Genomic DNA, 72,089 nt, shown 5'->3' on the forward strand with positions numbered 1-72,089 from the left:
ATTTATTTCATTTGTAGTTGATTGAACATCTACGTTATGGTTAAATTATTACGGATATTGTATTTGTGTATATTATTTATTTAATCTACTTCAATAAATTTCAATTATTTACATCGTCATGAAGGTCAAAATAAAATATGTTTATGTAATGTTCATAGTTGGAGTAATTTTACCCTTAATCGAGTATGGGCAATAACGTTTGAATAATATATTCATTAGGTTGCACATTTGATAAGCCACTTTGTCATTTATAAATCTCCATTTTATGTATAGATAATAAAAAAGGTCCAACTTAGAGAATATGCCTAGTATTTTCAGAAATTACTTGAAATAAATAAAAATGTGATATCTCAGCTTAGCCTAGCTTTCCTATTTAGTAACGTTTTGCACGGACTAAAACATGCAACTTTAAGTTTGAGAAAGAAGTACATATACATTTAACAGTTAAATTCCACTAGAGAAATTACTTTTTAAGACTAACATAACTGGAAATATTTAATATGTGTGAAAAAGCTATACATGTATTATATATAGGAATATTTTATATATTGATAAGAGTAATGGTCAAATCAATAGCCATATAAACTGCATTATGTACGTTATATACTAACAGTTATAATGAATTACGACATGGGACTTTGTACCATTACCAATATCTAAAAATCTGTTAAATGATCAGTTGTGCAAGGCAGTTTGTTTGAAGTAGACATCAATTTGCATATCGGAATATCACAAACGTTTCAAATGTTTCCCCACCCTGAATAAAAATCAACTTGTTCAATTATACAATATTTCGTGCGACATTTTTGTACATACATCTGATATCATATTGCCATATTTAGGGTAAGGAATGTAAGCTTGTCGTATTAGTTTTCCCTATAACCATGTACGCGTATTTCATTGGTTAACCAAATTTAAAAACAAAATGATGTGGTAAATAATCAAGGACATTAATGCTTTGCGTATATTTTGTTGTTTTCGTTGCATCGCAGTCATGTTTTAAATAATAAACTTCAATTTTTTCAAAGTCCTTTCGTTTGCTAGAAGGCAGATGTTTCAAAGATATATTATGTAAAAATTACAAGCTATGTAATTTAAATTTAGAAATTGTTTAAGGACAGACATATAGCAAAACAAAATATAAAATATCTCGACAGGCGCTTTTTGCACTGAGAATAATTTGTACATAGAATTTGAAATAAAAACATTCAGAGGAATTCTCAAATCTTGTTGTTTTTTTTATATCAGTATTTTATCTTGTAAACAGATTTTCAACGTTTTATGGATTTTACTGGTGTCGTGTAAAAGTAACGCTGCAGAAATGATCAACAGGTATTCATTCGTTGCTAGGCGTTAGAAACCTGTTAACGAAACTGGTACTTGAACGATCATGTAATTGTCACGGAGTTAGCAAGACTGTCAATATCTGTATCAATGTTTGAACTATTGCAAACCCTTTGTATATTTTCATGGGATGCGTTGCTACAATAGCGCAATGATGTAACCAATACAATGAGCCTACATACGTAATCTTGGCTTGTAACATCAGCTATTTCGGCAATCTAACTAAGCTTTTTATTCACGAAATTTCCAACTTCATTTCGTAGTTATACCTTTTTCTTTACAGTACATTAAACTGACATTTCGAGCTCCACACACAAGACAACATCACCAACATGAAACCCGCTTACGAGTTTTATACGTAGGTCGTCTTTTAAAAATACACATATATTCTCTGGGGCTGGCAAATGACTGAAACCCATAAAAGGCTAAATTTCCTTAAAATATTTCGACACTTTATATTTATCATCGCAACTCATCTCCAGTCGCAAAGCGCGTTTTCCGACAATAAAACATGAGGTGACTTACTTTTATGGGAAAATTACATTTGCCTTACATGAATAGGTTTCTGCTATGAATGATGACTTCTACAATGAGAATTGCAAGCTATTAATCATAGTGTACAACTTATGTAGATCGGTCAATGTTTATTTATTGTTAGACTTGACACCTTGGTGGAGCCTTTAGTCAGCTACATGACACCCCATAATCACTATCCGAACGCAGCCCAAAGCTACAGAATCAATTAATTCGGAGTCGTCGAGCTTAACCATTCGCCAATGGATATCCTAAGATTCTTAGGTGCAATATGTACTTGCCGCCTCGGTAGCCTAGTTTTAGAGCGTTGGTTCGATCCCTGGCCGCGTTATACCAAAGACGTAATAAATGATACTAGTGGCTTCCTCGCTTGACGCTCAGCATTAAGAGGATAATGGAAGGAGTGGTCAGCCCAGTGTCAGTATAATGTGACTGAGTGGGATATCATGTCACTTGGCAGCTCTACAAAGTTGGGCATTGTGCTCACTGCTACGAGCAAGTAGTCGTTTATATGACTGAAAAAAGACGTTAAACCCGAACGCACTCACGCAATATGTCTTTTTTATGTTAAAACATATAAAGTCTAAAGTAACAGTTCAAACTGAAAATTCAAATAGAAAGCAATACGTACATTATCTATCCTTGGCTGTGGTCCGTTCCAAGTACAAACTAGTTTCATCACGTCTATCTGTGTTTACGAAATATTTTTATTAAAATATTGATTGAATTGATAATTTGAAATTCTTACAGATGATTGGTTATCTTTTATTTCGCAAAATCCCCCATGAGATACCCATCAGACGTCTCCGACTATATAACCCGACCAGTTTCAAGCCTTATTAGATCGTTGAGAACAAGGGATCTTAACTACATTTTATCGAATGAAACCGGTATTAGGGATGGAGAGCGGGAAGGCGGAAATTATAACAGTGACGGGAGTGCCTGAAAAGGTAAGACAATTGTCTTAAATTTTCAAACAACATATACCCGATATTATATATAATGTAAGCATAAATAATATATAAATATATTATATCGAATTTTGAATGGAAAGAAATTTCTTACTTAGGCTGACTAAGTATCGCAGTGGACAGTATGTTTGGCTCAATGGATTAATTATTTATTAGTTACTGTTTCAAAACATTTATTTGATATATCATATAATTATTATTTTTTATATGTTTATGTATTTATGTATACATTTTATTATTTTATATACCGACGTTTAGTAAAAGATATTCATTTATTAATATAAAAGAGACATACTGAAAAAGATACTTTTTAATCCTATCAGTAAAAAAGAGTTAATGTTCTTAAGTTTGAAAAATAAGTTTGATTTAAAGAGAAATTTAAAGACCATGTTTTGACGTTAAGGTAAATGTTCAGACCAAGATCTTGTGTGTTAGGTACTCCTAAATGCCAGGGCAGATAATAAAGTTTGTCCATGTAGGGTTTGAATTTAGATAGTCTCACTATTAATAATGTCGGAAATGTTTTTGACCTGGTTCAAGCCCTAAAGGATCGGGTTGGTATACCCAATTATTTACACAGAACTTGAACTAGCCAATGCGCCATAATGCCAACTAAACACACTGTAGTTCAATTAAACTGCAGAAAATAATTGTTTATCACATGTTTGACGTACTGGGAGTGAAAAAATAAACTCATTTCATAATTTTTGTATAATACTGGTGTAATAAAGCTTTGGCGTTGACTTGTGATAGAAAAGTGTTTCACTTGTGTCTTTCCACGTTGAATTTATTAAACTCATTAAATAAATTTAATGTTCGGTAGAGCCTCGCATTTTATTGTCTTATTTAACTCATTAAATAAAAAAGATACGAACAGATACTTACATATCCTTTGTTTATCAAATAAATATTTTCTGAAACCTTTTTAAAATGGAATAGACACTCTTTTGTTGTTTTTAAGGATTACTATTTTCCATGACATTGTATAGCATGTGAACTTTGCATTGTGTCAGGTATGGTCAGCCATCTTAGTAGTGTATTTAAACGTTTATAAATTGAAAGCTGCTACCTCAGTCGTGTAAGGCTGAAAGCCATCAAACCCGGCTGTTTATATTTCATATAAAATCCACTTACTTGATAATTTTTACGACATTATCTAGCATATCAGATTTTCAAGGATTTATATTCCCATAATGAACTTTATTCCTTCTATAGAAAAAGAAAATGGTGTGTTAACTTTTATATAAGAAAACTACAGTTCATTAAAAACAACCCGCTGAATTTACTCCTTTTCGCTTCTTTTAATGTTTCTTTTCAAGACATAAGATTTTTAGCATGCAATAGGGAAATGCGCTCAATTGCTACATGCGGTAGAAAAAAAGAAAACACGATTCTGTTGAGAAAGAGCACGAAGAAAGGAAGAAAGGTGACCAGCGTAGGCTTACATTTATTTGGTAGTGATCAACCTGATAATGATAAAAATTCGTGAAGTAGAAGTTGCAGGTGACGAGATTTTGAGAAACATGGCAACATTTGCTTACCTTTGAAACCCCGACCCTGTATTATCTGCAAATAACTGATCTAAAACGGAACATAATTTTAAAGCAATCAGTTGTAGTGAATAAATTGTCTCCTAGCCGTTCTTTATTCTTTTATTCTCAATTTACTTACTCAGCACGACTAGATGACACATCCCGTTTCGGCCACCGTCCTTTAACACGTTGGGGTCGTATGTAACATCGATCATCTCTTCAGAACTAGAAAATCCGCTTGAAGCATTCCTTAATTTTACATACAAACGATGCAATCCATATAAATTTACTCATCATAAATATAGCATGTAAAACATTGCAATATTCTATATTCAATTTATTTGTCAACTCTTTTAAATTAACTAAAATATCAAAAGAAATATTTCATATAACTGAATAATATTTATTCTATCCGGTATGTATACAAGAAATATCCGTTGTGGGAAAACTGTTGTACATATGACACAATGAACAAAGATTGTGGATTAAATTAGATCGAGTGTCCTTTTATTACATATGTTTTTATTACAGAGTTATATATGCTTATTTTACTGTGTCCTTTATATTTATTTTACAGAGTAATATCTTTATCTTACTGGGTTATATAGATTTATTTTACTGAGTAGTATGTGTTAACATTACTGAGTTATATATTTATGTTTACTGAGCAGCTGATCCATGTAACAAAGCTATTATTGAATTTGCAAGGTGTCGGTGGATAGAACTAAAGGTTGTACAACCAAGCGAATTGCAGTCGGTGTGATAGGTGGTGTAGTTGTCTTGACAGTTGTCGCTGCAGTCGTTATTGTTTCTGTCTACTTTGGATCGAAAGTAACATCGGACAGTTTTAAGGTAGGAACTCCGAAAACGGACCTTTATCGTTTTTTGTCTTTTTATATAAAAGTTATATCGAAAAGTTTAAAGAAGAAAATTCTAAAATAATGTACATTGTACAGCGGATAGATAATAAATAGTTGTGATTTCTATTCCTAATTCAATTCTGCCCGGTTTTATAGAGAATGTGGTTTTATTTTCCATGTTCTTAGATCCTGTTTTGTAATCGCCTTTTTAATTTTGTTTAAGAAAAAACACAGCGTCTGGCTACAAAATAAAAAACTGCCTGACTAGTCAATTGGGATCACGATCTAACCTCCCCATATGGCACTACATGTTGTGTAGTATTGTCTTTTACAGGAAGCGAAAGTGGTTCAAATAAGTTTGATGCTTTTATCAGAGTTGAGTAGTACTACGATGATGAAATCACCATTTACCTTCATTTTCCTTACCTAACACTCCAAGTCTTTAGACCGCTAATTTTATTGCCTTTTTATATTTGTTGTTTAGTTGTTTAGCTTATTGTAAGTTTCCTTATGTTCCTTTTATAATGTACTTTCTTTAAAATGTATGAAAAAGTAAAAGCGTACCAGTTTCGGATGGTCTACGGATCGCGGGGTCGTGAGTTCGATCCTCGGGCAGGGCGTATGTTCTCCGTGACTATTTGATAAAAGACATTGTGTCTGAAATCATTAGTCCTCCACCTCTGATTCATGTGGTGAAGTTGGCAGTTACTTGCGGAGAACATGTTTGTACTGGTACAGAATCCAGGAACACGGGTTACTAGGTTAACTGCCGCCGTTACATGACAGAAATACTGTTGAAAAACGACGTTAAAACAAACAAACAAACATATTTACGTTTCGATTATGTATTTCAATAGACATTGTTCAAAGTTTGAAAGTTTTATTGCTGCTCAGGTTGCCCACCAGACATACAAAACAAATGATGGGGAAGTTGTAGAGGAAGAAACGAATGTGACAAAGACAGAGGTTGACATACGAGTACCTAACGTAGCAGAGATCATTTACGATTACAAACATGTAAGATATAAAAGTTCCGTGAGTATTTAGTAACGAAAGGTACATAACCTATCAAAGGTAACTTCGAGAAACACAACTGTAGGTAAATAAATATGCATTACCTGACAGAAAAAAATCTCGATTACAGGAAGGTAAATGAATTAAGTTGCTTTACCTGGAATAGATCATTTTAGCATACAAAGATGAAGGTAATGAAGTTACACATCTAGCAAAGGTAATTTATGAACGTTACTTAAATGTAACTCAACAAAATATGAAACATTCTTCGGATTCAAATTACAATTATTTCATATAATGCTAGTGATTGATTATTGACCGATTATGCAATAGTTTACAATATCAACCATTTGTTTGTCATGACTGGCATTATCATTGCAGACTTCACTTACTCTTAACTGTGATGACCATATTCAAACACTTTTTTTTTCCAAAAAGTAAATGAAATACCAAGTCTTACGTGATTACAAAAACTGTAGGTAAATAAAGGTAACAGAATTGACGGAGGCTATACGCCAAAAGATCGAATTTGATGGTACTATACTTTTTGATCCTACTACAGATGACTTTTTTGTTTTAACGTTGTTTCTCCTGCACACCTACGCTTAGATAATAGGTCGTTGACTGTCCATTTAGGGAGATTGTGTGATTTAGCAAGACATGTTCAACAAATTATATCAGGTTTGCATGTACATGTAGAAATAAATCGGTTGTCTCATACATATGCTACATAAACATGTCTTTATTCTTAATATGAGGAATGAGGTCAGAAAATTGAACGTTAATGAATGAATGAAAATTATAAGAGATAAAGCAAGAGCTCTCCACAAAAATGTTTTGTGGGAATTTGTTGGTAAATAGTAGTTTCTTACAAAATACAAATTCCATTGCGCAAATGCACTAAGAATTTGCCTTAGACGCTGATCTATTCATTCTAAAATGAATATATTACCTACAGCAGATTGCTTTTCCTTCGTTTAGCCCTTCAAAACAGTATGTTTCTACATTTCGTCATTTTCAGTTGCACTTATTTATACCTTATTAATTCATTCAAGGGGTTGATTGTAACGAGATTTGTGGATTCAGAAACTAATGTTCAAAGCGTGTGCCTTGCACAGTTCATGAATGAGACCGAATCGCCAAGTACAGACACTGACAAATACACGGACGGAGAGGTAAGATTGCATCTACATATCTTAGACATACGCGGTTTACTGATGGTAAATTTAATATTGGAACACAACTTTATACTGAGATAGTAAAAAAATATTTATACATGTGTTTGCAGTTATTCCAGAGCAGTAATACAGAATGGACAGTTTCGCACAATACTTTAAAAGCCTGTTAACATTACACGAAAATGCACAATACATGATGAATTTCATGAATATCTTGCCTATTTAAAATTAGTTGGAAAAGCTTACAACTTTAGCAAATTATGCTTATTTCACAGGTAGACTTTTACGAACAGAAGAGCGACGAAGATGGTGAGAGTGTGAAATGGACGAACACAAATAAAGAGGTACCACGTCACATGATTTCTGAAAATGTAGCAAGAATGTGCGAGGGAACAAAGATCTACTGGATGGAAAGTAAGTAAATGGTTACACTTTGAATAAAAACATGGTAAATGTAATAAAATAATATCTAATTGAGATATATGTTGATGTTTTCTAAGAAAGTTTCACCACACGCTTAAGTTCTTAGAATGTTCTATAGTGACATTATTTTGTTAGAAATTATAAAGTGAACTACGTGTCTTCCGAAACCCTGATACAGACCATATGAATCGTGACAAAATGTCTTGTTTCATTATCAGTATCCAAATTTATTTACTCTAAAATAGGGAAACGTTGTCTAACATTTATTGAGTTGGAGTAAAATTAGTTAATTTCTGTTGTAGAGGCATCAGGTGATGGGATAAGTAAGCGACAGGCATGTAGCAGGATTAGACGTGTCATCATTTGCTATCCTACGAAGTATAAATGTGCATACTTATGTATTTTTCGCTATTACTGCTTGCCTGTTGGAAACCTCATGGCCACTCAAACGCGTTGGGGCTGCAAGAAGGATTGTGACCCAGGTCCAAACAACCCAATATGTAAGAAGTAAAAAGACAGAATGAAGTGATTATAGCCAAGGAAGTGTACATGTCAGTAGACATTTTGAGTAGATATAAATTTACTCGAGGAAGTCGAAGATCTTTTTAATTGTGACAAAATCAATCTTTCCCTTTTGATATTATACGTACCTTTTTCGTACGTTTCGTTATACACATGTAGCATTTACGCATTCATTTTGAAACTAACGAAAAAGCCTTTAGAAATAATTAACAAGATTCTTACAGAAAAAGAAACAATTTCAGTTTGAGCATGTACATCAGAAATAATAATTTTAGAAGAATGTTGAATGTTATAGTTATCCCAGATTTTTTTTATATTATCATAAAGTGTATTCCCTGATTCACATTGTTCCTCAACGTTTGGATTTATGGACCTTTTTGAATTTGTAGGATGTATTAATGTTTTATAAAATACAGTAGTCTCGACAACTTAACATTTAAAAGGCCAAATATTATTGTAAGACTCCGTCTTGATGAATAAGGAATCTGATTGCTCAAAACTACGCGCATTCTTTGAATTAAGCTTTCACGCTTTGATTTTTCTTCTATTTTAAGTATTCAGCTATTTATCTGCAATAAACTGTTAATGTTACGCAAAACGTACTAGAAAGGCGCTGATCAAAAATGTAAACGAGAAAAAAATTCCTTTAAACTTGATAAATTAATTTTGCAAAAACAGTTTTATACTTCAACACTTCTTTTATGTGAATCATTTTATACATTCATCTTTCATCAAAAGCTTGTGCCCGCTCTGATTTGTCGCAATTTCACATTTTTTTCATTTTGAATATTTGCTTTTAGCTTTCAATTTTTACATTTTTTGCTTTGCGGCATACATTTTTCGAAGATGAATTATATTTGTAAACAATATAATATGTAGCAAGAAACACAATTTAACATATTTGAACAAAGTTTTTACTTTAATCTTCCTTCGAAATGTATTATAACTTCTACTTCTAAATGGATTACTCACGATAATACTTTTATCCTAATACAAGGTGTAGGTGATATGATATTTACATACAGTCTTGACAATGTCAGCCAACTTGAAATCAAAGATAAATTCATATTCGTTTCTAAATAAATCTTATATTTAATTATATATCAAAGGTAATAATTTTAATAGTGTTTATTCTTTCTTCATACTGTCCTGTCATCATTGTTCATAGATAAATTCTGTAATGTTTAACCAGAATAAAGTTTTATATCAACAGTACCAAGTTTTTACTTTTATTATTATGTTATATGCTCTTTTTTTAATCTTGAGTTCAAACAATGTGTTATGCCTTTACCTATTTGATATTTATAACTGTGTTCATCTTTAGAAAAAGAAGTAGTCAGTAGTGTTCCATACGGATTTCATCCCTGACTTACAGATGATTGAAAGATTACACTTACCTTGCTATGTCGACGCAATTATCTAAAAGGAAACGACACTGTACGTGTTGTCTTCAACATAAATTGTTTCGTATGTCATATGAATGTAAAACTAAAAATACAATGAAACCATTCGTTCAAGACGCTGGGTTACTGAATAAAAAGCAATGCACATAACTACAAAAGTTTTATATGTCTTGTTACCGGTTCGCTTTGTAGCTTCAGAAACAGGAGAGGATATCGTTTGAGTTCCGCCTATTTTGAGAACACTGCCATCTAATCGTACCTGCATTTGCAAACACAAATATTTGATACATCATGATTTTCAGAATTCTGATTTATCGACATGTTCAGCTTTGAATTCAGATTTAGGTTGCTGATGCTATTCTATGTATTTGAATATATCAGTGACTGCTGAAACAAATGCTAAACAGGAATAAACTTGTCTTTGTATTATATATCCCCCTTCACTTAAACGTTTCAAGAATTATCACTATACATATATATAAGAATATTGCATCAGAATCCGCCATCTTCAATCCTGTTTTATATGAAATTATCTTTCTTTAAACGGTAATTTGTGTTCCTAAGGACATTTCGGTATTATCTTCATGAAATGGAATGCACTATACTACAATGACTTTAGTTTTTGCTTTACAATTAGAAGTATGAATATTGCCTATATAAAGCCCGTGAAACTTGATTGTATTTTAGCAAAGGCACCAACTTGACGAGTTTCTAGTATGAAAATCTGTTATTTATTGCTCAATAATTTGCCTGATATTTTGGGTTCAAGTTTACAATCCAGATACAGTATCACGGTTGGCATTATATCTAATTGATGTAAACATTGAACTTTGCTTCTTGAATTCTAAACACTGTATTACAGTCAAACTTTTATTTTTAAAATGAGCAAAAATAAGTATATAGTAGTAATTTATACGTTAAAGTGTGCAAATATTTTTCCATGCTCAATGGGAAGCCGTAAAAAACAATATTCTGCATGCTATTCGTTGATTCGTTACTTTACTACATTGTCCAGTGTGAGTCTATAAGCCAATCCTTAACCCTAATCATCTGGACACGATTGATTCTGCCTTTGCGACCAGTACAGATCATGATCAGCCTGCACATCCGTGCAGTCTGATCTTGACCTTCATTGTTCGCCATTCAGTTAGTATGTTTTTGGTATGTACCCCTTTTAACAGTTAATGGTACTGTCCAAATTGAAAGATAGACAAGTTCATTATAGAAATTTAGCAAGGTAAGGGTTAAAAGCATATCTAAAGCAGACTGATTTGATTAAGTCTGTTCAGGAGAGAATATGAAACATCAACCCCCCCCCCCCCCCCCCCCATTCCCACCCACAGAAATAAATCCATTTTAACAGATGAGAAGTGTTACTCATGCCAAATATCCACTGAATATGACACACCATTCTAACGATAAGACAGCTGATTGACAAAAATACAATTTCTGGGTGACGTAAGGGCAATAACTCTAGTGGCATTGTGTAGAGTCAGACTCTATTTATTTCTGAAACTCATCCTCAGTTTAATACATTTACATTTTATTTTAACTATATGTTATAAAGAAGGTGACCTATAATATCGGATACCATTTCTTATGCCTTTGTAGTCTACAAACATTTTTACATTAATATATACTAATAATATATTAAATAACTTACGTGTGAAAAACCTTCTTAATGTTTGAATGAAATAAAGATCGATGTTTTAATTGATTTAGTTACATCGAGTAAACTATGTATCATCATCAATTAAATATTGACGAACTCGGGACTTCAAAGATGGTAAAATGTATGTGGAAAATATTTGAGTAAAATTAATGCTATTTTTAAAGATATGTTTTTATATTTGTTATTATGTATTTTTATACATACATGATTATCCTTAATGTTTGTAATTAACTGATTAAAATCAATTAATTAATTACCTTATACAAACTTGTATAATTATAATAAAGGATCATAATCTCCTTCATCCTACGTGTAAGAAAAGATAACTCTAGTGCACCACGTCCACTTTGCCTGCAAACTTCCAAACTTCTGAATTCCAGCAACTTCCAAATACCGAACTTTTAGGCTTGTCCGGAGGTCGTTCGGTTTTCGGAAGTTACACTGTATTTAAACATTTTCATGTTTATAATAATGAAGGAATTTTAAGTGTGGTTTTACAAAGATATCTCGACATAACGCTACTGTCCACTGTTTACGATCATATGCTTTGGACATTTTCAATTACAGTTGCAATTATATATGTGGTTACGGTTTGCAAATCTCATTTATCGAAAGTTCAGTCTGCATTTGTTGCAGGTGTACATTTCTAGACATATACTTCCCCCACAGAAAGGTGTCTGTAAGAGACACTTGACAGCGTGGTGAATGTCAACGTAGAGAAAAAAAACTCATTGTAAAGCATTTTCTGTAAACACTCACTTTTTGAAACTATTAAATGTATGTTACACCAAAAGATAAATATAAACATGTTATATATCAAATTAAACTTTACCCTGCGTATAGGAATTCTGTCATATTAACAAAAAGAGTAAAAATGTGTAAAGGCAATAAAGATATAAAAACTGGTATCACATATTATGGATTACCCTGTCCTTGCAAAATGAACTTTTTAATTACACTAGGGGCAAAAAAATCTCTGGTTATACCACTGGCGCCAGATCAGAAAGAAAATGCCTCTGTACATGTTATACCCTACCCCTAGGTATTCTGTAAGAACCATGGTCATAAACGGGAAAATATACTAACTCGTTTCAATCGTAAATTTCTCAACGTAAACGCGCAGTTCAGTGAATGGGTACCTAGTATATTGAACAAGCGATAATTTATCTTCCATCGTGCACCAATCACCTTGTCTCAATATTCCATATTGCTGAGATTATCAACATATTTTATGCTTTCGTCAACATTACAGAAAAAACTTGCTTGACCTTCCCTAATGAACATCCGGTCTAGAGGTCACGGCAGTGTGCATATGTTTGGCGAAATGTAAACAAACAAAAACAGAATTAAAAAAAATTACAATTTTACACTAAAACTGGAAATGATGAATGAAATTCATCTTATATATGATCTTTAATTTGAAATCGTACATTGGTCTGCATCTGTTCTGTGTATTTTATTCATTTTGCACATTTATGCTGCATTTTCACATTTTAGCGAACACGTGTAGTAAAATGACGATTGACATACATTTTCACAACAGCCAATCAGAATGGTTTTGTAATCTAGAACGGGACTTCACCAGGGAAAGTCAAGCAAGTTTTTTTGTGTAACGTTGAAATAACTATAAACTACGCGTTGTTTTTCTAAGATAAGATGTATTGAAGAAATGTGACCGGTACACAATGGAAGATAAATTACAACTTGTTTGATATCCATAGTACACATTCACCGAACTGCATGTTTTAAGTATGAAATGCGCGATTGAAACGGGTTAGTAACTTTTCCCCTTCATGACCATGGTTCTTATAGAATACCTAGGGGTAAGGTATAACATGTACAGAGGCATTTTCTTTCTGTTCTGGTGCCAGTGGGTTATACGAAGTTGGTTGCCACAACGTTTGCAGGAAAGCAGCTATGTATGAACAGAAACACCCACGCCAAATATCATTTCAATGTGTTTTACCATTACAGAGATATGGCTACGACAGAAAGCACGTACGCACAGACGGACGGACAGAAAGACTGACGGAAAGACAAACAGTGCAAAACAAATCTTATATCTCTTGGTAATATTTTACATACTTTATAACCTAAATTACTAAATGTCCACACAAAGGCAAGAAACGTTCATGTCCAACTTGTTGTTATGTTTAATAGTTATGAAAACGTACAATGATACCATTTTTAAAATTGTTATTGACGTAGTGTAGGAATTCTCCTAGAATGAATAAAACCCATAATAATATTTTCATTCAGCATTTACAACTAGCTGAAAACCAGATGCGTCCCGCCCTTATATTACTTTGCCATAAACGGATGGACATTCTAATACTTTGGCACAAGCATTAAACATAACAATTCTATGTGTGATATGCAAAACTCGGATCTCTCAACTTAAAGGTCAGGTCCACTATTTTTGTTCTTTTTTTCATTGGCCCATAACTGTTTATGACGGATAATCAAATTAACTGACACAAATAACGACAATGTCAAACTTAGAAGTGATATTTTTCAAATCATTTTCTTGTCTGGTCTTTTATGCATGAATGAACTTTGAAATAACTTAAACTTGAAATATTAAAGAAATTCATATTACCATTAACTAACCCAGCAGTTCAAACCTTAAATGATAATGGAAATCTTATCACATCAGACACTAACAAGGCAAACCTACGTAATAACTTTTTCCAATCGCAAACATTACTTAACGACAATAACAAAGCACTGCCACACATACAATTCAATCCGAATCACACAACACTAAACTCTATCAATATCACAGAAGATGAAATAACTGCAACACTCAAGTCACTTTCAACAGGAAAAGCAGCAGGACCAGACAATGTAAATAATAGAATCCTAAAGGAATTATCACAGCAATTAGCAAATCCATTTTGTAAACTTTTTAACATGTCACTTCACACTGGAAAGATACCATCACAATGGAAACTTGCACACGTTTGTGCGGTCATTAAAAAGAATGACCGGCAATTAGCATCAAATTATAGACCAATATCTCTACTTAGCACCATCAGTAAAGTATTAGAAAAAATTATCCATAAACATGTTTTCAATTTCTTCTTAGAAAATAACTTTATTTCTTAACTTCAATCTGGATTTGTCCCTAACGACTCAACAACAAACCAGTTTGTCTCGATATACAATACTTTCTGTCAAGCACTAGATGAAGGAAAAGAAATCCGTGCAGTCTTCTGTGACATCTCTAAAGCCTTTGATCGCGTCTGGCACAAAGGTCTACTTTTCAAACATGAATCCACAGGTATATCTGGACGTCTTTTAGATTGGTTTCGTGACTACTTATCACAAAGAAAACAAAAAATAGTTCTTCCTGGTGGCTCTTCTGATACAGTTGTAATCTCTGCTGGTGTACCACAGGGCTCTATTCTGGGGCCTCTTCTCTTCATTGTTTTCATCAATGATATTGTTTATGACATACACTCTACCATCAAACTCTTTGCGGACGATACAAGTCTATACATCATTGTAGATAATCCAATATGTGCTGCCGAATCTTTGAACTCTGATCTTTTAAAAATAACTAAATGGTCAAATGACTGGCTAGTAGACTTTAATTCAAGAAAAACTGAGTCTCTTCTTATCTCTCGTAAAGTTAATAAACCCTTACATCCTCCTTTAACCATGCATGATGTCCAGATCAATGAGGTTGAATCCCACAAACATCTTGGAGTGGTCCTTTCTAACGACGGAACATGGCACGAACACATAGATAGTATCAAGGAAAATGCATGGAAACGTATCGGTATCATGAGAACCTTAAAGTTTATTCTAGATCGCAAATCCCTCGAAACTATCTATCTGTCTTTTATACGACCTCTTCTTGAGTATTCTGATGTAGTATGGAGTAATATTACCCACCAGGAAGAATTTGAACTTGAGAAAATTCAACTGGAAGCCTGCAGAATCTTTCTTTGGAAAACCTGTACATTGATACTGGATTTGAGCCCCTTAAAATCAGGAGAAACAAACATAAACTAATCCTGTTCTATAAAATGTCTAATCTTCTGACTCCCCAGTATCTTTCCTCCTTGGTTTCAGATGCCGTTGGCCAAACATCTGTATACAATCTAAGAAATGCAAACAATATTAGAAACTTTCAGTGTCATACACAATTATATGCTAACTCTTTCCTACCATCAGACATAACTGAATGGAATCAATTACCACTAGATCTGCGAAACTCTCCCACACTAGCCATCTTAAAAAGGAGACTCTTTTCTGGAGGACATAAAGCCCCCGACCACTACTATGTTGGAGACCACAAACACCAAATTCTCCATAGCAGATTCAGGACACATTGTAGTTCTCTAAATGAACACCTCTTTTCCAAGAACATCGTTAATAGTCCAATATTTACATGTGGTGAGGTTGAAAATACATACCACTATTTCTTCAACTGCCCTGTTTACACAAGAGAGCGCACGGAATTATTAAACAGCGTCCGACTAATTTCCAACATAACACTACATACATTGCTATATGGAAATTCATCAGTCACAAACACACAAAATAATTCTATCTTTCTACACATACAAAATACATACAGCAAACAAACAGATTTGAAACATAACACGACTCCAAATAATCTAATTTCTTAATTCAGACCCTTTAAGAGTATGTTATAACACAAGTCCGTCAAACATCACCAAGTGACCACTACAACCTGTCTTTTCTTGCTTCTTGCTTTTCTGTCCTTTCTTTCCTCTACGATCTCATAGATATGTTTTTGTCTTTAATATTGCTTTAAATACAAAATGAACACACGTATATTTGTTGTCCTACATTTTATGTATAACCAGTAAACATACAATACTGTTTATTGTGAAGTTAACATGTTACCGAAACAAAATATCAAAATACGCAAGGAGAGAGTTTCAAATAAGCTTAGCTTTCTACTCAATCCTTCATGCTTTAATACTGTAGCGTTTCATGTTCTAAATGTATAAATATATGAATAAAATGTTGTTTAAACCAAATAACTTACATGAATTATCACTATATTCATGCAAGGTGCTGAGTGCAAGATTCAGACGGTTAGCTCAAAAGTCACATGTATTGTTCATTAACAAAATCCGAAAGGGAGAGATGATATCTCCAAACAATATATAGCTACCATGTAAACAATGAAATAAGTCATATAAGGTAGTAATGTAATCTCTGTTTGTGATGTTACATAATAAATATGAACACATCGAAGGGAAGGTTGGATGCAGTTTCTAGACATAGTTTTTCAATTTATTTGTTACACAAAATACACGCATTTATAGTCCTTGTTTGAGTAATATTGTAACAAAACATGTATTACATTCCTTTTCGTTGCGCAGTAATATGGTCAATATTGAGAGTCTCACTTAAAGGTGGTTAATCAGATTTTGGTCAGCTAATCGATTTGTTCCAAACTGTAACAACTAATCATTTACAGTTATTTGTGTTCACCACCTTCTTAATACATTAGATATTCACTGGAAATAGTTCTGAAATTTTATTTTCCTATCCTTGTTGCCAAACCAAGATAGAGTTATTTTAGCAAGTATAAAGGGAGTTAATTGCATAAATTCGTAAAAAGTAATGAAATACAGTGCAACCTCTGTAGAGCAACACCCTTTGGGAGATACAAATATTGACTGTTATGTAGAGGTTGTTGTTCTGGAGAGGTAAATTTGATAGTGTATTTCAGCTTAGGGAAATTTTGATGATGTTGTTATTGAGAGGTATTTGCTTAAGAGAAGGCCGCTCTGGAGAGGTTGTACGGTATACATTTCAAATAGGAATCTAACTCTAGGTACTTTTTATTCCTTAAATAAGTCTCTGACAAAATATACGAAAACTGAAAAGTGCCAAATATGTTGCTCAGATGTGATTGACCATCTGACATAAAGGGTAATTATATACTGTTCAAAGTCAAAGTCTAACGTCGACAGCAATGACCTAAACACACTGACAAAAGTTTCTGTTCCAAGGCAAACAGACTATTCCAGGTGTTGTATATTGTGGTTTGTAGAAGATATGTCATTTGTGTGTAAACATAGTAATCTTGCTGCCAGAGGGAAAAGGCCGAGAGTAAAATCGCCTGTCGAAAACAGACGAAGCATCTGAAGTTATTTGTAATACACATTTGAGTTGTCAGCAGCCTTTTGACAGCAACACAAACTAATTATATTCAGGCTTTTACTTTTAATATGCATGGTAATTACCAGCTGTTTAGATTCAGCTAGTAGACATTGTTAAATAGATTTTACTTACTGTAAAAGCTGAACTTTTCGCGAGGGTTTTCTTTTGCTATATTTGCAAGGCCCTACATCTCGCGAAAATTAATCCTCGCGGAAATATTCACCATTAGTATAATTCAATTCGCGAAATTTTGACCCAGCCAAAATATGTGCTTTTACAGTACGGTAATATTCACAAGTGAACAATACAAAAGCTTTTGATAACGAATAAAGACTGATGGTAACTCACGATCAAATGCTGGGCCGGATCTTTAAACTAAAGTTTGCTTGAAATCCACTTCTTATAAAGTCCTCTGATAAATTTCATCCAAAGGGGGTACTTTGCCCCTTTAAAGGTACACTTCAACTAAAACTAGAAATATCTTTAAACGACTTTTTCCGGCGGATCTTCATTAAATTTGGTCCGTAGCATCTTTGCAGGGACCTCTAAGACTTGTTCACTTATGTGCATTTGACCTGTTTTATGGTTTTTATGCAGTTGTTACTACCTATATTTCAGTGCGTCATACATAATATTCAAGGTCAAATCGTCAGTTTCAGGCGAACAACTAAGAGCCGCTATTGCACTCTTGTTCTACTTTCTCTAATATTTCGAGGGAGTAGGGGCTACCTCCTTGTTTCATAACGTAGAAAAAGAAAATTAGTAGAATGTCTGTGATCTTTTAAATCGTTTCGTTAAATATATCAAATTTTATATGACATCCTGCCTCTTCATTATTTTAAAGCTTAAAAACAATTTAACACCATATTTTACCTTACTTACAAACCTTGCGCTAACTGTAATTTGACACCTATCAGACCTACATGCACCTTATGTATTACATATTTTATTCCCTTAAAAGGCTTCAGTTCACAAAATAGCTTACTTCATTCTACATAGAATGAACTTAAAATGTGTTCGGACAGACACTAGGAATAAAGGGCAAAACCGTAACTTAATCTTCCTTCATTACTGATTGATTTATCCCCCTTCTACTATAAACCACAGCAGCTGGAGGATAGATAATGGGCGATAGAAAAAGTTCCAGTTGAAAAGACACTTTAATTTGTGATTCATGTAGGTCCGTTCTGTTTTTATTTATTTGTGCATATATAACTGTTATTTTGGTAGCATTTGTAGGAGACTTTCTGCATTTTTAGAAATGTAAACCTAAGACGCAAGTAATTCTATCTCCTAATGGACCCTATTAAATATGACATCTCTCAATATGCAACAAATAGACAAAATTTCTTTACTTTCGTCTCGCCCGAAAGTTTTATTTCTTAATAAAATACTACAGAGACCCAACATACAACAGAGAGCCAACATACAAAACACAAAGCGCAGACCTCAATTTAAACTCAAACAAAAGTAATTTCATTTTCAAGTCTAGTAATCTTAATAACCGTTTGCTGACCACAGATTCGTTTGCTTATACGTCTCTTGGATGACAAACCGATTTTCTCTATTTTGATGGTAAAAAAAAGTGTCAAAAATACATGTAGATATAAAATCTATTTCATTCCTCCAAATCTAAGAGTCGATGGACTTTCCCTGAATGTGAATACGGGAGTGTAAATAATTATAGCAAACACTTTCTTCTAAATGATGGTTGTTTCTGGCAGTGTGAGGGATAATGGTAATTTTTACTTTTTACCTCTCTACATTTAGCAGAATCTAATTCTTCCCCGTACTTTGACTTAGTGTTATTATATTCTCTGGTCCTTTGGGATCATGGAGAACATTCAGTTGTAAATCGAAACCTCAGCAGTAGGTCTACATTATGGTTTGCAGAAAGAATACAAAAGCTTCCATGGTGTTGGAAAACCTGTATAGACGCAGGTGGTAAATACTTTGAAAAAAAGAATAAAAAGAATTTTTGAAAAATATTGAACGGCTTTTGAGAAAGAGCACAAAGTTCGGATATTTTCCGACATCCCCTCGTATTTTTATTGTTTCATTTCTGAACATAGGCTGAATATTTTTGTCCTATAAGGAGCTGATATACTGAAATAGTTTTAATGTTTAAAGAATGAATATGTTATGTTTATTGTCTCAAATCAAGTAAATGCATCATGTGTAAATGTAAATAACTGATTTTGTTGACTGAAATTACATCACATGAATTCAATATCACCTTGCATCATGTAAAAAAGCATTACTTTAATCTTAGGCAGTACCTTGTAACTGCACTGATGATATAACCCACCACCATCATTATCATATTCTTCCATATTGAAGACACGGTTTTGAGACCAGTAGTTTATATCGGCCGGAGAAGCAGGAAAAGGTTCTTATGTGTGTGTTTTCTCATTTGCGTGCGTGCGCGCGTGCCTGCCTGCGTGTGTGTGTGTGCGTGCGTGCGTGCGTGCGTGCGTGTTTAACCTAGAATTGAATGTATTCTAAAAACATAATAAATCATTTGGCTGAAGTCTAGAGCTAATTACATAAGAACATACCTATGTCTTTCCCAAATTACTTAGTAATAGTTGTTGGAGAATCAGTGTTGCCATGACGTCAATGTTCATATTAAAAATAACCTTATACATGACCTTGAAAGACGGTTTGTTCCTGACAGTGAATAAATCTCTTTACTATAAATACTTACGCAACAGTGTTCCTTGATTTATTTTGTATTTTTAAAAGTATCATAGCATATTTAATACTTACTGTTGTAAGGTCCTTTTTGTCAGCCTGAAGTCAGTTATTTATTTATGCATTTCTAAACAAGAATGATATTATATGTTTATTTGTAAATATAGATCACATGGCGATTGTCAGAATGATGTTAACATTTAATAATACATGTTCCCTGAAAATGCTTGGTAGAATAATATTTTTAAAAACAGCAAACAAGATTCGAACTCCTGGAAAACATGATTAAACATAAAACGCCCGAGACATGCACATGTCCCATTGATGTTAATGATGCTTACCAAGTTTCTTTGGTTGGGTTTAACGTCGCACCGACATACGGCGACTTTCCAGCTTTTATGGTGGAGGAAGACCCCAGCTGCCCCTCCATGCATTATTTCATCACGAGCGGGGACCTGGGTAGAACAACCGACCTTCCGTGGCTTCCTCACATGAAGAATTCAACGCCCCGAGTGAGGCTCGAGCCCACATCAGTGAGGGGCAAGTGATTTGAAGTCATCGACCTTAACCACTCGGCCACGGAGGCCCCACTTACCAAGTTTCATTTGATTTGAATGGAAAATGTGAAAAAGAAGTTAAGTACCTAGGAACACTTGTAGTTGTAAGATCATTAAGCATAAAAAGAGACATAACAAAAAAAAGCAAACAGATTTGCCCGAAAAGGTCAAACAATGGCATTTTAATACGGCAATGATAACAACTTACATGTAAAACAACACAAAATTAAATGAAATAAGAGCCATAACTTGTGTACATCTCAACCGTAAATTCTTTAATTTGGTTATGTTAAATGGACATTGGATGAGAAGGATGTCTTGTGAAAAGTTTCAAACCATTTAATAACAAGTTGTAACTAAAATACAGCTTGATATTTTGTTGCACGCAACCAACTTTTAACCAAGATGTGATGCCAAATCTACTTCATTTGATTTGGACGGGAACTAACTGTAGGAGGGAATCAAAATATACAAACTACAATGTACAAAGGTAGTTGTAATATTGTATTAAAAAATGAGGGACAACTTCAGAAAAATAATCAGACATGGAAGTCCATACAATTTGAGCATTTCCATTTCATGCTGATGATGTCTATACCAAGTTTCATATGAATCGGATTAAAACTGTAAGAGTTCAGTACACAAGGAATAGTGGTCGACGGACGGATATTTCACTGTATGCCTCCTAGATCTACAACACCGGTGTGTCTAGTAAAACAAACGACTTGCACCATCAATATGACCACAGATAATGTTTATCACCATTCCACATGGCATTTAACCACATCTTCAATCCATGTCTATGTGTTACCCATTATTGAAAAACAAATGCTCAATAATTTAATGGGAGATAACTCTGTAGATCTTATGAATACTTCTTATCTACTTCCTTGAGTTGTATTTCGTCTCTTGTACATATCCATCTAATTGATATCATTTCTATCAGCTCCATTGAATCTCCGTATGTTCGTTATGAATGTATTTGTGCCTTATACACGTTTTATTCAGCTGAAACACTCGGCACTCTAATGTCACATATTCTAAATGCAGCGTATCAGACATCACTGACTAAGGAGAAGACACAAACAAAAGATAATGAAATCTTTTTTATTTCATAGATTTAAGATTTTTATATTTATTTCAGCTGCAATGCTTCAAATACCTTCCTTAAATTTCAGTTTCCATGTGTTGGTGTAATTACAGAAAAAAATCTATATACATTGTATATCGTTTACTTTCTCTATGTGTAGATAGTGATTTTCTTTAATTTTAGTTTTTCCATTTGTATGGGGAGTTACAGTTGACATTTTTATCTATAGCTTTTAGTTTCATGTATCATCCATCTACTGATTTCAGCTGCAATACAGACAATGACCTTTATAATTTAGTTTCTCTTTGTAAAGGTAGTGCAAATTATTCGAAAATACTATCTATATTTTTAGTTACTCCCTCTGTAGGATTTTGAAATGAATGAAACACCCCTGCAATGATTTCAGTTCCTTTGAATACAGACAATGGCCTTTCTGTAAGATGCAGGTTCTAAATCTGTTCAAAATATTTATCTTTATACCCAGATACCACAAAAGTGTTTTAGCCTTGTGTTTAGATACCATAAAAATTTGAAATATCAGGCTGCTTTATTAGATTAAAATGTAAACATGTTGTTTGTTGATTATTCTTGAATTTCACAACATTTACATCCAAGTCTTGATGAAATAGCTTATAAATGAAATGGCACATACTTCTGAACAGTTTCCAATGACATTGTACTTCTAAATTTCTATATCATGACTCACAGTCCATTTCTATAATGTGTTCTTTCCTTGCGAATTATATATCTGAACATGGCGTTCGTAGAGACAGCATGCACATATCACAGTCTAAATGGATATTTCTAAAGAAAATTTGATTATAATTATTATAGAAAATAGCAATGAAATTATAATAATACCATGCAATTCATTATACTTTACAAAAACTTGAACATTTTTCTCGTCTGCTTCGTACACCGGAAGGCACAGAAAGTTGCTTTCCTCCCGTACCAGTACCATATTTTAGTTTGAGTAAACTGTAAACTGCCTCGGTGTCTATATAAAATGTGACAAAATAGGATACAACTTCATTTTTGTTCTATGTGTATGATCGAACAACCACATGATCACTCGGTGGCACTCGCGATGATATTCGGGCACCAACTGCGCCATACATATGAAACAATGCATTGATTACGCCATTGTTCAATTTTAAAAATTACTGCAAGAGCCTGTAACAATGACAATACTTATAAAATACTGACACAATATAAAATTCTTAATGCATATAATCGATTATCATTACAGAAAACCGAAATTAGTACAAATGATACAAGAACAAAATATAACAATAATTACCAGAATCCTGTTAGTCTGTGGCGAATTGTAATCCTGTGGATATGTTTCCTATATTTTGAAAAGTTATGTTTTTATGAAAGCTTATGTGATACCTTTTAGGATTCCATTGGTAACATTTTTCAGCCTTCAGTGTTGCAGCCATCTTGAATTTCAAAATGGCTGCTATATTTTAGTAAGGATACCCTTATATATTCAATCTAGCCTTCAAATAAACCTGGTTTTCTACTTAAGACATGGAAATTTATATTTCTTAATGGTTATGGTTAAAGCTTGTATTTATAAGGTTTCTTTCAAGTTTTAATCAAGTATTGATTTTTTATACATGAAAAACATAATTTTCAAATGCAATTATAGGTAGAAAATCGTCGTTTTTATACATTTAATTCTTAAATGGTAAAATGCGGTCATTCTTTAAATGAAATAGTATAATATTTATTCAAATACATGCTTAAAACGCTCATCTTATACATAGTATCAATTATTTAAAGACATTACATTTATAAATCAAAATTGACAGGGTGTAGCAAAAGTCCCTGCTGCAATTAATACCTATTGTAATGTAAGAAAACACAAATATAGTGATAAAATTAGAGTAGTTATCTGACTTTCCTTTCATTTAAACATCATTTAAACTAGAACACTCTTTACATGTAAGAGTACAACTTTTCCAATGCCTGCTACAAATAAAATATGATAGTGTCATAAATTGAGATACTGTTGTAGAAGGCAGCATGAATTAGCATTAGCAGTTTTGAATTACTTTAAGTATAATAGTTAGATATGATTTTAATAAACTGTCTGCAGCCTTACACAAAATGGCACTGTTAAAAGCCAAATTTCATCATATGAACTTGTTGGTGTAACATGTGTGCATCTAAATTTGGATGTAAATAAGCATATCTGTATGAAATATGACGACTGCCATCCCAACCCCTTTCCCTCGCACAGTCACTGTATTTCATAACTCTTTCATTCTAACTGTTACTATTATAGTCCCAGATATCTATATGAATTAGAAATCCATTGTACTACGGAATGTATCAGTCAAACTGTGAAAAAATACATTCAGTTTAACTACAAAATGTTATATTTTTTACACACAGAAACATTTGATACGTGTTCCATCGTGATTTGATTATTTCAATCACATTTAATCCAATATCTAAAGACAACTGAGTATTAACAGTTGCATAAAATCACAATCACTAAATGAATGAGTCCTGAACAAGGCCTTATTAAAACGTTTCCTTGAAGAATAAGTGCATGAGCTATGACCGCTTTATTAAATACATGTAAACATTTGTTCAACAAAGCCAGCTTAATGACTTGCCAACCGTAATATGGCAATAACATTGTTAGACCTTAGTAAGCTTGTAGGGGAATTAATCTTTAAATTTACTTCCTTTCTATATTGTATTTACCAGTTTGGTTTAACCATTTCTTGAAATGTCGACTAACTGATGAGAATGAAGTTGAATACACAAGAGAAAATGCCGCAGAATAAAACTGAAGTGCCTTTACTTCCTTGGCCTCTTGTGGTATCAATAAATGGTAAGCAACCACATTTAAAAAGCGTATTTATTATTGTGTGAAATTCCTGAGATTAGGAAAAGATTTACTACACGTGCTGATATGTATAAATATTGACATTTCTAGTTAAAAATGCCTCTGGCCGACCATTATTGAGTTTTACTTTGATACTCCAAGTTATAGGTAAATACTTTACTACACGTATTAAAAAACTGGAAACCATTAATGCAAGAATAGCAAGAGAAATGTTTTTATACTTATGTAGAACCTTATTTTTAAAAAATTTCATAATACACTCATTGAATAACACATTACATTGCACAGAAATGTAAGAGTTCTATCCAGTAATGTTTTATTTTTGATAATCTAACTGGTCATTTAGTACTGTTAACAAGGTACCTCCATAGCCAAGTGGCGAAGGATGTTGGTATCAAATCACTTGACCATAGTCTCTGAGGGCTCGAGCCCTGCTTTGGTCATCACCTGAGTTATCCATCCTGCTTACGGAAGATCAGCGGTTCTACCAGGTGCCCACCTATGCTCGAAATAATGCCCAGAAAGGCACATAAGTCTTCCTCAACAATTACAAATAGAAAGTTGCCATATATCCTGCACTGTGTCAATGTGATGTAAAACTTTAAACATATATGTACAAAAGATTGTCTTCATGAACTGGGCCATAAAGTTTTGCTTTGTTTTAGGTTTTATCTCACATCAAAATAATGGCAATTTTTCAGCTTTGATTGGTAAATGAAGGCCCAGTATTTTCTATTCATTTTATACAAGTTAAAAGTTTTAGAATACATCGTTGTATAACATAACTGCAGCTGATTGATTAAGCTCCGAAATGGAGTAAATAGGTACAGTGTGAATGTTCTGAAATATCTGGATATATCTCTCACATTTTGTAATTATCTCCCTTTTTATTAAACCAAAAAGATAAATATTAATAATAACACACAAAGTTTACCTTGACTTATTCAATGTAATAAATGCAATCGCTTCGCTGATAATTGAATAATTTCAATAATATAGGATTAGGCTAGTCAAATTACCTCAAATAAGGGGTGTAGGTAAAACAAATTCCAACAGAAATTATTTTCTTTTAATATAAGTCTTCAATATATTTAGTATTCAGGAAAAAAAGTCCTCAAAAAACTTATGTATACAAATTGGAAAAAAATCACATTTTATGATGTCACCCTTTTAAATATTTTAGTGCAATCTCGATGAGCTTTAATTAGGATTTTGTATGTTCCTGTTTTATTACACATATGATGAAATGCATGAATTAATCCTTTACATTCTTGTGTATTTGAAATGAAATATTAACAACACATAGGAAAATAACTGTTTTAAATACAGTACATATTTAACCTTTTATGGCCATAATCTCATGTAGAATTACCCCACCCACTATATAATTTTCTCAAAACTTTGAAAAAAAAAATCCCAAAGACTGACCCAATATCAATGCTATCATTGTTTCTGTATATATGTATTTAAATGCTGTAAATTATGATTAAAACAGCTAATATCTATTTGCTGTAGACATAATACTAGTATAATGTTTTTTTTATCCCAAACACATTCCATCAATTTTTCAACTCTGCTTGATGTTTACAAATATGATGCATACCCGAATTCAAAGTATGAATATAATGTAACATATTGTCATTTCTAATCTGTGTAAGAAATGTTTCAAAAATCTAAATCTTCTGCTACAGTTTGGATATTGGTGCAACTAAATCCTTAACATTCTCCGCAACCCGAAGAGCAGTTTAATCCATGCTTCCTACAATTGCATCGCTTAGAATCACAACCAGATTTGCATGAACTTCTAATAACTTTCAGCAGCCTTTCTGGTGCTGCTGGTAGAGTTGTTTTAATGGGACTTAATTTTCCGTTTACTTCTGCCCAGCCCCTTTCAACTGGTTCTGTATGTATGTAAAGCCATATTTGGCCTTGCAAATATACACGGTAGCTGTGAAATCTTGCAGCAGCTTTTGTCTGCGGCAAACTTTGTACTTGTACACAATTACTGCTTGTATTCACCATACAAATAAATTTTTGGTACCGTAAGTGATTTAAGTCTTGGCCAATATCCCCATTTAATACTGTAACAAAGACTTCCTCTCCTGCTTTAGCAACATCTTCATGAGAGGAATTTGACAAGAATATTTCCGCGAGATATTTCAAATATTTATTTTGCATAATTGTTTTCATACAGTTTCTTCTCCAAGAACTTTTTTTTTTTTCTTAAGGTTTCGATGGAGGCCTTGAGAAACAAAAATCAAACAACACTAAATCATAGAAAGAAAGAGTTGTTTGACATGAAAATTGAACAGCATGTAAAACATGTATATTACTTTACGAAACAAGTGTCAGTATACTGATATAAACATTGAATTCCGGAAAAGGGCTGCCTAAAGGGGCTCCACTTCCGGACAGTTAAACGCCTTTAAAAACTCAGCATTTTCAAAGAACTGTTACACATGTTTGTTTTGATGCATTTGCAATAGCGTGCGAGTGGTGAAATTTCACGTAACAAGGTGGAACATAGTTTTCAGCAATTGTTTATCTTTTTTTTTACAAATGGCATTAATTTTCAAAAGGAGACAACTTTTTCTCAAAGATTACTTAAAATAATCGGAAAAAGTTGTTTCCCTTTGAAAATGAATGCCATTTGTACTTAAAATAATCTGGAACAGTTTTCTCCCTTTGAAAATGAATGCAATTTGTAAATAAATAAAGATAAACAATTGCTGAAAACTGTGTTCCACCTTGTTATGCGAAATTTCACCACTCGCACGCTATTGCAAATGCATCAAAACAAACATGTGTAACTGTTCTTTGAAAATGGTGAGTTTTTAAAGGCGTTTAACTGTCCGGAAGTGGAGCCCCTTTAGGCAGCCCTTTTCCGGAATTCAATGTTTATATCAGTATACTGACACTTGTTTCGTAAAGTAATATACATATTTTACATGCTGTTCAATTTTCATGTCAAACAACTCTTTCTTTCTATGATTTGGTGTTGTTTGATTTTTGTTTCTCAAGGCCTCCATCGAAACCTTAATGTCCCATATTTTCTTTTTTTCAACCTCATCTTTGTTTGTTTGTTTGTTTGTTTGCTTTTGGTTTAACGCCGTTTTTCAACAGTATTTCAGTCATGTAATGGCGGGCAGTTAACCTAACCAGTGTTCCTGGATTCTGTACCAGTACAAACCTGTTCTCCGAAAGTAACTGCCAACTTCACCACATGAATTATCAGAGGTGTAGGACGAATGATTTCAGACACAATGTCTTTTATCAAATCGTCACGGAGAACATACGACCCGCCTGAGGATCGAACTCGCGACCCCGCGATCCGTAGACCGACGCTCTCCCTACTGAGCTAAGCGCGCGGGCACCCCACTTTTGTATCTGAAGAGAAGTATAGATTATTGCTGTTGATACCTCTGTGATAGCATATAAGTATCCAAGACTATATAATAATTCAATTAAAAATCTTGAACCAAACTGATGGTGTAAGTTGTAACTGTATTCAAAGGCCAAGTTGCAAAGTAAATATGTATTAAAGGAGAAATTTCTGCAAAGTTTCTGCAGTACTGTGCAAGTTTGCTGATGTTATTTCATCTGCACTTGGGTAGTTTTCCTTTGATGTATTAATTGCTTTGATATCATTAAATATTAGTTTTGCAGCTTTTTCAATAATAGCATTTTTTTCTTTATCACAGTCTTCGTTCCTGTTGCGATCATAGAAGGTATGCAGAATTGAAAAGGCCTTGCTTTTAAATGTTACAACATTATGTTTGCCATCAAGTTAGAATACAATCACTATAGCTTCCCCAAAATGATCTTGTATCTTCTTTTTCATATATGTACAACTGTATGCTTCATTACCACAAAGTTTTTTCATTTTATTCACTAGATCTGTTAATATAAGTTGTTCTGTTTCATTTCTTTCTAGGTACGGTATAATTACTTCCACGAAAGCTTTTTCCGCATAACTGTTGGAGAGTCGCCCTTTTGACAATTTCTTACTTCCAGGCGATGAGTTTAACTGCTGTGGAATATCAAAGCCTGTTCTAACATTTATGCTACATGACTGATGATACCTTGCCTCTACGGCAGGTAGGTCTTGTGCAAATTCTATCCTGCCCAATACAGTTTCACCCCATGTGTCATTCCTTTTCTCGCAGTTTTCTTTTATCGTTTTCTGAAACTCCAGGGTTCTTACAAGATAGACATCTTGTCCTCTCTTTTCATTTTCTTTAGCATCCGTGCCACAAAATATGCAGCTGGTGTCAAATCTAAAACGATTTTCATAACTTTTTCTGGTTTTCTGAGGAGTGGAACTCTTATGCTCTGAAATTTTAACTTGGCGGCTTTGGTTTGGATGGCAGTACTGTCTTCGACATTCAGAATGTACAACTTGATCAGGAATAGCACCTGGAAAGACAAATCTGAAAGGAATAATTTTGAAAACAACATTACTTCAACCATGGCTAAAAACAGAAGGCCTGTCAGATAATTACAATCTGAAGTCTGTTCCTAACATTACTGTATGATATAAAACTTTTTTCTTCATGACTGTCACTGTGCCTAAAATGATCATTTTCATCATTAGTCTACCTTTATTTCGCGCAGTTATGATGAGACCCTTCTCTTCAAGTTTTGCAGTGTGTGTGCCATCTTGTAGCTTGCAAATAATGCATACCGGTACATCACCTTCTTCACTAAAAAGAAATATACGATCACATATCACAATTTGAATAATTCAAAAGGCGGAGGAAGTACATATTATTATATATTTTGATTTTGTAGTATCTAACTACAGCGACATTCATCTTTGGCATGTTTACAAAGCATTGTACTGATATAACTGACAGTGATACGGTTCGTTGGGTAGCGAAGATGCCGTGATTTTCGTTTCGGTCTGATTGAGTTTTCAAACTTTCCGGAGCCCTGGTAACTGTACACTGCTTATGTTTGTATGTTCACAACTATCAATATATTAGAAAATAGTATCATTTTATATCCAATCATACAAAAATTACCTCATATTTCAGGCCCAGTATTGAATATCGTTCCAAAACCTGGTTTACCACCGTATGTCAATGCCTTCTAACACTATACCATGAAGCTGAAATGAAATAAATGGAATTGATATAAAACAAATTTTATGTAAACTGAGATAAAAAAAAATGTTACAGACATCAAGAAATATAATACTATTTACATCATGGAATATGCTTCTCTTTGCAAAAAAAAAATAGATTTACGAATATTTTGTGGAGCTTTTTTCCTTATGCGTTCCGTAGAAAAAGAAAACGAAAATGTATCACCCGATTTTCGTGATTCATTTATTGCAGTTTCCGATATACATTCAGATACATTGATGCATATTCTTATTGGAATCATTTGTTAATGGCTTTTTTGGCCTTCTTACAAAGCATTGTAATACATGTAACTGTACACTGCTTATTTGTTTATGTTCAAAACTGGAAATATATTTTTAAATAGTACTATTTTATATCCAATTATACTAAAATTACCTCATATTTCAGGCCCGATATTGATAATGTGCCGATAACCTGGTTTACCATCATTTATCATTGCCTTCTAATACTATACCATTAAGCTGAAATGAAATAAATAGAACTAATTTAAAACAATTTCTATGCAAACTTAGATGGAATGTTGCAAAGACATAAAAAATATCATTTTATACGATTTAAAGCATTGAGTATGCATTTTATTGCAAAAAATAAATTTACGAATTTTTTTGTCGAGTTTTGTTCCTTATGCGCTTCCGTAGAAAAATAAATTGAAAATGCGTCACCCGTTTTCGCGATTTTTTGCAATTTCCGACTTGAATTTAGATAAAAACGACAAAAACCTGTATTTATTTGAACATTTTGTTCACTTCCGGTCACGATGACCTCTAGCGTGATGATTGTAACTTATAAGATCAAGTGAAATTCATGTTAGTTTTAGATAAATAAAAACTTGTTTACTCTGATTTAATTAAAATTTAAGGTGAATACATGTTTCTTCTCGAAAGACAGCCAGTAGGCCTTTTCTCACTGCTGCTACGTATCGACCGTTCACATGTGGTTGTTTACAGACATTAACGTGTTTAAGCCAAGATATTTACAGGGAATTGAAAAATCAGGAACAAATATTAATTAGTACCTACCTTTTCAAAGAATATCCGATCATAAGTCCTCGAATATCAATAAATATCGTTCACGATTTTGCAGCCGAATAATTAGATTTTTTTTACCTTGACACCGGTTTTAGTATGGTGGACGATAGGGTACATAATTTATTTTTGGAAAATCGTCCAAATTTGAAATTATATTTTCTGCATGTAGAATGAAAATTTCTTTGAGGAGTTTTTGTATGTTTTACCTACATGCATATTCTTACTTTTGGTAAAGATAAAGTTTCTGTTGGAATTAGTTGAACGTAATAACCTATTTCTCTTAGCCTAGATGCCAAGAAGCAAATGCACATTTTGCTTTTTTCCTGCCTTTACTTTGTCTTCATTACGTTATCGATATGCTTTAAATTATAAATATTAACTTAAAAGACATACAGTATGGTTGATTTAGACATATTTTGTATACAAGAATGTACTTTGTTCATGTCATAAGGTATTTTGAAGATATTGCAAATTACACTAAATTTATAAAATTACAAGCGATTTATCTCCCTTTAAGCACAAATAACTCCATTTTAAAAACACAAGATAGAATAAATGATCCATTTAAACTTGTTTAATAAACTCTAGCACTTATGTAACATACAAAGTGCATACAGTACATTTTAGAGAAATTTAATTGGTAAGAAAATGGAAAACAGCATAATTTGAGGAGGTCATTTTGAAAATCAAGATGACCGCTAAAATAATGATGATAAAAAAGTAACCATTGGATTTTGAGAGACTGGGTGATTAAACTTTCAAAAAAAACACAGCTTCGTAAATATAGCAAAAAAAATCACAAACTCATATTTTCGGACAATTCGGCACAGACTATGTATCCAAGTATTCACTTTAAAATTCACTAAATAAGTTATAAAACTTATAGGTTTTAATTCAATCGGACTGATTCTGAAATCAGTCCGTTTACTTAGAACAGCCAGGGGCGTACCTGAATGATTTTGAACTGTACGCCAGATAGACTACCTGCATAACTATGAGCCAAAAAGCGATGATGCGAGTATGGGGTAGGTGAGAGAGAGAGAGAGAGAGAGAGAGAGTCTCGATTGGATTGTGAAAGGGTTTTCTAGTTTTTGTTGATATCGTTTTTGAAATCATCGTAATGTTTAATTTTCATGCATGACTTCTGCATCCGCATTTTGACAGGTTTTTTTTTTATAAATGCGTCTACCCATAAATTGCGAATGTATCCGGTTTTATCAAATAACCATTGATATATCTTTCTCACACGAAAGTAAACTTTTCCTAGAAAATGTAAACCACATCTAATTTTTGCAAACGAAAATTCAAACTGCGTAAATTGCTTTAGTATTTCGGTATCCTGATCTGGATTGATCTGCACTTTTTTGTTCTCCCTTTGCATGTTTGAATATCAGTGTTTTACTCGGGGCCTCTATGGCCGAGTGGTTAAGGTCGCTAACTTTGAATCACTTGCACCTCACAGATGTGGGTTCGAGCCTCACTCGGGGCTTGAATTCTTCATAGCGGGCTTACGGAAGGTCTTTGGTTCTACCCGGGTGTCCGCCCGTGATAAAATAATACAAGGAGGAGCACCTGGGGGAAAAACTAGGACCAGCTTTCATCAATAAAATTGTTTCTTTGTATTATTTAGAATGAAGATAAATATCGAAGTTGTTACCACTGCCCGTTCCTGGGTGGTGCCAACAGTGTTCTTTTTGACATCACTGTCTGTTTGTGTGCGTGCGTGCATGTGTGCGTCTGTGTTTCTATTTAAGGCGGCCCTAGTTGGCGATGTGTAGCTCTGGCTGTATTTGCCGTGCCTTAATGGAACGAATATACCCTAACCTTTTCCAAGATAATTACAGGAACAAATAAATCTATTTCAAAAACGAATTTGATAAATCTCATGCAGAACGAAGAACTTGATATACTAGTAGCCGCCTAACTCCCTTTAGGCTTTACATTTTATTGCATTTTTCACGATTTTTCATTTCCCCGGTGTTCAATTTAATTGTACGCACAGGCGTATCGGCGTATGCCCAGGTACGCCCCTGAGCAGCGGTATACCTGGGCATACGCCTATATACGCCTGTGCGTACAATTCAAATTCGGCACCGTGAAAATGAAAAGGCTTAAAATGCTAAAAATGCAATAAAATGTAAAACATAAGGAGGTTAGGCGGCCATTTAAAGTTCTTCGTTTAAACAATATCATCTTAATGAGTTTTGAAATATTAGACTGATTTGTGTTTTTTAATAATCGTGAATATAGAAAAACATAAAAGGTAAGTCTAGATTTCCTTGAAGCATAGAGCACAGCAAACACAGCCAGAGACACAGATCGCCAAATAGGCCTGCCTCAGATAGAAACACAAATGAAAAGTATACTAAATCCGCATTTTACATTTGAAAATATGAAACATTACTACATATAGTTTATGTAAATATACAATTAACAGTACTATGCAATAGGTTTAAAATAAGACAAAATGCATATATAGCTTAACAAAGTATTAATACTAATACAAGAAGTCTAGGCAATGATATATATTTAACGTGTATACTAATTGGATGTTATAGATTTAGAGCACTACTTCAGGGGAATCATTTTGCCACAAACTCCAAGTTGCGATACACTGTCAAAAAAGAGATCCTATTGTGCATATCATGTGAGGAGGCCATCCAGCTAGCTTACGGAAGGTCAGTGGTTCTACCTAGATGACCGCCCGTGATGAAATAATTCACGGAGGGGCACCTGGGGTCTTCCTCCACCATCAAAGCTAGAAAGTTCCCATATGATCTCAATTTGTGTCGGTGCGTCGTTATACCCAACAAATCTATTGTGCATGCAAGTTTCTACGGCAACGACCGAGCGCTCGTTTTCTACAAACATACCAACATAACACTATGTATGTCCATTGAACCTCGATGTACTCAATTTGGGCATGTCGGAAAATTTGTTTGCACAAAAACAGGACAACCGTCTCACTCTTCTGTTCAAGTTTCAAATAACATGTGTTTTATTGGTATATCAAGAGAGTAGCAGGAGAACAAAATGATCAGCTGATGTCTAGACTAAGAAAAATGTTACGCTAAATATAACACTCTTGGCGTCATCGATATTGAAGATTTTTTAATGGTTGCAATTAAATCTGTCAATCTATTTCCAAATCTGGATACCGAAATACCATTTAGCAATGTACGCAGTTTGCCAATATTAGATGTTGCTTACGTTAACTAGAAAAAAGTTGCAATTCCCGTGAGAAACCTTGAAATATTTGCAATGTGTTGGTAGATACATTTATCAAAAACCTGTCAAAATGCGGATGCAGAAGTCATGCATTTAATTAAACATTGACGAAGATTTCAAAAAAAATAACAACAAAAAAGTATATCCGTAATGTGTGAGTATTGTGTATGCAATCTTCACGTTGTAGATGATATTAAATAAACAAATAATTAAATAAATAATGATAATAACAGCTTTGCACACGGTTCGAATATGCGATTTGTTCACATGTGTAGCAGTTGGGATTAGGTAAGAGTTTAGATGCAGTTACCCTAACAGACACATTGTTAGGTCCCTTTGGCGATACAAAATATGCCTGCGCGGGTCTTGGCAGTTGCACAATAAAATATACCATAGAATGACATAGTGTTTCAGTGACGCAAATATTTTGAAACATAACTATTTATCTTGCCCCCTACAAGTTTCTTGCATTTCTATTGGTCAATAGACGTCACGTGGAGACAGGATATATTCCATATCCTGCTAGTATATTTCAGATATGAATTTTGATCAAAACAAAATGGCTGCCACACTGCTGGCGTAATTGAATCAAGTCAGATTATTTATTAGCTCCAACGATAGTATCGTTTTCGAGAGTAAATTTAGTGTTTTCTTGCCGATTTCATTCTATATCTAAGTTGAGGCTCATGAAGTTTGACAAAAGTTAGCCGTAAAAGCGGAATAACTCTGTATGGGATAACGGACGTTGAAATCTCGTTTTGGAAGTTAAATAGTTAAATCATCGTGAAATAAAGGAATTGACATATTTGTTTCTCAGCAGTTTGTTGTAGGATCATTTAATCTACGTGCAAGATAAATGATTTAACAGGAAACGGGATGAAAGCCGAAGTATCAAGAAATTTATGACATCATGATATCCAGTAACTTTCGAAGGAATGGAACAAGAAGTTTTTTAGAGTTTCTAATCTAAACCAGTTCATAACCTGTGTAAATGAGCTTTTGTGTTTTGTGATTTAACCAAACACAGGTCACTGTGCATTTTATGGCTGGTGTAAATCAACTAGTGATGACCAAACAAATGATTTGTAGGATTCCAGTCTGCACTGTAAGTAGCTTTGCTCTCGCCTGATATGGATTTCCTCAACAGCGTATATCCCGTATCCTGTCACCAACAAGCAGTGTAACTAATAATATCTACTGTTACTGTTGATTTAAAGTTGTTGTGTCCTGGGGTGTATTGTATAGAGCAATTGACAGAACATGTTCTAACATTCTAAGTTTGGCATAATTCATTTTGTTATTTATCGTTGTATCGAAGTAATTCAAAGAAAAATATGCGAAATAGATATTAAACATTCTAAAATCTTAGATAAAAATGTTAATGAACACTAGTACCGGCCAAGTATCGTGCCAGAGCGATCACACACTACGAAAAATGGTTATATTCGTCAAAATATCTGGAGCTGCTCCAGTTGCAATTTTAGACACTGTCATGATATCTGCCAGTAAGCATGAGCGATGTGATAAACTATTAATCTAAATGGTTATCTTTGTAATATGTAGTATACATGTAACAAACAAAAATAGTTTAACTCTGGAATATAGAAAGAGAACGCATCTCTTGCCGAAAATTGTTCAACATTTTAAAGGGGAGGCCCCAAAAACCCAATCCGCCGGGAGATGGAGACCCCTTCCCTCACCTATCCCACACTCGCAGCATCTCTGCTTAGTTCGTAGCTATGCTGCTCATATCTTGCGTACAGTTCAAAATCATCCAGGTACGCTCCAGACATGTATATGTGTGGTAACTGAAGAAACTTGAAACTTGAGGTATTTCACGAAGTATAACCGATAATTCTATTTCAGCTTAACACGTGTGCAACCTTTAGTATGTCCTGAAATAGTTTTCTTTGTATATCCTGACCGTTACGAAATTTAACAAACGAGATCTATAAAGAAATATTTATTTACTTTGCATGCAACTCCATTTATTTGCCGATCATGATTCACATTGAAACATAGATACACAGATATATACATGAATTAATACCCGTACACCGTGTAAAATTTCTAACCGGTCATCCCACAATAAAAACATATTTATCACTGTTTTCAAGATTTCAAAGGAATCAACATACAGTTGCATCATACAAATGGCTTTACCCGTATTATTATCCCCCGACGAAAGTCGGAGGGATATAGTTTTGGCGTTGTCCGTCCGTCCGTCCTTCCGTCCGTCTTTCCGTCCGTCCGTCCGTCCGTCCGGAGCCATATCTAGGAAATGGTTGGGAATATTTATTTAAAACTTCATATACGTGTTCACCACTATGAGTTCTTGCGGCCCGTCAAGTTTCTGTCAGATTACCCAAGTAACACCAGAGTTATGGCCCTTAGAAGTTTCTAGTGTTAACTATATAGGGTACTATAAATATGGCAATTTCTGCATCATAACTTTTGATATTTTTGACCTTGAACTATGAAACTTTAACAGAATTTAGAGCACTATAATGTGGTTGTGCACACACAATTTCGTATGGATTTCTTTTGTAACTGCAGAGTTATTGCCCTTTAATTGTCTAAAAATCCACATATTTGTACATAACAAACTTGCCATTTGGCAGAATTTCATTAAATTTCGTTCATTCTTTTCTGTGAACATTTATTATAAACATGTGAAGTTGCGCACCCACACCTGGTCGCCCACTTGCCTTGGTCACCCGGGGTGACCCCGGGGTCAAAATTGACCCCGCCCCAGGGGTCACTTGATTTTACATAGGAAAATCTTTAAAAATCTTCTTCTCAAAAACCAGAAGCCCTAGAACTTAGATATTTGACTTGTAGCATTGCCTAGTGGACCTCTACTAAAGTTGTTCAAATCATGACCCCGGGGTCAAAATTGACCCGCCGCATGGGTCACTTGATTTTACATAGGAAAATCTTCAAAAATTTTCTAAAAATAAACCAGAAGGCCTAGAGCTTAGATATTTCACATGTAGCATTGCCTAGTAGACCTCTACAAAATTTATTCAAATCATGACCCCAGGGTCAAAATTGACCCTGCCCCAGGGGTCACTTGATTTTACATAGGAAAATCTTCAAAAAATTTCTAAAAATAAACCACAAGGCCTACAGCTTAGATATTTCACATGTAGCATTGCCTAGTGGACCTCTACAAAATTTGTTCAAATTGTGACCCCCGGGGTCAAAATTGACCCCGCTTCAGGGGTCACTTGATTTTACATAGGAAAATTTTCAAAAATTTTCTAAAAATAAACCAGAAGGTCTAGATCTTAGGTATTTGACATGTAGCATTGCCTAATAGACTTCTACAAAATTTGTTCAAATCATGACCCCCAGGTCAAAATGACGCCGCCCCATGGGGTTACTTCATTGTACATAGAAAAGTCTTCAAAATTTTCTAAAAATAAACCAGAAGGCCTAGAGCTTAGATATATCACATGTAGCATTGCCTAGTTCACCTCTACAAAATTTGTTCAAATCATGACCTCTGGGGTCAAAATTGACCCCGCCCCAGGGGTCACTTGATTTTACTTAGGAAAATCATTAAACAATTTCTTAAAATAAACCAGAAGGCCTAGAGCTTAGATATTTTACATGTAGCATTGCCTAGTGGACCTCTACAAAATTTGTTCAAATCATGACCCCTGGATCAAAATTGACCCCGCTCCAGGGGTCACTTGATTTTACATAGGAAAATCTTCAAAAAAATTCTAAAAATAAACTAGAAGGTCTAGATCTTTTGATATTCGACATGTAGCATTGCCTAGTAGACTTCTACAAAATTTGTTCAAATCATGAACCCCGGGGTCAAATTGACCCCGCCCCATTGGGTTACTTGATTGTACATAGAAAAATCTTCAAAATTTTCTAAAAATAAACCAGAAGGCCTAGAGCTTAGATATTTGACATGTAGCATTGCCTAGTGGACCTCTACAAAACTGGTTCAAATCTTGACCCCCAGGGTCAAATTGACCCAGCCCCAGGGGTTACTTGATTGTACATAGGGAAATCTTCATAAATTTGCTAAAAATAAACCAGAAGGCCTAGATCTTAGATATTTGATATGTAACATTTCCTAGTAGACTTCTACAAACTTTGTTCAAATCATGACCCCCGGGGTAAAATTGGCCCCGCCCCAGGGGTAACTTGATTGTACATCGGAAAATCTTCCAAAAAATTTCTAAAAATCATCAGTTTGACATTAGAAACATGTAGCTCATATTACTCTGGTGAGCGATCCAGGGTCATCATGACCCTCTTGTTTTTCATTTTTAATTTTCCATCAATATTTATAATCAAGATGTGAAATTTTGTTTCCTCTCCCGTTCCCCCGCACCCCCACACACTTAAAAAATAAATATATATACATATATATATTTCCATTCCTTTTTTTTTTTTTAAATGTTCAAACCTTCAACATGTTAAGTTGTGACTGCACAAGCCTTGCCCTCAGTCATGTTCAAGATATCTTACCAGTGTTCTCATAAGGACATCTGTTTTTTTAAGTTCAAATGAACTTGTTAAACAACAACACTTGGTGCCAAACCACTCAAAGACAATATTTCATTCCGGTTAAACTTCAAGCTCATATTTCAATTAACTGCATTTAATTTTAAAAGCTAAGCTTATTACAGTAAGCATATCCCATTCAAAATAAATTCTTTAGTCAGGATCAAAGTATCATACATTTATTATTATGTACTCTTTAATTAAACATTTGTTTTCTGTTAAATTGATTTTGACTAATGAAATCATTTGCTTCTTATTAACATCCTTAACTTTTTGCCGGATATATTTTTTTGCCATTCCTCACCACAAACCCTTTCGACGGGGGATACCAATTCATCGAATTTGCTTGTTACATTAGTAACAGCTACCAAAATTGGAAAAAACTTGCAAAATATAATATAATTAATATAAAGTTTATATCTTCAGGAATGTGGATAACACCGTAAAGTAGTTTCGAAAAGCAAAATATTTAAATTTATCAGACTGAGTGATACTTTTGTAATTTAACTGTAAAGTATAATACTGTAGTTAGTGTAAATAGTTAAGTATATACTCAAGTCAAGTAGAAAAAAAACTGCTACAGAACAGTTAGATGAATTTCTTTTGTTTAGTAGATAATGATTTTCATCCATGAACTAAAACTGTATAACAGCTCCACCTTATCAAAACTTGAAAACACTATACAGTGATATAACAGTCAAAACAATTGTCAACATTTATTTTCTCGCTTTGTTTAAAGTGTAAATAAAGCGGAGGGATATAGGTTTGGCGACTTTCCGTCCGTCCGTCCGTCCGGCCGTCCGGAGCCATATCTAGAAAGTGGTTTGGGAATATTTAAATGAAACTTCATTTACATATTCACCATTATAGGGAAGTGTGGCCTGTCAAGCCCAAGTACATGTGCCACCAGAGCAATGACCCTTAGTAGTTTCTTGTGTTAACTATATAGGGTACTATAAATACGGCAATTTCTACTTCATATCTTGTGACACATTTGACGTAGGATTGTAACACTTAAATTAAATTTAGGTCACCATAATGCGGTAGTGCACACTCAATTTCGTCAGGATCTCTATAGTAACTTAACTTCAGAGTTATCGCCTTTTAATTGTTTAAAAAATCCACATATTTGTACATAATAAACAAACCAGTTGGTAGAATTTCATTGAACTTCTTTCATTTCTTCAGTGAAAATTTATTATCCACATGTGAAGTTGTGTACCTACACCCGGTCACCCCAACCGCCCTGGTTACACCACGTCCCCTCCCCACCCTCATTCAAATTTTTTCGTGTTTTTTTTTTAATCTTAAACATTCCATGAATATTTATCAACATGCAAAGTTGTACCCTCCCCCCACCTCGCTACTCAACCAGTCTCCGCCCCCACCCCTCACCCCAACCACACACACATTTTTTCATTTTTTATTTTCCATCAATATTTATTATTAACGTGTGAAGTTTAGTACCCTAATCTGGTCACCGTCACACCCCCTCCACATAAAAGATTTTCTTTTCATTTCTACTTTATTTTTTTCAAAACCTTCATGAATATTTATCAACATATGAAGTTGTAAACCCTAACCCCCGTCTCACTACACATGTTTCAGATTTCTTACTTGATTGTGCTCTCTCAATGTCTTTTGCTCTTTTACGTTCTTTTCAGTAGCATCCTTAACTTTAACACAAACCCATTCGGTGGGGGATACCAATTCATGAAATTTGCCTGACCTTCAATTTTTTCATTATGTCACTGGCTATGTGTGACATGCATTTTGTTTGTGTTGATATTGTTCATAATTAGGTTTTAGACATAAGCTACAGCTCTTTAGTCTCGGCTATACTTTTGATTGTTTAACAATGAACACCTCTCATAAATTTTGAAATATGGTAGACACGTTTGAAATGAAATTAGTATGATTTGTTTATCTATTAAATATACACTTTTTATATCTATGATAAAATAATCATTTTAACCACAAAAGACTGAAAACACCTTCCGGTGTATTCTTATTATCCGTCAACGAAACAGTACACGTTTAGCTAGGAAAGCTGTTGACCTTGTTACTAATGATTCTGTTAGAGCAATTAATGTTACGTCCAACACATCGTTCGACCTTAAGAAGAACCACCCTTTCGGTCCATATGGTTATCTTTGAAATATGTACATGTAATCCTATCTAAAACGAGCATTTAAACAGTATACTAAAGAAATTAGATACATTCAATGTCGAGTCATCATTTATTGCATTTGTAGTTGATTGAACGTTTACGTTATGGTTAAATTGTTACGGATATTGTATTTGTGTATATTATTTATTTAATCTACTTCAATAAATTTCAATTATTTACATCGTCATGAAGGTCAAAATAAAATATGTTTATGTAATGTTCATAGCTGGAGTAATTTTACCCTTAATAGAGTATGGGCAATAACGTTTGAATAATATATTCATTAGGTTGCACATTTGATAAGCCACTTTGTCATTTATAAATCTCCATTTTATGTATAGATAATAAAAAAGGTCCAACTTGGAGAATATGCCTAGTATTTTCAGAAATTACTTGAAATAAATAAAAATGTGACATCTCAGCTAGCTTTCCTATTTAGTAACGTTTTGCACAGACTAAAACATGCAACTTTAAGTTTGAGAAAGAAGTACATATACATTTAACAGTTAAATTCCACTAGAGAAATTACTTTTTAAGACTAACATAACTGGAAAATTTTAATATGTGTGAAAAAGCTATACATGTATTATATATAGGAATATTTTATATATTGATAAGAGTAATGGTCAAATCAATAGCCATATAAACTGCATTATGTACGTTATATACCAACAGTTATAATGAATTACGACATGGGACTTTGTACCATTACCAATATCTAAAAATCTGTTAAATGATCAGTTTTGCAAGGCAGTTTGTTTGAAGTAGACATCAATTTGCATATCGGAATATCACAAACGTTTCAAATGTTTCCCCACCCTGAATAAAAATCAACTTGTTCAATTATACAATATTTCGTGCGACATTTTTGTACATACATCTGATATCATATTGCCATATTTAGGGTAAGGAATGTAAGCTTGTCGTCTTAGTTTTCCCTATAACCATGTACGCGTATTTCATTGGTTAACCAAATTTAAAAACAAAATGATGTGGTAAATAATCAAGGACATTAATGCTTTGCGTATATTTTGTTGTTTTCGTTGCATCGCAGTCATGTTTTAAAATAATAAACTTCAATTATTTCAAAGTCCTTTCATTTGCTAGAAGGCAGATGTTTCAAAGATATATTATGTAAAAATTACAAGCTATGTAATTTAAATTTAGAAATTGTTTAAGGACAGACATATAGCAAAACAAAATATAAAATATCTCGACAGGGGCTTTTTGCACTGAGAATAATTTGTACATAGAATTTGAAATAAAAACATTCAGAGGAATTCTCAAATCTTGTTGTTTTTTTTATATCAGTATTTTATCTTGTAAACAGATTTTTCAACGTTTTATGGATTTCACTGGTGTCGTGTAAAAGTTACGCTGCAGAAATGATCAACAAGTATTCATTCGTTGCTAGGCGTTAGAAACCTGTTAACAAAACTGGTACTTGAACGATCATGTAATTGTCACGGAGTTAGTAAGACTGTCAATATCTGTATCAATGTTTGAACTATTGCAAACCCTTTGTATATTTTCATGGGATGCGTTGCTACAATAGCGCAATGATGTAACCAATACAATGAGCCTACATACGTAATCTTGGCTTGTAACATCAGCTATTTCGGCAATCTAACTAAGCTTTTTATTCACGAAATTTCCAACTTCATTTCGTAGTTATACCTTTTTCTTTACAGTACATTAAACTGAAATTTCGAGCTCCACACACAAGACAACATCACCAACATGAAACCCGCTTACGAGTTTTATACGTAGGTCGTCTTTTAAAAATACACATATATTCTCTGGGGCTGGCAAATGACTGCAACCCATAAAACGCTAAATTTCCTTAAAATATATCGACACTTTATATTTATCATCGCAACTCATCTCCAGTCGCAAAGCGCGTTTTCCGACAATAAAAGATGAGGTGACTTACTTTTATAGGAAAATTACATTTGCCTTACATGAATAGGTTTCTGCTATGAATGATGACTTCTACAATGAGAATTGCAAGCTATTAGACCTTGAGCTGACAATTGACCCTGCTCCCCACCTAGGGGGAATTTTCAACACTATGATTTTCTTAAACCTTATGGTAGTTGGCATTCACAGACAAAAGTTTGCAAGTTTCCGTTGGGGCTTTAACGAGTTGCGGAGATTTAAAATACGTTACTATGCAAATTTTCATTTAATTCACCATTTATGCTAATATAATATTAAAAACATGCCAATTGCTCAATTAATCATAATAAACAAGACATTTACATATGTATGTCAAATTGAAATTATCATATGTACATATCATTTTAGGTGAACAAATTTATGTATTATCCGTAACTTACGTTACTCTGTTTGAAATTACTAGAACATCAAAAAGTATATCAACATAATATATGATGTTTTTTAAGTTATAAAATAATGATATTGGCCAATACACAGTTAAATAATTAATATAATTATAATACAACTACCCCCAGAGTTAACTGATTCAATATGTGACGAATAATACGTTACCTTTCCAAAATATGACTATTTTTGTTTTAAAAAAAAATTTAATTTTGGTATTACACATATGGTTAGGATTTTTATACATTGGACTTTAAACTAACATCAACAGACATGAACAACATTATCAAATAAATGTATATAGATTTTATAATTCATTAGGCAATATTATATAAATATTTTAAGAATATATAGCTCTTTGCATGTACCAGTATGACTGCATATCATAATTATCATAAGTACAAATAAATAACATGAACACGGCAATGCAGAGCAATATAAACCCTAAGGTATGACCTCTGACCACTAAGTATGACCTTGACCTTGAAGTGAAAATGATATTTACTATACCAGGGTCGACACTCCTATTACGGGCGGAAGATGTTTCTAACGCTAAAAGACATATGACCTTAGATTTCGGTTGTTGATGATAAATACAACTGCATTCAATGGAGTTTGGTCGAGAGAGATACTCCTCATCAACGATTGGTCCTCCTGGCCATGTGATGTCGATCCTCCTCGCTGATTGGCTGGTCCTCCTGTGACCTATGACAGTGACCTTGGTAACCTTTAACTGCATTCCCACTACACTCCCCCTGCCAGCCTCCCCCGTTCTATAAAGTGGGTCACAAGGGCGACAAGTGTGTGTGAAGGAAGCCTAGGAGGCCACAAATGGATTCCTTGCAGAATCAGGCATAACAGGGTTACCCTGCTGGATAATTAACATGGAGGTTTAACCAATAACGATTATACATCTTATGTAAAGCAGACCATCAGGACTTCCTTCTTAAAACAGACGAGATTCCCCAATGGAAGGTTAATTACTATATATAAGCAGTTATTCCAAACATATCTTATAATAACAAGAATTAAGGTCATGGGATACCCTGACCTAAGTTCATAAATTTCTGGGATGCCTAGAAAAACATACCAAATTATTAAGGCCCTGGGATACCCAGAGCAAAGACCTTATTACAGACACTAATGCCTACCAGGGGATACACATACTGCAATAGTTCATAAACTCCTGGGTTGCACGGAGAAACATACCAAATTATTACGGTGCTGCGACACCCGGAGATGGGACTATCGTACTCGTACTAATGTGTACTATGGGAAACCCATTTTTCCTAAATTTCTAAAACCTGGGATACCCAGGAAGCTGCGAAGACCCCAAACAGATGGACGTAGTCTCTGCGTCTATTGCCGGACTGGGCTTTGCCTATGTTGACCCGTATCTGAAAGAGGATCCAAAGTAAGTGATCTATTACCCGGAGTCCCTTTCCCCAGGCCTCTAGCCCAATCTCTATTGCTTAAACCAGACTGGTCCCGCGACAGGTCCCGAAATACCAATTCCCATCTGGAAGGGACTTCTGCTTCAACCCAAGTACAAAGGATGTTGTGGTTAAATAAAGGCTGCATAGCCATATCTACCATCAGTTTTAAAGACTGCAGTCTCACACTGGAGTTAAATCGATCTTGCCGCCACTTAACCGAATCCACACGTCCACTTACTGAGTAAGTGTTAGCAAGTCACAACCAGACTCACAAGTGAGACTCTGGCACAACGTGCCCCTACTGGACTATCCATCAGAACAGGAGACCTGAACACATCCCAAAGACCTTGCACAAAACTCCTCCAAGTCGATTTTTCCATAATTGTGTAAAGCCATAGTGTCAGGAGCAAGGCCCATACGGTAATTGTTGTCATAACCCGACCCTTTTCCCCCGGATTGTGCACAGAAAGGGTAGTGTAAACTACCAATCTCTGAATGAAGTGATTAGTAAAACTGAGATGAAGGACATAGATCCCCAAACAAGGACACTACAGTTTGCGACGCAGGACAAGAATCGCTCAACATATATTTGTTCCATAGTTGCTACCATGTAGAAGGACTTGACGTACATGCACTTAGGTTTAATGCAGGAAGATGGAACCCTGGTAGAGAAGGTGGTATCGAATACAATGACACGGTTTCTAGTGGCGGCAACCGTCAGGCCTGTATGCCCTCATGACCTAGACAAAACAAGGATAAATTAACTGTTGGTTCCCAACATGATTAAAAGGCAACTCCCCAGTGTGATTGAGGGGCAATACTCTAGCGAGATCTTGATGTTGAATGGGGTTGCTAGTATGAGGTCCACAAACCTTTGGAAGGAAGTGGCCTCCGAACTTCACACAAGTGGCTTGACTTTTAGTAACAATATTCCCCAATATTTTTAGTTTGTCTCCGACCTAAGGTTCCCTAGAAACCAGTTGAGGTTCAAATGACTGGATATCAAATTGGGCCTCGGTCTGGCATAAACTTGTCAAGGAGTTATGGCCTTCACACATAAAGTTTGAAGTCCTATATTTGCCATCAAAAGAGTTACTTTTGTAAGAACTGACCTTCAGACTGGGCAAATCAAATGTACCATTTTGCATCTTACTTTTACCTACTTGAGTTACATCAATTTCACTTACACGGTATCTTATTTTGAGGCAGTTCCTATAATTGTCTTCTTGAACTACCATCAATATATACAGACAGTATTAAAGAAAGTTACAGTATTCCAGTCATGACCATTATTTGATACCGGCTCCATAGAAGCTATATTTTTTTATGTACATGGTACATCTACTTATAAAGGATACATTCGAGATTGACAACATGTTGGATGAAGTCTATGCTGATGAATGAATCAACTGCACATTCAAAACAATCACAGTTACAACATACAGCAGTTAATGTACGTGTGCATAAACATGAACTAGATTTCTAAATATAGTGATATGTCTGTTTCAAATTTAATATCATTATAGTGCACGGTTTCGGGCAATGTCTGTATATATTGTAAGTATGTCACTACAATATACTAAAATAGCCGACATATATATATTAAGTGTTTAAAAAAAGTTTGTGTGCGTAGTGTTCTCATGAAGATGTAATCATGGGTCATGCAAATTAAATTATAGTTTCATAGTTCGATTGTTAAATGTATGTGTTTAAAATTGAATGCGAAATATTTCAACAAAAAATAATTGTAAGTTTGCTATTTTTAAAGATAAAGTATGTGTTCACATTACAGAATACATGAAAATGTATAGTTTATATGTTAGGTAACGTAAATTGTAACGTAGATTGTTTTTTTTAAATACATGTGTTTAAAGTTAAAATGCAAAGCTCTGTTAAAACATATTTTGACTGAATTGTAAATATGCTATTTGTGAATGCTAAAGTAGATTTAAGGTAACAGAACACAAGAGATATAGTTTGTGTGTTTGGTAACGTAAATTGTAACTTAGTTTGATATATAAATACATGTGTTTTAAGTTAAACCTACAGTTTGAAATGCAAAACTATACTGTTAAGAACAGAATTATATTGTAATTTTGTTTTGTTCAAATGATAAAGTATGTTTTAAAGAAACCGAAGACATAAACTATAATTTGTATGTTTGGTAACGTAAAATGTAATGTAGAATTCAATGTAACATATCTTACAAGTTAGAGGCTTGTTGATAGATAAATAAACATTTGTATTACAGTAACTTTAGAATGTTAATATAAAATTGATATGAACATTTCTAAGAAAAACATGTTTGAATTATGTATGATTGAAAAATAGCACATTTTGGAAGAATGACGTTACATTTTAAGAATCGCTAAAAATCAGCTTTCTCTTAACTTATACTGGCAATCTATATATCAATATTTTGGTTGAACTTTGAACTTTTTAATGGTAACTTCATGTTTTGATTACCCGGTCATCTAAATTTGCAGTAAAAACTTTATGCCAAAAATGTTTGGATTTTTAAGGTAACGTATCTTTTTCCGATATTTTTCTTCTTTAACATTACATTTTAGACATTAAAAATTAATCAAATTGCAGCATCTAGTATACACCTTGAAATAACATATGCAAAGTTGAAATAATTTACTAACATAATAGTACCATTTGTCTTTAAAAATTGATGAAAAAATTACAGATTTTGAGGGTAACGTATTTTAAAACGTGGTTACGGAGAAAAGCCCCGCTCGCCAGTTGCAAACTTTATGCCAAAATGTTCACCACACATTGGGGTTTCAAAAACATATGGTCCACAAAATTCCCCCTGAAGGGGGAGCAAAACCCCCTCTGGCTCATGGTCTATATCGTTTGTACTAATAATCATAGTGTACAACTTATGTAGATCGGTCAATGTTTATTTATTGTTAGACTTGACACCTTGGTGGAGCCTTTAGTCAGCTACATGACACCCCATAATCACTATCCGAACGCAGCCCAAAGCTACAGAATCAATTAATTCGGAGTCGTCGAGCTTAACCATTCGCCAATGGATATCCTAAGATTCTTAGGTGCAATATGTACTTGCCGCCTCGGTAGCCTAGTTTTAGAGCGTTGGTTCGATCCCTGGCCGCGTTATACCAAAGACGTAATAAATGATACTAGTGGCTTCCTCGCTTGACGCTCAGCATTAAGAGGATAATGGAAGGAGTGGTCAGCCCAGTGTCAGTATAATGTGACTGAGTGGGATATCATGTCACTTGGCAGCTCTACAAAGTTGGGCATTGTGCTCACTGCTACGAGCAAGTAGTCGTTTATATGACTGAAAAAAAGACGTTAAACCCGAACACACTCACGCAATATGTCTTTTTTATGTTAAAACATATAAAGTCTAAAGTAACAGTTCAAGCTGAAAATTCAAATAGAAAGCAATACGTACATTATCTATCCTTGGCTGTGGTCCGTTCCAAGTACAAACTAGTTTCATCACGTCTATCTGTGTTTACGAAATATTTTTATTAAAATACTGATTGAATTGATAATTTGAAATTCTTACAGATGATTGGTTATATTTTATTTCGCAAAATCCCCCATGAAATACCCATCAGACGTCTCCGACTATATAACCCGACCAGTTTCAAGCCTTATTAGATCGTTGAGAACAAGGGATCTTAACTACATTTTATCGAATGAAACCGGTATTAGGGATGGAGAGCGGGAAGGCGGAAATTATAACAGTGACGTGAGTGCCTGAAAAGGTAAGACAATTGTCTAAAATTTTCAAACAACATATACCCGATATTATATATAATGTAAGCATAAATAATATATAAATATATTATATCGAATTTTGAATGGAAAGAAATTTCTTACTTAGGCTGACTAAGTATCGCAGTGGACAGTATGATTGGCTCAATGGATTAATTATTTATTAGTTACTGTTTCAAAACATTTATTTGATATATCATATATTCATTATTTTTTATATTTTTATGTATTTATGTATACATTTTATTATTTTATATACCGACGTTTAGTAAAAGATATTCATTTATTTATAAAAAAGAGACATACTGAAAAAGATACTTTTTAATCCTATCAGTAAAAAAGAGTTAATGTTCTTAAGTTTGAAAAATAAGTTTGATTTAAAGAGAAATTTAAATACCATGTTTTGACGTTAAGGTAAATGTTCAGACCAAGATCTTGTGTATTAGGTACTCCTTAATGCCAGGGCAGATAATAAAGTTTGTCCATGTAGGGTTTGAATTTAGATAGTCTCACTATTAATAATGTCGGAAATGTTTTTGACCTGGTTCAAGCCCTAAAGGATCGGGTTGGTATACCCAATTATTTACACAGAACTTGAACTAGCCAATGCGCCATAATGCCAACTAAACACACTGTAGTTCAATTAAACTGCAGAAAATAATTGTTTATCATATGTTTGACGTACTGGGAGTGAAAAAATAAACTCATTTCATAATTTTTGTATAATACTGGTGTAATAAAGCTTTGGCGTTGACTTGTGATAGAAAAGTTTTTCACTTGTGTCTTTCCACGTTGAATTTATTAAACTCATTAAATAAAATTGATAAAATGTTCGGTAGAGCCTCGCATTTTATTGTCTTATTTAACTCATTAAATAAAAGAGATACGAACAGATACTTACATATCCTTTGTTTATCAAATAAATATTTTCTGAAACCTTTTTAAAATGGAATAGACACTTTTTTGTTGTTTTTAAGGATTAATATTTTCCATGACATTGTATAGCATGTGAACTCGTTTTGTCCTGATGTGTAAGCTTTTAGTGTGTGTGTTTGCGTGCTGGGGGGTTCGTTTTGAGGAGGCTGCGCTTTTGGTGCGTGGCATTCCCTGTTTGATATTTTTCTTTGTTTTTTTTTGTTTTGTTTTTTTTGCATTGTGTCAGGTATGGTCAGCCATCTTAGTAGTGTATTTAAACGTTTATAAATTGAAAGCTGCTACCTCAGTCGTGTAAGGCTGAAAGCCATCAAACCCGGCTGTTTATATTTCATATAAAATCCACTTACTTGATAACTTTTACGACATTATCTAGCATATCAGATTTTCAAGGATTTATATTCCCATAATGAACTTTATTCCTTCTATAGAAAAAGAAAATGGTGTGTTAACTTTTATATAAGAAAACTACAGTTCATTAAAAACAACCCGCTGAATTTACTCCTTTTCGCTTCTTTTAATGTTTCTTTTCAAGACATAAGATTTTTAGCATGCAATAGGAAAATGCGCTCAATTGCTACATGCGGTAGAAAAAAAGAAAACACGATTCTGTTGAGAAAGAGCACGAAGAAAGGAAAAAAGTGACCAGCGTAGGCTTACATTTATTTGGTAGTGATCAACCTTAAAATGATAAAAATACGTGAAGTAGAAGTTGCAGGTGACGAGAATTTGAGAAACATGGCAACATTTGCTCACCTTTGAAACCCCGACCCTGTATTATCTGCAAATAACTGATCTAAAACAGAACATAATTTTAAAGCAATCAGTAGTAGTGAATAAATTGTCTCCTAGCCGTTCTTTATTCTTTTATTCTCAATTTACTTACTCAGCACGACTAGATGACACATCCCGTTTCGGCCACCGTCCTTTAACACGTTGGGGTCGTATGTAACATCGATCATCTCTGCAGAACTAGAAAATCCGCTTGAAGCATTCTTTAATTTTACATACAAACGATGCAATCCATATAAATTTACTCATCATAAATATAGCATGTAAAACATTGCAATATTCTATATTCAATTTATTTGTCAACTCTTTTAAATTAACTAAAATATCAAAATAAAATTTCATATAACTGAATAATATTTATTCTATCCGATATATATATACAAGAAATATCCCTAGCTGTGGGGAAAATGTTTGTACATACGTATGACACAATGAACAAAGATTGTGGATTAAACTAAATCGAGTGTCCTTTTATTATATATGTTTTATTACAGAGTTATATATGTTTATTTTAAATACTGAGTCCTATGTGTTTATTTTACAAAGTAATTTATCTTTATTTTACTGGGTTATATATGTTTATTTTACTAGTAATACGTGATTACATTACTGAGTTATATATTTATGTTTACCGAATGTAACAAAGCTATTATTGAATTTGCAAGGTACAGGTGAATAGAACTAAAGGTTGTACAACCAAGCGAATTGCAGTCGGTGTGATAGTTGGTGCAGTTGCCTTTGCAATTGTGGCTGTGGTCGTTATTGTTTCTGTCTATTTTGGATCGAAAGTAACATCGGACAGTTTTAAGGTAAGAACTTCTAAAACTGACGTTTTCTTTTTGTCCTTTTTATATAAAAAATATATCGAATAGATTAAAAATTCTAAAAACAAATTGTCCAATCTTGATAGCATTGTTTTAAAGTAGTCTGTTTTAACTTCAAACATATATTATATTTTTTTCAGTTTGCTATAATATCATGAAAGTAACTGTTACTCGTTTACTTAATTTGCTTTTATTACCTTATATACATTTATTTTAATAATTTCACTAAATTGTCCTAATCTTAAATTCATCCTTTATCTTCTGGTTAACTTGATGGTTAACTTGATGTAGCGTCTTGTCAATATTGTGCTAGTGCAATTTGAGAAGGATTTTGTGCCTGTTTAACATATTCAACATATGTTTAATTTCAGTCGTAAGAAATAATTGAGAAATGTAAATTGTATATATAAGTAACAAAAAATATATTTCGTAATTCAACATGTAGTAAGATAAGAAATGTTTTTGTTTGTTTCAAGTACGCACAGATGAAGGAATACGCAAAACTTTCATGCTTACACATGAAAACTCGAGTTTGAACCGTTTACAAATCAAAGTACTGATAGTACAGTACTGATGGAATATGATTTATGTTAGTACGTGTATGAAAAGTATCAATTCCAAAAATAGCATAAGCGTTAACAGCGCTTTTAATACTTAGAAACCCAATACATTTAGGATTTGATTACTAGGCTAACCATATCATCAATATGATACTGCGATTTGGTGATATATACAGTTATGCATTCAAACCCCCGGTAAAGTAAAAAGGTGTTAAGTAAAGGCATGCAGCCGATAGTTTTTCGTAGTAAATTACTGTGCCATTGGTATATATTCAAAGTATGTTGAACTATTGTTTTACTGGGCATGAGTACTTGTAAGTTTTCGAATCCACGGCTGCCTCAAAGATGGTGATAGAGTAGGCCAAATTGCCCGGTCTGTAACGATAATGACGTCAGAGGTGGTAAATTATTCCACATTGAACTACATTGTACAGCGGATAGATACGAAATAGTTCTGAGACAGTCTATTCCTAATTAAATTATGCGCGGTTACATAGAGAAGGTGATTTTGTTTTCCATGTTCTTAGATCCTGTTATGTTGTCACCTTTTTTATTTTGTTTAAGAAAATAAACATAGCGTCTGGCTACAAAAAAAAACTGCCTGACTAACCAATGGGGGTCACGATCACACCTCCTCATATGACTCTACATGTTGTGTAGTATTGACTTTTACAGGAAGCGAAAGTGGTTCAGATAAGCTTGATGCTTTCGTCAGAGTTGAGTAGTATGAACTACAATGGTGAAATCACCAGTTACCTTCATTTCCGTACCTAACACACCAAGTCTTTTGACCGCTATTTTATTACCTTTTTATATTTGTTGTTTAGTTGTTTAGCTTATTGTAAGTTTCCCTATGTTCCTTTTATAATGTATTTTCTTTAAAATGTATATTGTTCATGGATATCTGTAACATTTCGTCTGAAAAAGTAAAAGCGTCCCAGTTTCGGTCGGAATAGGTCATTTTGTATTTACGTTTCGATTATGTATTTCAATGGACATTGTTCAAAGTTTGAAGGTTTTATTGCTCAGGTTGCACACCAGACATACAAAACAAATGATGGGGAAGTTGTAGAGGAGGAAACAAATGTGACAAAGACAGAGGTGGACATACGGGTACCTAACGTAGCAGAGATCATTTACGATTACAAAAATGTAAGATATAAAAAGTTTTCTTGAGTACTTAGTAACGAAAGGTACATAACCTATCAAAGGTAACTTCGAGAAACACAACTGTAGGTAAATAAAAATGCATTTCCTGAGAGAAAAAATCTCGATTACAGGAAGGTAAATTAATTAAGTTGCTTTTCCTGGAATAGATCATTTTAGCATACAAAGATGAAGGTAATGAAGTTACACATCTCGCAGAGGTGATTTATGAACGTTTCTTAAATGTAACTCAACAAAATATGACACATTCTTGGGATTCAAATTACAATTAGTGCATACAATGGTAGTGATTGATTATTGACCGATTATGCAATAGTTTACAATCATATCAACCACTGGTTTGTCATGATTGGCATTATTATTGCAGACTTCACTTAGTGTTAATTGTGATGACCATACTCAAACACTTCATTTTCAAAAAAGTAAATGAAATACCAAGTCTTACGTGATAACAAAAACTGTAGGAAAATAAAATTATCAGAATTGACCTAGGCTATACTGCAAAAGATCGAATTTGATGGTACTATACTTTTTTGATCCTGCTGCAGATGACTTTTTTGTTTTAACGTTGTTTCTCCTGCACACCTACGCTTAGATTATAGGTTCTTGACTGTCCATTTAGGGAGATTGTGTGATTTAGCAAGACATGTTCAACAAATTATATCAGGTTTGCATGTACATGTAGAACTAAATCGGTTGGCTCATACATATGCTACATAAACATGTCTTTATTCTTAATATGACGAATGGGATCAGAAAATTTAAACTTATAGCATATGAAAAAAAAGTCCCAATCCGTGACTCTTGTTACCTCCCCTGACTGTCCGCCCACAAAGTCAAAAGCAACGACTATACAGAAATCGGCGTATTGGCGCGTCTAATGCAAAATTCTTAGTGCATTTGCGCAATGGAATTTGTATTTTGTAAGAAACTACTATTTACCGGCAAATTCCCACAAAACATTTGTGAGGAGGGCTCTTGCTTTATCTCTTATAAATGAAAATTATAAGAGATAAAGCAAGAGCTCTCCATAAAAATGTTATAAGAGATAAAGCAAAAGCTCTCCACAAAAATGTTTTGTGGGAATTTGTCGGTAAATAGTAGTTTCTTACAAAATACAAATTCCATTGCGCAAATGCGCTAAGAATTTGCCTTAGACGTTGATCTATTCACAAAATGAATATATTACCTACAGCAGATTGCTTTTTCCTTCGTTTAGCTCTTCAAAACAGTATTTTTCTACATTTCGTCGTTTTCAGTTGCACTTATTTATACCTTATTAATTCATTTAAGGGGTTGGTTGTAACGAGATTTGAGGATTCAGAAACTAATGTTCAAAGCGTGTGCTTTGCACAGTTCATGAATGAGACCGAATCGCCAAGTACAGATACTGACAAATACACGGACGGAGAGGTAAGATTGCATCTACATATCTTAGGCATACGCGGTTTACTGATGGTAAATTTAATATTGGAACACAACTTTATACTGAGATAGTAAAAAATATTTATACATGTGTTTGCAGTTATTCTAGAGCAGTAATACAGAATGGACAGTTTCGCACAATACTTTCAAGCCTGTAAACATTACAAAAATGCACAATACATCCTGAATTTCATGAATATCTTGCCTATGAAATTAGTTGGAAAAGCTTACATATTTAGCAAATTATGCTTATTTCACAGGTAGACTTGTACGAACAAAAGAGCGACGAAGAAGCTGAGAGTGTGAAATGGACGAACACAAATAAAGAGGTACCACGTCACATGATTTCTGAAAATGTAGCAAGAATGTGCGAGGGAACAAAGATCTACTGGATGGAAAGTACGTAAATGGCTAGACTTTGAATAAAAACATGGTAAAGGTAATAAAATAATATCTAATTGAGATATATGTTGATGTTTTCTAAGAAAATTTCACCACACGCTTAAGTTCTTAGAATGTTCTATAGTGACATTATTTTGTTAGAAATTATAAAGTGAACTACGTGTCTTCCGAAACCCTGATACAGACCATATGAATCGTGACAAAATGTCTTGTTTCATTATCAGTATCCAAATTTTTTTACTCATAAATAGGGAAACGTTGTCTAACATTTATCGAGTTGGCGTAAAATTAGTTAATTTCTGTTGTAGAGGCATCAGGTGATGGGATAAGTAAGCGACAGACATGTAGCAGCATTAGACGTGTCATCATTTGCTACCCTTGGAGGTATAAATGTGCATACATATGTGTTTTTCGCTTTTACTGCTTGCCTGGTAGAAAACTCCTTTCCACTCAAAGGCGTTGGGCCTGCAAGAAGGAGTGTGACCCAGGTACAAACAACCCAATATGTAAGAAGTAAAAAGAGGGAATGAAGTGATTATAGCCAAGAAAATGTACATGTCAATAGACATTTTGAGTAGATATATACTTACTGAAGGTAGTGTTGAAGATCTTTAATTGTGACAAACGATATTGTTTTCCTTTTAATATTTTACGTACTTTTCTTTAAAGCATTTATGAAATTATTTTGAAACTAACGAGAAATCCTTTAGAAATAGTTAGCAAGATTCTTACAGAAAAAGAAACAATTTCAATTTGAGCATGTATATGAGGAATAAGAATTTCAGAAGAATGTTGAAATGTTATATTTACCCCCGCATTGCTTATATTGTCATAAAATGTATTTCCTGGATTCACATTGTTCATCAACGTTTGGATTTACGGACATTATTGAATTGTAGGATGTATCAATGTTTTGTAAAATACAGTAGTCTTGACTGCTTAACATTTAAAAGGCTAGATATTTATGTAAGACTTCGTCTTCATGAATCAGGAATCTGGCGCATTCTTTGAATTACGCTTTGCTTTGATTTTTCTTCTATTTGAAGTATTCAGCTATTTATCTACAGTAAAATATAAACTGTTAATGTTATCGCAAAACCTACTACAAAGGCGCCTATCAAAAAGGTAAACGAGCAAATACATTTTTCCTTTAAACTTGATGATTTAATTTTGCAAAAACTGATTTATACTTCAACAATTCTTTTATGCGAATCATTTTATACATTCATCTTTCATCAAAAGCTTGCGCCCGCTCTGCTTTGTCGCACTTCCACATTTTTTTTTTTCATTTTTAATATTTGCTTTTAGCTTTCCATGTTTATATTTTAGCTTTCCGGCATACAGTTTTCGAAGATGAATTATATTTGTAAATAATATTACATGTAGCAAGAAACACAATTTAACTTATAAAAACTTTAATCTTCCTTCGAAATGCATTATAACTTCTATGCCTGTCGACAAATAAGGAATTTACTTCTAAATGGATTTACTCACGACAAATCTTTTATCGTAATACAAAGTGTTAGTGATATGATATTCACGTACGGTCAAGAGAGTATCAGCCAACTTGAGATCAAAGATAAATTCAGACAGAGTCTTTTCTAAAGAAAAAATCTTGTTTTTGATTATATATCAAAGGTTATAATTTTAATAGTGTTTATTCTTTCTTCATACTGCCCTGTCATCATTGTTCATGTGATAAATTCTGTATTGTTTAACCAGAATAAAGTGTTATATCAAATGTACCTAGTTTTAACTTTTATTATTGTATTATTTGCTCTTTTAATGTTTGAGTTCACACAATGTTTTATGCCTTTACATATTTAATACTTTTAACTGTGTCCAGCTTTAGAAAAAGAAGTAGTCAGTAGTTTTCCAAAGATTTCATCCCAGATTTACAAATGATTGAACGATTACACAGACCTTGCAATGTCGACGCGATTACCTATAAGGAGACGATAATGTACGTGTTGTCTGCAACATAAATTGTTTCATATGTCATATGAATGTAAAACTAAATCAACAATGAAACCATGACTGTGGTTTCTCTTTCGTTCAAGACGCTAGGTTGCTGAATAACAAACAATGCACACAACTGTAAAAAGTTTTATATGTCTTGCTACCGGTTCGATTTGTAGCTTCAGAAACAAGAGAGAATATCGTTTGAGTTCCACCTAATCGTACCTGCATTTACAAGCACAAATATTAGATACATCACGGTTTTCAGAATTCTGATATATCGACATGTTCAGATTTGAATTCAGGTTTAGGTTATTGATGCCGTTCATTCACAAGGACCACAGTGGAAATAAAAGTTTTCTCTTTTTTTTGTGTAATCCTTGGTGATGGTGTGCCTGTCATGGCTATTTATAAGTTTATATATGTATTATGTTTTATTTACTGCACATATTATTTTTAATGTCCATGCATCTATATATCTGTCTGTCTGTTTGTCTGTCTGTCTGTTTACCTACCTACTTACCTGCATACCTACCTACCTATCTACCTATCTACATACCTACCTACTTAATTTTAATTATCATTCTGTTGTTCTTGGAAACGGTAAACATGTTTTAAATATCCATAACCAGGACCCAAAAAATCAACAACACTACTATGGTTTTTAAGCGTTTTATATCTCTCGTTATTACAAACATGACATTACCAATAATTTTTCATATTACTTAAAAATTTGGTAAAGAGGAGCACAATTTCAAGAATATACCTTTACATTCGAGTTATATTTAGTACGAACACATTTAGAGTACGGATGAGTACTAACATAGTGACAAACTCAAATTTTTATATAAATTCTTCGAGAAAATAGATAAAAAAGATACTGACTGATACTCTTCAAAATCATTAATATGATTCCTAAAAACAAACAATCGCAGAGGTTACACGCGATTCTTAAACATTCACGGTTATCTACAAAAACTCAATCGACACCGACTTCTGAAAGGGGAGTAAATAAGTGGAGAAGCGAGTACGAACATTGTTGGGGGAAGGGCATTTGTCGTTGGTAACTGATACAGTAGAACATTCTATGGTTTAAGCTACAAGAAGTAGTTATTATGTAAGAATAAAGACGCAAATACAAGATGTCAGTCTGCCTGAAATACATATATGTCCCTGGGAAAGTATTTCAAAAATAAGAATCATTTATGCAAGAATATGTGGTAAACAATAATTTCCAATGTCGCCGCTTTGACAGGGAGCTCGGAAAATCGAAAATTTTGTCCGGAACACAGGTTTGTGCATAAAAACATATGAACCACGGGAAGACATAGCTATATACCCTTTCTTTTTTATCGTTACATTTGTTTTATCAGTTGACACAACTACAAATGAAGATGGAATGTAGACGGAGGGTACCAGCTCGGATGAACATCAGGCCATGTTTATGAATCTTAATACGACCTTCCTTGAAAATAGCATGTATCTAGTACCTTAGAGGTGAAGCCGTTGATCCCATTTTAATTGTAAATACACTTTATATGGTTATTTTCATCATATTTCCTTAAAAATGCCCTACTTTCGATTTCGTTAATGCACGGGATCCCTCTCGGTCGGTGCAATTTTTGCGTCACAGGATCCCTCTTGACTATCTGCAACCGTCACGGGAATCATCATTGACGAACATTTCTATAGGCATTGGCGCCCTCTCAAATTAACTTCAGTGTTAGAATTCATGGTGTTTTAACCTCCCTAAAAATTCTTTGAAATATTTCTCGCATACTATCGTACTATAGGTCCTGATAAGCAATCAAGCAAAGATTAAGAACCACCATGGAAATAATAGATAATTAAATTTTCTATCTCGTTTTTATGTCAATTTTTGTGTTACATGTACAATGTATATGGCATGGCTTTATTTAACATGCATCATTTTTCATAGTTGTTTTTCATTCATTGTACACAGAAATTAAATTTTCTATCTCGTTTTCATGTCAACCTTTGTGTTATAATGTATATGACATGGCATCATTTTTCATAGTTGTTTTTCATTCATTGTACACAGAAATAAGTTTATCTTTATATCTATGTTATTTTGAAACGAATATAAATTTTTGTAATATGAAAATATCAAGCATAACGTTATGAATGAAATGTTACATCCTGTTTAAACCTTTTATGCAAAGTTTAACAAATAAAATATTGATAATTATGGTATACATTCTGACATCTTAAGGTTTTACAGGAGTAAATAGTGTTAGAACTACGCAAAATGAATATTTAGTACCACTACTATCTTCACATCATGACTAAATGTCGCTGTCTTAAAGGATATCTAACTTATTGGCTTGGTACTGCTTGTGACTCGGGACCTGGGGTAACTGGGTCAACAAATACACAAATATGCGCCGCTCAAAATATTTATCATAGACAACAAACGATGAATTGAAAAAATGTAGCTAAATGGTTTTAGCATCAATATAAATCTACTTAATAAAATGCAAATACACATATATAGGCCTCTCTATTTGATTTAAAAATGAACTTAGCTATAAATTCTCTTTCGAAATGTGCATGTATTTTTGTCCCAACGATTACGTGATGTTTACAAACATAACTACAATAATAAATTTGAAAAAAGCATAGGAAAATCAACATTTTTGTAACTTTTCAAAATCTGAATATTGTTGGTCTTCGTACCAATTACAAAGGTAAATTCAGAGGTAAAGCATTATAGTGAGAGAATATCGTGAAACCATTGTTCACTTTGTGATAAAAGCAACAAACTTTGCACATAGGTACCTGAAAGGATATCCTTCAATTTGAGTTATCTTGTAATTTTCAAAATGGCTGCTATTTTCAAAATGGCCGCCAATATGGCTGCCAAAAGACAGAAAATAAGTACGTATTAAGGTTTTGCTTTATTTACTTGCATATTTTCTCTGAATTTAACTATGTAACATAGCACAAGTGTAAAGAAGCAATTATCAAAACAAAAATATATATTAACAAGATGATTTTTTTTTCAAAATGGCTTCCACAATGGCCAAAAATCATAAAAGAACCATTTTTGTCACATTTGGCTGAATAAATTTGTACATGCAATATATCAGTACTTTAAAAGTTATATAATATGCTTCTGATAACTAATCCATACGTTCGTGGCATTATATTTAGATATTGTTACTAAACACTGCTATACACGGGCCTTAAGAGACCAGTACTAATCGTACAATGAATCCACATTGTCCAACAAGTTCGAAGGACCTCTGACTCAATTGCGCTATCCTCTGTAACAACTTCCACCGCATTTGTAAAGAGCAGTGCACAAGAGTTCTGCTTTAATGCATTTGCATATTCCACGGCAGCCAATCTCAAGACTGCAATCACACTTCAATAACTCCTGAAAAGATTCAGATGCCTGTGGGAGTGTTGTCCAGAATGGCTCCCATGTCTTATCAGGGCCTTTTGTCCAACCCAAATTATTGGAAAAAGGCAGTTCAGGAGAAGGCACAAGTGCCTGACCCCAGCAGTACTCTGCTTGGTATGCAACACGTCTAGTATGCAGAACAAGGGCTGCTATTGTTGGCGGGATTCCATCTTTTGATCTTCCTTTATGTTAGAATAAGTCTTTTCATGCCTCATTAACGCTTGTAGCAGTACTAGAACGGTCAAACACGAGGACAACAAATCGCTCTGAAGTTGGCATAAGATTAACAATATGGATCGCCAGATTCTGTGTTGCAGAAGAAACATTTACTTTGATAAGCAACTGTAGTCTGTAGCTGCGCCACAGCTTTTACGAGTAATTTTACTTGGTGCGCTACCTTCGCCATCTTCTTTGGTCTTAAACTTGTGTTTTAGTATAAGGTTTCTATTCATCTTATGTTTTGCCGTGTTGGTTCGAATCTGGTCAGGATCCATGCTGTTTGCTAACAGTTTCTGTAATTCTAATAGGCTTTGAAAGCGAACAGCATGGATCCTGACCAGACTGCGCGAGTGCGCAGGCTGGTCTGGATCCATGCTGGTCGCAAAGCCACTATGTTGGCTTTCTCATGGCGCGGCTCAGTTAATTTTCGTTCGTTTTATTTTTGCATAAAAATGAAACCCTTCACTTTCTCTATGGCACAACACCAAAGAAATGTCTGACGCCGATATGGCAGATGAGAAGAGTTTAGAATTATACCAAAGATAATATTAGTTAAATGCATGTACATATACTAAACGTATAAACAGAAAGTGAATGATGAACCAAAGAAAGAGAAAACGAATGGGAAAAAAGAAAACAAAGGAATACGATTTTATCAGGAAGAAAAACGTCATGAGATTCGAACTCGAATGATTTGATGTTTTGCATTTTACTGGACTGAGCTATTTTGATAAATACTTATTGAACTGTTAAAATTAAACTGATACTGATGCTTACTTGTCAAGTATTAAACAAGCAATAGAAAATATTATATTAATATCTTTTATCATGTAGTGGATGCGTCCTTGCGTTTGCACGGGAATCACGTTGGGGAATCTTTGGGGATTAGTAATTAGTGTTAGTGAAGTATGACTGATGTAAGAGGGTAAAGAATGTACTATCGAATATGGTTTATATGAGCTAATAGGATGGAGAATATTAGTTAATAACGCTTTTCTCAGTGGGGATTTATTTTATTTACTCTGCCTTGTCTAACTTGATGAAATTACGATTAATGCGATTAGTTGGCATGCTTTAAACACGTTTAAGCCTCCAGTTTCCTTTACTGGTCCTTCAAAGGCAGTCCCCCTATTTTCATTGTTTTCCCTGTATCGTGCTTTACGTTTTGTATTTTGCCTTTTATGTTGTTCAGTGTAACTGCGTTATTCCTCATCCCTGTTTTAATGAACCACTTCCACATCTCTCTTCTTTACTATTAGTGTTGTTAGGTACCCATCAGGTTGAAGCTCCCAACTAATAATTTTGCCGGCGGGTCCGACTATGTTCCTTTGTTCGTTTGACCTACATGTCTGTTTGCTGTTTGTTTTGCTGTGCCTCCATGTATGTGCGTCTGTGCGTACGTACATTTCTTTGCGTGTTTGTGTGTGCCTGCGTGTATGGGGGCGGATGTATGTGTGTGCCCTCATTTTAATGTACTAATTGTTGGACTCTGCTTTATCTTTGCATTACATTTTTTCTCTCTTTTTGTGTGTGCTTGCTTTGCGATGTACGGGTGTGAATGTGTGTGCTGTGCTCTTTGGTTTAGGGAAATTTTCGTTTATTTTTAAATATTCAAATACAATTAAATACAGTAAATAAATGTTTGATATTTCACACTGTAAAAATACCATATATTAGTTACTGCTTTTCTTAAACTAGGCACTGAGAACTTTTTTCTATTTAAGCGCTCAAGCCGTGGACAAGGAGGGCATAATTTCTCCCTCTACGTTTTTTGCGTATAATAGGACATTTTTCTTGCTTATATTACGTTTTTGGTTGGTATCTATGTGTAATAGTTAAAACTAGCGTGGCCTATACATAATGTATAAAAAGGTGTGTTTATAATTTATTTCAATTTAAACTTAAAAGGTTAATGTTAGCAATTTGCATAAATAATCCAGTCTCTCCAGGTATATCTACCATCCTTTAATATCTTGTTTACGTTTGATAAGAATTTGATGCTTTACCAAGATAATTTATGTTAATAATGTCCAGCGTCCTTTGATATATCTATCTTTTACCATGTGGTCTAGGAGGCATTGAGCAATGAATTATTTTGAAATGAACATAACACTATGTAAAGTGCAACCACCAACCGTAACATTACGAAATGTTAAATCCTGTTTTATTTTTATGCATAACTTTACTTATTTTAATTTAAAACAAGACGGTCACTTTTACATCTAAAGGTAATATAAGTTAATACGTGATTTAATATTGTCATGCTTATGACTATAAAGAAACATATATTTACTTTGCACCACTATCTATTTGTCGAAAATTTTAAGAGATCATGATTCACAAACAGAAATGTGCATAATAGGTATTTATATCTATATCCGCACATTGTGCAAAATTGCTGACCGGCCATCCCACAATAACAAAAAAAAAAAAAAAAAAAAAAACGTTTTTAATTGTTTTAAAGATTTCAAAGGAATCAGTTGCAACATACAAAATGGATGTATACGAGTTATTACCGTGTACCTATACGTGTTTTAATTAGAATGGTATCATTGTGATTCATATCGTTTTATGTGATTTTGAAATGTTTTATTAATTTGTTTTTACATGTATAGTCTCTTACAAATCTATATAGATTGGCTTTGTGTTACATGCACTGTACATTTTATAAATGTTCATGTATACACTAAGATAAGACTTGAAAAAAAATGATTGAAAACAGAAAAAAGAATCGCAAAATATTATTATAATCAATATAAACGGAATCCTACTCTTCCGGAATAAGTAGTTTTTCAAAAATAAGCTGAAGCAACATATGTAGCAATGGTGCTTTTGTAATTTAATTTTAAGTACAATACTCTAGACATTTTGGTAGCATCTATGGACGTAATCATAGATTTTACTGGGCGAAATATTATGTTAAGGTGCCGCCACAATCACAATTCAATAGCAGTTCATATTTTCAGGCCGAGTAGTTTTCTCTTGAAAGTTGCACTAAAGTCTTAACAGTTGGTCAGATTATCATCAACATGTAAGCACATGATGATTTATAGTACATACGCCGCTCGGGAAATGTTTGAGTCTCGTTACGACCGAAAGATTACCCTAAAATATTGATATCTTACGGGATTCAAACTCCATTAAACACATATTTACAAAAGACAAAATTTAGTTATTTTTGAAGTACAATATGTATACTGCAAAATCTTATGGAATGTTTGTCAAAATTGGTCCTGGTTGTTGCATTTGACACAAAATACAACTCCATGTAAATTTAATTTTTAAAGTTGTTTGCACATGCATTACTGACCACAGCTAGCTTGGTAAACCAGTACACATCGATTGTTGAATGCAACACTACATTAACTCTATTGAGGCCTAACTAAAGTAAAGGAACCAGCGTGGGAGCCATCTGGTCTAGTCGCGTAATGGCTGCCAGGTATTTGAACACTAATATTTCACTTGGCATGGCATCAAATGTCTAAATTAAAGCTAGTTTCTGTTTAAATTTCATTGTGGATGTATTTTTGACATTTTGGTAGGAAAAATGGGAGAGCAGGTTGTATTTGGTGAAGTGAAGCTCAATTTTAGTATGAGTAGTACTTCCAGGTCACAGCAGTGTGATTTTGATGTCAGTTTACAGTAAGCAAATGTGACCAGAGAAATCTTTCTTAGAAGATATATGACCCCTACTTTTCTCTTCATTTTATATTAGTTTTATCATAACTCTTTAAAATGAGGTAAGGATTTGTTCTCTGAAATTGGTCTAGCTATGTTTGGTAGCTCTGTAAAAAAATGTCAGTTTTATATAGAATATATAGGGAAAACTATTTACCTGTTTGTGACCTATTGATTTCTATTGGAAGATAAGACAGTTTTTCATTGTACAGTCAACCTATAATATCACCTGTTATTGTACAGTGATACCACAGTCACACATACGGCGCGGATAGCTACGTCTAGCCACGGATAGAAACGTAGTAATCCGTATCGATCCGTACCTGAGCCGTACGGGTTGGTACGGATTGATACGGATTACTACTTTAAGGTACGGCTTAGGTACGGATCGATATGGATTACCACATTTCTAACCGTAGCTAGACGTAGCTATCCGCGCCGTATGTGTGACTGTGGTATCACTGTATAATTATTGTGTGTAAACAGATTTATAAATTGGATAAATTGATGGTGTTTGGGTTTTTGGTATAATTCAGTAACCAGGTAAAATTTCAAAATAAATTCTCTAAGACTGTGTTCTTTACGGTCTGCTTCACAATTGGTTGTAATTTTTTTTTTTACGTGATTGAATATATATTGAATTTGACTAAATGTATAATTGCATAATTTTGTCATTTTAGCCAGAGAAAAATATTTAATAAAAGCATAATACAGGTAGTGAAATGCAAATGCTTTTACGTGCATATGTTCAAATAGATATTCAGCACATAATTAATGACAAAATTATTGACTTTAGTGCAATATTCAAGAGAAAAATACTCGGCCTGAAAATATGAACTGCTATTGAATTGTGATTGTGGCGGCACCTTAAAAAGGAGTCTAAAGTAAAAGTTATGCAAAGTCACCCGTTCCCCGTACACAGAAAAAAAGTAGTTTTAGAAATCATCAAACGTAAAAATCCTTGTTATGTTAACGCGGAATTATAATAAACTTAAGACAGAACTAACAAAATCTAAGACTAACACATAGAAAGTACAAATGCAACCAGAATCATACACTACAAAATATTCTATCATAGAAAGAAAATACTAGTAGTATACTTTTAGCAGAGGAGAGTTTCAAATACAAATCAACAAAAGATAATAGGTAAGGGTAGATTTCTCGGATGCACAGAGCACCAAAATCACACTCTCAGAGCCACGCATTTGCAAAGTAGGCTCACAACAAAAAGAAGCTGTAACGGAAAAATATAACTGACAGTTTGCTTCAAAAATCAAACATTTTGATTTATGCAAAATATAGACAGAGTGGAAGAAAGGGGTAAGTGGTAAAATGGGGGGTAGGGTGGGGGTTGAAGGGGAAAGTAGAACAAGGATGAATATACAAAGGGAATGCTACGTTCCTTTATCACAGTTACACTACAAGCTTAGAATATTACTGACGGTTTACTTCAAAAATCAGACATTTTAATTTTATGCAAATATAGATAGAGTGAGAGAAATGGGTAAGTGGTAGAAAGGGGGTAGGAAGGGGGTTGAGGGGGAAAGTAGAACAAGGCTGAATATACAAAGGGAATGCTACGTTACACTACAAGCGCAGACATTCATGTACCAAAGACAAACACGCACAACCACACACAACTAATACTTGTTTTGTTTTATAGCATTATAGAAACTTTGAGATGTCTGTGTCATTAAAATTGTCATTCACATGTAGTCGGTTATTCAGGCAGAAAACATCTGCTTAAGAAAATGTCAATGAATTACAAATGATTTCCATTCATGAACTCAAATAGTTTAACATCTCATCCCTATCAAAACTTGAAATCTCATATATTTAAACATGTTACATAACAAAAAAATCACAATTGTTAACTTTTGCTTTCTTCTTCCTTTTAAACTGTAAATAAAAGTATTTTGATATTTTTATTTATTTTACGATTGATAATAATACTCTCATATTCAAGACCCGCTTCCTTCGACAATGTATCATACTGTGTAATGGCATAAAAGTGCCGTTTGAATTCTAATAATAGAACAAAGGGTATGCAGTTCACGTTGGCTATATGTGAACTTCTATTTTATTCATTTTGTGTCTGGCTATATGTGGCATATATTTTATTCGTCTTGGAAACGAATGTTGATACTGTTCATAATTAGGTCATAGCTCTTTAGGGCTTGGCTTTGCTGTAAAATATCATTAATGTAAATAAAACTGACCGCAGATATGCTTTAACATATCTCTAAACTTAATAAAAAGAAAATCGTCAATGCGATACGTATGATACTGTGAAAGAATTTAGATCACACTGAATTTGCTGTGTAATAAATTATTTCTAAGTCGCCAAATCTGCATCGCCGTGACACTTCCCCTCCCCCTAACCCTCCAATCCCCACCCCCAAAAATGCTTTAAGAAAATAAATAGTCTGAAAACAGACATCGATAAATAGTGTTACTATAATTATTGTAAAATCAATTCTGTGTACCAGTAACGGCATACTTTGATTGTTTTACAACGAATACCTCTCATAAATCTCGAAATATGGTAGCCACTTTTGAAATGATACGAATATTACTAGTATTTTTACATCTGTGAAATAACCATTTTAACCACAACCGATTGAAAACACCTTTTGGTGTATTCGTATTATCCACCATAGAAATAAAACAGTTTTAGCGACGGAAACTGTTGATCTTGTTACTCAATAATTCTTTAAGAACTACTTTGTATTGTCCAGCGCATCTTTCGACATCTTCAAGAAGCAGACCTTTTGATCCATATGGTTGTATTTGACTAGTGTACATGTAATGATTTAATGTTATATAAAACGAACATTTAAACAATATACCAAACTACCCAGGTGCATTCAATGTTCATTACTCATCTATTTCATATATAATGATGAGTGAACACCTACGTTATGATTAAATTGTTACGGATATTGTATTCTGTGTCTATTACATTTTTAATCTACTTCAATAACTTTCAATTATTTACATCGTCATGAAGGTAAAAATAAAATATGTTGATGTAATGTTCGTGGATGGAGTAAGTTTACCCTTAATAGAGTATGGGCAATAACGTTTGAATAATATATTTATAAGGTTGCACATTTGATAAGCCATTTTATGTATAGATGACAAAAAGGTCCAACATGGAAATTGTGCCGGCTATTCCAAAAAAAAGTACTTGAAATAAATCAAAATGTGCTTGTTTTCCTGTTCAATGATTTTATTGCTAGGATGTGCACGGAAAAGAGCATGCAGCTTGGAGAAAGAACCTGCATTTAACACTTAAATTCCACTACAGTAATTACGTTAAAAGGCTAGCCTAACTGGAGTGTAATTATTATAAATATGTGTGAACATATAGCTGTACGTGTATTATATATACGAACATTTTATATATTAAAAGCAATAACAGTCAAATCAATAGCCATATAATTTTAAGTTATATGTATATCAACGAATTCAATTAATTACGGCATGGGATTTTAGCAATAACAATATCTATAAATCTGTTAAATGATCATTTTTGCAAGGCAGTATGTTTGAAGTAAACATCAATTTGCATATCGGAATATCACAAACATTTTTCAAATGTTTGCCTACCCTGAATTGAAATTAAGTTGTTCAAATTTGAAGCATTTCGTTTGAATTTTACATTTTGTGCATACATCTGATATCATATTGCCATTTTTGCTAGTTAAGGGAAGTAAGCATGTCGTATTAATTTTCCCTAAAACTATGTCTGCGTATTTCATTGGTTAACCAAATTTAAAAACAAAACGGTCGTTGCCTTTATCAAGGACATCAGCTGTTTAAGGAAACCACAATGATCGTTTAAATTTGTATCAAATACATCTTAATCATACGCATTACCTTACAGGGTGTTTTACAATAAAAACATTGAGCACACTATGAATAAATACAAGGTATAAAGATTTCACTTAGAATTACATTTAATTACATATTCACGATGGACTTTTGAAAGCAAAGAATGTAACAGAGCAAAATAATAGTATAATCGGTTGGACTGAGTCATTTCTGAGAACTAATGGAAAGTGCAACACCCCTCACGCCTTCTAGCACCGTCTTAAACAGATACATATATATTCAATAGACTCCCAGGTTCCGAAGTATCAGAAATATAACAACACCGAATCCAAGTCAGGGAGGCTAACGGCACTTAAAGATTGATGTTGTAATTGATAATAAAATCTATAATAATCTGTTATACTTGCACTAGGTCTAGACATTCTCATATTTGTGGAGATATGACCAAAATGATGTCAAAAATTTTGATAGCAACAGCTCCAAACGTCACTTTCATTTTCATACTTGTCTGACAGCAAAGTGTTGCCTTAACAGGTATGACTATAGTATCCTTTAATACGCATATATTTACGGCAGAGTGTTAGTTCAAGGGGAGTGGTTATTACAAATCTCGTAATTTACATATGGAGTTGAAATTCTGTATACCCTACTTAAACTTTTGATTTTATATCTAAAAAAATTCACTAACGTAACTCGAAATCAATGTAACTTAGATCAACTGTACAATATGTACTCAAGTCTATTTCTTCTGTTGCATTTACCAGTCTGTCATTATCGAACTCTAACTTAGTGGCTACATACCCTACATTTTCCTTGTTTTCTGTCTTGCTTTGTACTGACCATATGCAGATTTCCAGCCTGATTTACATCTAAGTTTCCGATATTTTTGCTTCTAGGTCCATCTAACTATCAATTGCTTGGCTTTAATTGCTTCAGATTAAGTTCAAACCATTTTTCCGCGTGTGATATTTTGATGTAATCCTCAGGGTTATGTCGTGTTATTGATAATGTTTAGTCTATCAGCTTGAACAGTTCGGCCTTGGTGGTTCCAATACTCCCGCTTTCATAGCTTTGGCTATTGTATAATCACCCTAGGATATGGTGCCTGCTTTTTAATTTTGTCTTTTGGCAGTTCCTGTGATATGCAGGCTCCATAACATCAGATCCCCTTTCTAAATTCCGTTTTTTTTAGTTTTGCCCATTGTTTTCTCGTTTAGGACAAACCCATTATTTTAAGTGGGATTTCACACTAGTGTATCATTGAAGGTTACATGTGCACCACCTTATGAATACATCTGCGGATGTCTCTAAATTGATTTTGTACTTGTAGCATGTGTAAATGTTGAGTCTGCTCCACCCGGGGCTAGAGGGCGTGGACAGTAGCATGCATTTCCACTACCGTCCGTGAATAGGTACAATCAAACCGAGCCTGCAGCATTTCGTTTTTGTCGTGTTTAGCGAACTTTTTCTATTTAATTGCATCCAGAAATAATTTCGTGCTGAGAAGAATTTCTTCAGTAAGATTTTGCTTCTGTTTTAAGTGATTAAATAGGTCCCACCTGGTATTATAAAAGTAATCCCGTGATTACACCATTGGCAAAGCATAGACATCTCCAGTGAGTCTGAGCTCGGATGTTTAGTAAAAGTACATCATAACAAAAATATTCATTATCACTTTAAAATTTATCCTATGACAGACGAACGGATGTTCAAAATTTACGGATGATGAGGCAACATGCTAAGTCGAAGTTTGAGTCAATAATTCAAAAATTCGTGTTACGTAAGTCGAAATTTAAGGATACTCAGTTGCAATTTTAAGTTTATAAAGTCACACACCAGACTCAATGCTTTGTGTGTATTTTGTCATTTTCGATGCGTCGCAGCCACGTTTTAAAATAATGAATTTTATTTTCTTCAAAATCCTTTTCCCTTGCTATGTTATTTTAATTTACAAATGGTTTACGGACTGACATATAGTACAACATAATATAAAATATCTCGACAGACGCTTTTTACGCCATGATTTAGCATAATTTGTACATAGATTATGAAATGTAAACATTCAGAGCAATTCTCAAATCTGGTCGTTTATTGATATCAGTTTTTTAACCTGTAAAATGAGTTTTTCAAAGTTTCGTGGATTTCAATGGTGTCCCGTACAAATTATGTTGCAAAACAATATTCACAGGTATTCATTCTAAGAGACGAAATTATTACTTGAACGATCACCTGACATTTATTTGTCATGGAGTTAGCAAGACTATTTTAAATATCTGTATCAATGCTTGGACTATTGAAAACCCTTTATATATTTTCATGGGATGCATAATGCTTCAGTATAATGAGCCTTTATGTGTGAGCCATGCTTGTAACGTCAGCTATTTCGCCAGTCTAACTAAGCTTTTTAAGCTCGAAATTTCCAACTGCATGTTATAGTAACTACCAATTTCTTTACAGTACATTAAACTGAAATTTTGAGCTCCACTTATGAGACAACATCATCAACATTAAATCCGCCTACGAGTTTTATAAGTCGGTCACCATTTACATATACATATATATTCTCCCGGATCCGTGCCTGCAGAGGTGGTAAGAATATAGCAAATAACTGCAACCCATAAAAAGATAAATGTCCTTAATTTATATCGACACTTGATATTTATCGTCGCAACTCATCTCTAGTTGCAAAGCGCGTTTTATGACAATAAAACCTAAGACAGAGACTGAATTGTATAATAGAAAAAATACCTACATGAACAGGTTCCTGCTATTAATGATGACTCTTACACTGAGAATTACAAGCTATCATTTGGACTATTAATTGTAGTGTATAATTTTTATCAATCGAATTACGGAAGCCTGTATGGGCAACCGCGTCATGTTGTCTTAATATATATCAACGTGTCGACTTAAATACCGACAAAATAACATGTTATATATATGTCGATTTTAAGTAACATGCCGATGTAAAGATGTCAACCTGTCTTTAATGCAACTTTACAACAGAATTTTACCGACAAATTATTATGTTGTATATGGCGACTTGTCCTGACTTCTAGTAACATGCATGCCGACATACATCAAGTCAACATACAGAATAAAACCCCGAACGGACGGAGGCGATAACAATATCCCCACTTTTTCTGCGAAAAAAAACGTGATGATAAATATACCGAAATAAGGTATAGCTTCGTTTGTGTAGTTCAGGTGACAACCGAAAATCTTCCAAGAATTGATCTTTTTCAATTGTATTTTAATCTCAAAACTATATTCTGATGACTCTAGTGCATGTGTGAAAATAATTTGTGTGTTGCACATTTCATTACCTCTCATGGACAGACTCAATCAAACCGAGTCTGCTATTATTCTTCTTAGTTGCATTCTTTGCTTCCAAAGGATCTTTCTTCAGATTTTATTAACTACCACAACAGCAATCTTTAAGTGCCTTGTGGCGGCTGTAAAAAGTCTCCCCGTACTTGGATTCAGTGTTGTTATATTTTCTGGTCCTTTTGGATCATGGAGTCCATTCAACATATGTGTAATAGAGTTCCGCTTAAGCCGGTGCTGATTTTATTAACTATCAAAACAGTAATCTTTAAGTACCGTGTGGTGGCTGTAAAAAGTTTCCCCGTACTTGGATTCAGTGTTGTTATATTTTCTGGTCCTTTGGGATCATGGAGTCCATTCAACATATGTGTAATAGAGTTCCGCTTAAGCCGGTGCTAGGGGGCGTGAGAGGTGATGCACATTTCATTACCTCTCATGAACAGACTCAATCAAACCGAGTCTGCTATTATTCTTCTTGGTTGCATTCTTTGCTTCCAAAGGATCTTTCTACAGGTTTTTTTTAACCAATTCAGGTTACATTGTAGGCCTACTTGACATTTTCATTAACTGAAGGTTAGTCAAGCTGAGCAAAAACCTAGATCGCAGACCTTTCTGCATATATTATTACAACTCTTTCTGTATAATAGTGTATATAACAAACATTTACCACAATCAGTCATTACGTACACGCATATAGTATTCGTTTTTTTTTTTTTTATAAAAATACAAAACAATCAACATGTATTATATTTTCATGATTTGCTGATGCTCCTGCTAGCTACTGCTACTGCTAATTTCACGACTAGATACTGCTACTGCCAACTTCACGATTTGCTACTATAGCGTTTGCTACTGCTACTGCCAGCTACTGCTACAGTTATTTTTACGATTTGCTACTCTACTGCCAATTGCTGTTACTGCCAACTTCACGATTTGCTACTGCAACTGCTAGCTACTGCTACTGCTAATTTGACGATTTGCTACTGCTACTGCGCCAACTTCACGATTTGCTACTGCTAATGCTAGCTACTGCTATTGCCAACTTCACGATCTGCAACTGCTACTGCTAGCTACTACTACTGCCA

General features: G+C 33.8%; 1 protein-coding gene across 2 annotated transcripts; it reads left to right on the top strand.

Moving 5' to 3' along the window:
• The first annotated feature begins 2,671 nt into the window (after positions 1 to 2,671).
• On the top strand, positions 2,672 to 56,302 carry LOC123556619 (uncharacterized). 2 transcript variants are annotated; one of them, XM_045347496.2, is made up of 6 exons: positions 2,672 to 2,828; positions 5,090 to 5,233; positions 6,136 to 6,258; positions 7,311 to 7,430; positions 7,709 to 7,847; positions 8,159 to 9,593. In XM_045347496.2, the coding sequence occupies exons 1-6, from the start codon at positions 2,760 to 2,762 to the stop codon at positions 8,365 to 8,367; spliced, it is 804 nt and encodes a 267-aa protein (XP_045203431.1). In that variant the 5' UTR covers positions 2,672 to 2,759; the 3' UTR covers positions 8,368 to 9,593. The 2 variants fall into 2 exon arrangements, with proteins under 2 accessions (XP_045203431.1, XP_045203433.2); XM_045347498.2 differs by lacking the exons at positions 5,090 to 5,233; positions 6,136 to 6,258; positions 7,311 to 7,430; positions 7,709 to 7,847; positions 8,159 to 9,593 and adding exons at positions 50,845 to 50,988; positions 52,593 to 52,715; positions 54,024 to 54,143; positions 54,416 to 54,554; positions 54,866 to 56,302 and having other exon boundaries at positions 2,718 to 2,828.
• The last annotated feature ends 15,787 nt before the right edge of the window (positions 56,303 to 72,089 follow it).

This window comes from Mercenaria mercenaria, chromosome 5 (genome assembly GCF_021730395.1).
Source record: "Mercenaria mercenaria strain notata chromosome 5, MADL_Memer_1, whole genome shotgun sequence".
Taxonomy (NCBI): domain Eukaryota; kingdom Metazoa; phylum Mollusca; class Bivalvia; order Venerida; family Veneridae; genus Mercenaria; species Mercenaria mercenaria.

Excerpts from the sequence above, each read along its gene's own strand:
- LOC123556619 (XM_045347496.2), top strand. The coding sequence starts at position 2,760 with ATGAAACCGGTATTAGGGATGGAGAGCGGGAAGGCGGAAATTATAACA. Across the intron at positions 2,829-5,089 it reads TGACGGGAGTGCCTGAAAAG|GTGTCGGTGGATAGAACTAA; the intron begins GTAAGACAATTG and ends TGAATTTGCAAG. Across the intron at positions 6,259-7,310 it reads TCATTTACGATTACAAACAT|GGGTTGATTGTAACGAGATT; the intron begins GTAAGATATAAA and ends AATTCATTCAAG.